This window comes from Mesoplodon bidens (genome assembly GCF_964165515.1).
Source record: "Mesoplodon bidens genome assembly, contig: HAP1_SCAFFOLD_462, whole genome shotgun sequence".
NCBI lineage: Eukaryota > Metazoa > Chordata > Mammalia > Artiodactyla > Ziphiidae > Mesoplodon > Mesoplodon bidens.
The window spans coordinates 89,092-161,180 of NW_027672445.1; the positions used below are offsets into that span (position 1 = coordinate 89,092).

Here is a 72,089-nt window from a genome sequence, read left to right on the forward strand (position 1 = left end):
CCAACCCACAAGGATGAATGCCAAAAATACATCACTTATATCTGCTTTAGCTAACATAGGATAGGTCTGGAACAGACCTATGCTCCCAGTAAGCCTCATGAAATGCTATTTCATTAAGGGGAGACTTTACTTGCTAAGATTAGAAGCAAAAGAGGGTGGTGGATGAAACACTGCCCAAGGATATAAGTTCATGCAAGGAAGCAGGAGAGAGAATGGGTATCCGAAGATGTGCGCTCTAAGCCAACACTAATTCCAAAGCATCAGGTTATAATTCAGGGAGCACAACTGCTGGGGGTTTTTTCCCCCTCTTTTTTTCCCCCAAAGAGGGACAAATCAAGCATACTGACAAAGGAAGAGCATTAGTCACCACAGATAAATTCCTTTTTAGAGGTGATCTCACAAATAATTTGGCTCAGTGTAGACTATGATTTGGTTCCAAAAACCATAAGCTAGAGCATTTCATTCCAGGTCCCTCCTCAAATATCCATGATAGGTAGAAATTTGGCATCGGTAGTTCTTGAAATCTCCCCAGGTGATTATAATATGCAACCAGGGCCGAGAATCTGGAGATGTAGAGAGAATTTAAATTGAACTTTAGTTAAACAGTAAAACAAGCTCTGACTCTACTGGCTGGAGCTAGAAAAGGGATATGCATTTACTGGGATGAGAAGATAAAGAAAACCAGGGAGTAAATCAAATGCTTTACACCTGTGCTTAGCTAATTGTTACTCAGATAATTCAGACAATCTTACAGCACCTGAACCCTGAAATTCCTTAGTTCTGTTTAAAAAAAAAGTAACTCTTCAAGTAACCGAACTCTGAGAATCATGTAAATCATAAAGAAAAAGAAGAAATCTCATTTTTTGAATTAGTTGATTTCATATATACTGTTTCACTTTCATGATATTAACTAGTTAGCTTTCTTTCCATTTTATGTTTGAGGAAAGTAAGGCTTTAAAAATCTTAGTAATTTTCTCAAGGTCACTTGTTAAGGGTGTGGTAGGCAGCATAATGGCTCCTAAAAATGCCCTCACCCTAATCCCTAGAACCTATTAATATGTTACCTTACATGGTGAAGAGGACTTTGCAGATATGACTGAAGTTACAGACCTTGAGAAAGATTATCCTGGATTACCTCATGGAACAAATCTAATTGCATGAGTCCTTAAAAGTAGAAAACCATTCCCAACTGTAGAAAGAGAAAGAGAGAGATGTCTTAATAGAAGCAGAATCAGAGAGATTCAACATTTTGGGTTTTGTAGGTGGAGAAAGGGGACTCTGAGTCAAGGACTACAAGTGACCGCTGGAAGCGGATAAAGTCCAGGGAACAGAAACACCCCTAAGAGCCTCCAGAAAAGAATGTAGCTCTGCCAACACTTTTTTTTCTTTTTTAACCATCTATATTGGAGTATAACTGATTTACAATGGTGTGTTAGTTTCTGCTTCATAACAAAGTGAATCAGCTATACGTATACATATATCCCCATATCTCCTCCCTCTTGCATCTCCCTACCACCCTCCATTCCCGATCGCACCCTTGTAGGTGGACACAAAGCACAGAGCTGATCTCCCTGTGCTTTGCGGCTGCTTCCCACTAGCTATCTATTTTACATTTGGTAGTGTATATAAGTCCATGCCACTCTCTCACTTCATCCCAGATTACCCTTCCCCCTTCCTGTATCCACAAGTCCACTCTCTACGGCTGCGTCTTTATTCCTGCCCTGCCCCCTAGGTTCTTCATAACCATTTTTTCTTTTTTTTAGATTCCATATATATGTGTTAGCATACGGTATTTGTTTTTCTCTTTCTGACTTACTTCACTCTGTAGGACAGTCTCTAGGTCAATCCACCTCACTACAAATAACTCAATTTCATTTCTTTTTATGGCTAAGTAATATTCCATTGTATATATGTGCCACATCTTTATCCATTCATCTGTCGATCCTGCCAACACTTTTACTTTACTCAATTGAGACCAATGTCAGACTTGTAAGGTAATCAATTTACATTGTTTTGAGTCACTATATTTGTGGTAATTTGTATGAAAGCAATAAAAAACTATTACAGGGGTCCTACAGGAGCCAGGCTATATATTTATACTTAAGTATTTCTGAAATGAATTTAACCTTGTGATTGACAGCAGCAGCAGCTTCCAAGGGATCCCACCACACACCTGAGGCAAAAGCAGCCTAATACAAAGCAGTGACAGCAGCAGGTCACTGCCCCACACTTGGAGTAGAGGGGGACTTGATCTACTGTAGCAGCAGCATAGCCTGAATGGGAACCCATCCTCCTGTGGCACTAGTCCCATCAACATTAGTCTAATCTGCTAGCACCTGCTGCGCCAACAGGCCCAACATATACAAACCCTCCAACTCAGCAGCATTAAGTGAGCCAGACTCAGTGTTTCCTGAAACTCATATCCAATGGCACTGGAAAGCCCAGATATCACCTAATGTTATGAAAACATAAAAAAAAAACAATAACAGAAGACTGGGAACTTCAGAAAGAAAAGGGGAACAATGGAATGGGTGAAAACAAATGGGGTAAATATAAGAGACTATCATTAGCCTCATGAGTTTCTTAAATACTATCTGATGGTCAAAGCAAATATTATGACACCATCTGATGTGGTTCTCAATGTAGAGAAAGGAAATACTACAGAAAATCATACTTTAAAACTGGGGAATATTAAGAGACTAAATGGAAGTAAAATTTTGAAACTTCACTTGAAGTAATAAAACACTGATTCCAGTAGGCTATGGTAAGTTACATATGTATACTGTGATGCCAAAAGTAACCACTAAGAAAACTATACAAACAGTATACACAAATGATTATAAATAAATTAAATTAAAATGGACTTATTAAAAAATGTTTAAGTAACCCACCAGGCAAAATAAGAGAAACACAGGATTGAGAAACTAAGGTAAAAGACAAAACAAAAAATAAAATGGTAGACCTAATCTTTAACATAGCAATAATTACATTAACTGTAAATGATCTAAATAACCAAGTCAAAGACAGAGATTGGAAGAGTAGATTAAAAATTCACAAGCATGATCCAACTATATACTGTCTATAAGAAGTTTACTTTAAACATCATGATATAGGGAGTTCAAAGTAAAAGGAAGATAATGATATATCATGTGAACGTTAATCAGAAAAAGTAGGAATGGCTATATTAATATCAGATAAAGTAGACTTCAGAGCAAAGGAAATTATTAGGGGCAAACAGGGTCATTACATAAAGATAACAGGAATAATCCACCTAGATGACCCAATGATACAAAATGTGTGTGCACCAAACAACAGAACTTCAAAATACATGAAGCAAACACTGAAAAAAGTAGTAAAAGGAGAAAATTTTAAATCCACAATTATTATTTGAGACTTCAGCACAGCAATTTATAGAACTACCAGAGAGAAAAATCAGCAAGAATATGGAAGAAATGAAAACATCATCAATCAATAGGATATAACTGACATTTAAAGAACACACTCAGTAACAGCAGAATACATATTCAAGTGTCCATGGAATATTCACTCATATACTATATACTGGGCAATAAAAAGAACCTTAGCAGATTTAAATTGTAATGTGCCTAAGTGTTGGATGCTAAGACTCAGAGGTTTTCTTATTTCTTTCATTTATATATTCATAAAAAGTTAGCAGATTTAAAAGAATTAAAATCATAGAGTATGTTCTCTAGCCATAATGGAATCAGACTAGAAATCAATAACAGAAAGACAACAGGAAAATCTTCAATCACGTGAAAACTAAACATCACAATTCCAAATAACTCATGGGTAAAAAAGACAGCATCAAGGAAATATTTTTTAATGCATAGAATAAAAGGAAATGGAGATATAACAGATCAAAGTTTGCAGAATGAAGTGAAAGCAATGCTGAAAGAGAAGTCTATAGCACTAAATTGGGAAAGAAAGTGTTTCAAAGCAATAATCTAATTTTCTATATTACAACAGTAAAAAAGGAAGAGGAAAAAACACTAAACAAGCAGAAAGAAGGAAATAATAAAGATGAAATAGAAATCCATGAAACTGAAAACAGGAAAATAGGGGGGAAAATCAATGAAACAAAAGGCTGGTTCTTGGAAATAAACAATCTAATCAATAAAGATCTAGCAAGACTGATAAAGATAAAAAGATGGATGGCACAAATCACAGATATCAGAAATGCAACCAGGGATACCATGGCATATCCTGCAGGTTAATGAGGAACAAGTTGTTATGAGCAAGTCTACACTATAAATTGAAAAATGTAGGTGAAATGGGCCAATGCTTCTACACTCAAAACTACCAAAACTCAGCCAAGATGAAATAGATAATCTCAGTTTTCCTGTAACCATTAGAAACACTGTTTTTTCATTTAAAAACTCCCAAAAGGAATATTCAGGCTTAGATGTTTCACTTTTACCCAAGACATAAAGAATTAACACCAATTTTACATGATTTGATAAGAAATAGAAGTAGAAGGAACAGTTCCTAATTAAATTTATGAAGCCAGTATTACCTTGATACCAAAACCGGACAGGGATACGATAGAAAGAAGAAAACTACAGACCAATATTTTTTATGAAATTGGCTGTAAAAATCCTCTGCCAAATATTAGCAAATTAAATCCAGAAATATATAAAAAGAATAATATACCATGACCAAGTGGCATTTATTCTAGTTATGCAAAGTTGGTTAAATATTTTAAAATCAAACAATGTTATCCACCATATCCAATAGATTAAAGGGAAAAGTCATGTGATCCTATCCAATAATGCAGAGAAAGCACTTGACAAAATCCAATCCCATTCATGATTTTAAAAAAAGAAGAAAAAAGAACTCCAAGCAAACTAGGAATAGAAAAGGAACATACTGAAACTCATAAAGATGATCTACAAACAACCTATACCGAGATTATATTTAACCGTGAAAGACTGAATGCTTTCTCTGTAAGATCAGAAACAAGGCACAGATATCTGCTCTCACCACTTTTATTAAATGTATTACTGGAGGTTCTAGTAAGAAAATAAAGCAAAAATAAATAAATACATACATTTAAAAGTTAAATTTTTAAAAAGTTCATTTAAAGGATAAAAGGACTATTCCTACTATGTTGAATAGGAAGGAATATATCCTACTGAATGTTGAAGAGTAATATATCCTATTATATTGCCTAAGGAAAAGTAAAACTGTCTGTGTCTGAAGAGGACATGATAATCTAAATGGAGAAAATACCAAGGAATCCACAAAAAGCTTGAGAAATAATATTAGTTTGTAAATGTTTTAGAGTACAAGATCAACACAATTTTATCACATTATATATTAATAACAAATGTGTAGAAGCTTAAATTAAAATATGTGATGCCATTTACAACTGACCTAAATAAATACTTAAATACAAGCCCAATAGGACATTTATAGGACCTCTATACTGAAAATTACAAAATGCTGATGAAGAAAAATTTTAAAGTCCCAAACAAATAGGGAGACATACCTTGTTCATGGATTAGGAAACACAACATAATAAAGATGTCAATTCTCCCCAAGTTAAGAGGCTTAACACAATTACTCTTAAAATGCCCTCAAGGTTTTTGCGGATATAGACAAGCTTTTTCTAAGATTTGTATGGTAAGAAGAGGCTGAAGAATAGCTAAAACAATTTGTAAAGGAAGATTAAAATGGGAGGAATTAATCCACCCAATTTCAAGACTTTGCAGTAATTTTGGAGGGTAGATACATAGATCAATGGAATGGAATAGAGAACCCAGAAATAGACTGACATAAATACATTTAACCTGTTTTTGACAGCAGTGCAAATGCTATCAAGGAAGAATAGACATTTCAAAAAATGGTACTGAAACAGTTGGACATCCCTTGACAAAAACAAACAAAAAATGAACCTTAACCTAAACCTCCACACCTTACACAAAAATTAAATCAAAGTGGATCATAATCTTAAATGTAAAAGCAGGACATTTTTAGGAAAAAAAATAGAAAATCTTTGGCATCTAGAACTAGGTGAATAATTCTTAGACTTGACACCGAAAGTATGATCAATAAAAGCAAAAACTGATAAATTGTATCTCATCAAAATGAGTTAAAAATGCTTCATAGAAGATCCTTTTAAGTGGATGAAAACTCAGATTACACAGTGGGAAAACATATTTGAAAATCCCATATGAGACAGATGACTTGTATCTATAATATACAAAGAACTCTCCAAACAACTTAAAAAAATCCAACTAGAAAATAGGCAGAGGACAGGAACAGACATTTCATGGAAGAGAATATACACATGGCAAAGAAGCACATGAAAAGATGCTCAACATCATTAGCATTAGGGAAATGCAAATTAAGACCATAATGAGATATCAGAGAATAACTAAAATTATAGTGACAACATCAAATGCTGGCGAGTACGTAGAAAAGTTATATCACGTCACTGGTGGGAAAATAAAATGGTTTAGCCACTCTGAGAAACAGCTTGACAGTCTCTTTTAATCCTAAAAGTAGATTCACCCTACAACGCAGTACTTGTACTCTTGAGCATTTATCCAAAAGAAACAAAAACTTAATTAAGTTCCCACAGAAACTTACACATAAATGTTCATAGCAGTTTTATTTATCATAGCCAATAACTGGCAACTACCCAAATGTCTTTCAATGGATGAATGTTGAAACAAATTGTGATAAAATCTTATGATAGAATACTACGGAGCAACGAAAAGGAACAAATTATTAATATATGCAAAAATTAAAATGAACTTCAAGGGAATGATGCTGAAGAAAAAATTTTTAAAAGCCAATCTCCGAAGATTAAGTAATTCATGATTATGTTTACGTATTATTCTTAAAATAACAAAACTGTGGAGATAGAGAACAGATTAGAAGTTGCCAAGGGTTAGAGATGGGGGTAGAAGGTACAGTGGGGAAACTTTGTGAGGTTTTTGTGGTCCCAGTACAAATAATACAGCACTCTTGGTTTTAATCCCTAAAGATTTTTAAAAACAATTCCTAATAAGAGTTGTCCAGATATTTAGCAATGGCAGCAGATTACAGGTATAGCTCCCCAACATGACAACTTCAAAAGAGATTGTACTAATTCAATGCATATGTTAATTTTAAAAAGGCCAGTCACAGTACTTAAATGGTATATATCTTAACGATATTATTCTAAGTATCTAGCTGTACCAGATGGACTAGCAGGATTTTCTGTACATTCAATCTTATTTAAGACAGTAAATCTTATAATAAGAGAGTTAAAAAAAGAAAAAGAAAAACAAACAAACCTCAACTACAGTTGGATATTCTCATAGGAAGATGAGGTGAAAATATGTAGCAGTGGTTCAAAAGCTTAAGCAGTGGCACCTAAATTTGGCTGCATATTAGAATCATCTGAAGCACTTTTTAAAAACCCTCACACTGACTGTTGGTCATCCTAGACCAATAAAATAACTTTAAATCTCCTCAGACGATGCCAGTGTCTAGCCAGAACTGAGAACCAGCAGACTAAGCAGAAGGGGATGTTTCTACAAAGATTTCTTAACAATAAGTCCTTTCACCCAATCAGATTTACCTTCCCACAAAGGGGTAAAGAAGGCTAGATGCTGACCATACTTGCTTAGCTTTAATTAGCACTTGTGACTCGCCCAAATCCTAGATCATGTTTCCCCTAAATTTCATGTTATTCCCTAAGTTTTTCAAATCCAGGGCTAAGGGGTTTGCCAGGATGAGGTTTTAAGTGTTCACACAGGGGAAGTCCCTGGCAAACCAGGACAGCGGTCACTACATTGAATTGTAAAGCATCCTAAATAACCCTGCCACTGCTCCCAGATACTAGTCTGTGCCAACCAGTGGAGAAAAGGCATTCTCCATTACTACCACGGCAAATGCTGCTGTACTTGCCTTGGCTACTCCCTATCTTTTCCAGGCATCACTCCCCTTCACCTGCTGGTGGACACTTTGGCCAGCTGACAATGCAGATATTTTCAAACTTTAAGGTGAATAAAAATCATATGGAGGGCCTGTTATAACAGAGATCACTGAGCCCCACTAGAGTTGCTGATTCCATAGGGCTGGGATAGGGCCCTAAAACTTGAATATCTGACACATTATCAGGGGACGCTGGTAAAGCTGGTCAAGTTGTTACCGAATGCAGGTTCATGTGTCTGAAGCACAGTGAGGCCAAACAAACCTAAAGGTTGGAGTCTGGAGAAGAGAAAGGTTTATTGCAGGATCGAGCAAGGAGAGGGGTGGTCCGTGTTCCAAAACCCCTGAAATCTCCAAAGGATTTCAGCAAAGCATTTTTAAAGGCCAGGTGAGGGAGGGACATCCCAGGGCATGTGATCAGCTGGTGCACAATCCTCTGATTGGCTGATGTTGAGGCCACAAGGCAGGTAACATTATCCATCCTTAGGTGCCAGGAGGTCTGAGGGCTACGTGCTCATGATCATCAAGGAGTTCATTTCTTCCATTGGGTGGTGGTTTTTAGCATCTGAAAACTCAAGAAATATGCCTGAGATACTATTATCTGAGTACTTCAGAGAGAAACTACAATAGAGGATATGGGGGATGGGTCTGTCCTAGGAAGGCCCCATAGGGTACTGCTTGGTTACAAGGTGACCATACTTTGAGAACCACTGCTCTAGTGGCTTGGAATGTTAAGAAAGTAATGGAAGAATCCCTTCCCAGATCTAGATTCTAGTATCACCAGCTATTTTGGTGGGAGGAAGGGTAAGTTTTGTCCTTGCTTGGACTTCTTGTTCATTTATATCAAAGCCTATTTGAGGCAGTGCGTTCGGCAGTCCTGCAGATCTGTCTTTTGCTTCAACAGTGTTTGGAATGAACAGACCCAGGGACGCTCCTTGCTCCAGCCCCCGACCACCTTCCAACCTTTCTTCCTTTCGCAACCTTTGGAATCAGACACTCAGCTATCCTCAGCCTCCAGGACAGGCCAACACCAGTTTTTGAGCTTAGCTCCTTATCACTGATCAACCACGAGTTCACAGGTTCGTCAGAATTATTCCACCGAGGTGGAGGCCGCCGTCCACCGCCTGTTCAACATGCATCTGTGGACACTTACCTCTCTCTGAGCATCTATTTCGACAGCAACAATGGGACTCTGGACAGTATGGGCCACATTTTTCGCCAACTGGCTGAGGAGAAGTGTGAGGGCGCCCAGCGCCTCTTGAAAATGCAAAACCAGTGCTGCGGCCGCGCCCTCTTCCAGGATGCGCAGAAGCCTTCTCAGGATGAGTGGGGTAAAACCCAGGATGCTGTGGAAGCCGCCATTCTTAGGGAGAAGAATCTGAACCAGGCACTAACGGATCTGCGCGCCCTGGGTCCTGCCCGTGCAGACTCCCAGTTCTGTGATTTCCTGGAGAGCCGCTTCCTGGAGGAGCAGGTAAAACTCATCCAGAAGATGGGAGACCACCTGACCAACCTCCGCAGGCTGGCTGGTCTGCAGGCTGTGCTGGGCGAGTATCTCTTTGAAAGGCTCACCCTCGAGCCAAACAGGAGTCTCTGAAGTCCAGCCGCGTCTGAGGAGACCCTCTGGCGTCAGAGCTTCTGCCTGAAGCCCCGCTCTGCAGCCACTAGGCAGCTTTGTAACCGCCCTGGAGCCCTCTCCCAAGCCTTGGACCAAATGGAAACAATAATGTTTTTTGCAGAAGGAAAAAAAAAAGCCTATTTGAAATACAAACAGAATAAAGTGAAAAAAAGAAATATATACATATATTCACGTTCTTTTAACATATGAATTGCCCCACTTTATCTGTGTGAAATAAGTTTGTTCCCATTATTGGGCTGGTTCTCAAGCTTTGCTGCTCGTTTGAATTACCTAAAGAGCTTTGAAGAAAAACATTGGTGTCTGGGTCCCAGCCCCAGAGATTTTGATTCAGTAGGTCTAGGGAGGAGCCTGGGCACGGGAAGGTCTCAGAGTTCCCCAGGTGATTCTAATGTGCAGCAACTTTGTGAACCACCTCTTGGCTTCAATGCAGCTAGTCATCAGATATTAAATCTAAGACACATGGACTACTAGTGCGTGAGCTCTGTCGCTAGGTGTATTCCATTTTCTTTCTCCTGGAAGATTCGTGCCAGGGAAAATGATTGATAGTTGTGTTACTTCTCTGAAATGGATGGAAATTTCCAATTAGCGTGAACAGGGGAGGGTGAATGGGTGAATGCAATAAGGTGTATCATTTACGTATTGCCCTATGTGTATGGCTAGAAGCTTTTGCAACTGAGGTCTGCCCTACTTTTCATGCTAATGGTAATGCTTGTCCTCCTAATGCAGCCATAAACTTTATAAGCCCATAGGTAGACAGCATCACAAAATATTTACCCCTCCCCACTGGCCCACTCTCAAGCTTCACTCCCCTTCCCCAATACACAAATGTACATCAATGCGCTTGAGACCAATATCAACATACTGACCTTCAATTCTTCTACTCTGCAGCTTCCCTCTTATCAGGAGATGTCAGCATTTAGTGCAAGGACAAATGCTTGCCTCTTGAGGAGTAATGTAGACAAAGCCTCCAAGAGACAAATAGCCCTCAGGGAGGGGGAAAAAGTCTTTCAAAAAGGTTGATGCCCAGAGGAGGCATTTTCAGTCATCTCAGCTTAGAGGTCAAATATCCAAAATTAAAAAGGTTAAAAAAAAGAAGAAGAAAGCAAGGAAGAAAAGAAGGAAACAATTTTCTTATCTCATAGTAATAAGGCAGTTTTCCTTAAAAAAAAAAGACTTAAATTCTCTTTCCTAATCAAAATGTGCTTTTCCATCTTTAGACTATTCCTCTTATATCCTGTATTATTCATGATGTTTAATTCTTGAAATAGCACATGGCTGAAAACAGAAGCTAACCTCTTGTTCACTATGAATTGAATCTTCTTTTCCTAGGACCCGTCTACAATGTACAATTTGGGGTTGGCCAACATAATTATTTTCTCTGAAATACGTTACAGCATTTTGCCTTTTCAATATATAGTTATACAATACATTGATAACACAACATATTTAATATAGTCAATATAGTAAATACAGCTATAACACACATGATATGATGCCACTTTGGTGATTTTCTTCATCCATGTAATTCTGAAATTTGACAGTATAGTTTTCATATTCTAATGAGCTGAGTATTACCTTTGCAAGGATAGAAAAATAAAATAAATTCATAATATTCTTGTGTGGTTTGCCCCTGGGGTGGATTACCATAATGGGGGGATATTTGAGCCTTTCCCCAAGTCATTAAAAATCCTCCAGCGAGCAGCCCCTTGTCCTCTCCAGGGAGTGGGGGGAAAGGATCTTTAATCATAATAATCCTGGGGGGAGAAATCTCGGAAATAAGACATCTGCTTCTGTGCCTTGTTGTTTTGCAGAATAGCAATGATTGCCTTAGCAGCTTCTATTGCCATATGTATACAATAAGTAAATGAACAGAAAATTGAATGAACGCATAAAAGAAGGATAAACCCACCCAGCTTAACAAACCCACTCTCTCACCTGCTGTGCCCCGAAACATGAAAGAAAGAATCATGGGATCATAAGGATTAATAAAATAACAGTCTCTGTTAACAATATTGACAGGAGGTATAAGGATAATTTGTCTGATGTGGGACCAACAGCTTAACTAACTGCTTAATTCTTTTTTTTAAGGGCAATTCATTCATTTATTGTTTAAAGATTGTAAGACATCTGAATTTTTGTAGCACAATTTAAATGTTTTACTTTTTTGATAAAGCAGAGTATAATAGCAAAAACAATTAGTTTCCAGTAATATCTATATCTCTATTCAGAATTAAGTCCTCCACAGACATGTAACCTGGAAACAAAAGCCTGTTACAATAAGCAAAGCTTCAACGGAGTGGCTACTTTTTGGGCCAGGGAAAGGTTCATCCCTATAGGAGGATGATGTGCTATGTAAAATGGCTGCAAGGTCACAGCCTTGAGGGCGTTGGAAGTCTACTATCCTATTCCACATTACGTAGTTCAGGGAACTTCAAATGTCTGTTCATCTGCAACCAAGCTGGCAACCTTTAACTGATATTTCAAGCAGGTAAGAAATAAATGAAAAGAAATCCCTACATTGATGTTCCTTGATTTACACTGTTAAATGGTTCATTAACATGTAATTCTGGCTAAGAATTACATTTGAGACTCCTTGCTCAGATTTTGGTTAACAGTACAAATCTTTCAGAAATTCATGTTTTTATTAATCAATAATTTGTCAGCTAGGATACGTTCAGGCATCAGCTGCAACATCAAAATAGGTGCACTGCCTCAGCGCTTTGGAAAGACATAATCTAAAACACTAATAGCAGACAAAATATCTGTTACTAGACAGCATATGTGCAGTACAGCAAGACAAAAACATATTCATATGTGCCACGGACCAGCCTCAGAAAGAGGATTTCACCGCCCAGGGTCAGAAGGGACGGGGTAAGGAACTGAAGTAGCACCGACGAATGGGGTCAGAAGGACCAAGACAACTGACGGTTGCAAGGCAAGTTTTATTATGCTACAGTTGCAGATTATATAGACTAGAAAAGGGAAGGTTGCCAGACGGTGGTTTACATTATCTAATGACTGTCTCGGCTCAAGGTTAACTTCCCTGGGAGAAAACCCATAAACCCAGAATCATCCAAAATAACCTGCACGTGCAGGGTGGAGACAGATTGGCTTGTCTCATTTTACATACTTTCTGATTTCTGGACCCTGGTGATTTATCTCCCGTGGAATGGAACAAGGAGGGGAACAAGTAGGGACAGTCCCTTCGAGCAGCAGCGGCATGCCTGGCATGTCTGTAGCCTGCTCTCAAGGCTGATTGCTTCCCACAGGTCCCCCTTCTTTATTTTTTAATTTTTGCTGCAAAATAATTCCATGAAGCTTAGTGCCGAGAGTAGTATACTGAAGCATGAGGATACGAAACAGACATGAGAAGATTATTATCAATAATAGGCAAATTATGGCCAGGGTAATAACTCCTGACAACCCTCTAGTAATCCACGACTAAGGGTTTAACCACTTTAAATGATCCAGTAAAGTTTGAATTACATCTTCTGGTGAAATATCATCAAGATGTGCATGTTGTATATCCTGAATTTCAGCATTTAATTTCTTAAGATCAAGACTAATATTATTATCTGACCAAACACTCAGCAGATGCATTTTTACTTTTTCCCATTCCCAAATACAGTCATTGTACTTGTAAGGAATAACACAAATCCACGTATACTTTGCATGACAAGCTAAACGCATCCTCAATTTTAATGCTGCCATCTGATCTCCAATCCTCAAAATTGCGTTTTTAAATTCATCTAACTTGTTATTAATCTGTAAATCTATGTGACTTTGTAAAGATTAAGCAAGACTGGTATTTTGAGATAATTGATTAGCAAAGTGAGCATGATTAATACTCTGTGAAAGAGCAAGACGGGCAGTAGCCGCGGTAGCAGACAGAGCAGCCAAGGCAAGTAAACTTACTATTAGCCACCCAATAAAGCGTCTCCTTCTCTGCAAGGCTTTAGAGAGTTCCACCCATGCCTGTACTCCAGTATCTTCATACCAAGGTTCTCTCAGATGTACAGGCACCATAACATATATGGGTTGCCTTAGTATAAGCACAGATTGTGTTCCTGCAGAAGGGAACATACAACTGCTAAAAATACAATGAACACAGCTAATATTATATCCTCCTTTGGAAGAATTACCAATGTTAATAGAACCAATCAAAAGTGTATATGGAGGAGCAACACAAGTTATAACAGGTGTATTGGAATAAGTTAGAGCTAGTTTCCATATATCCCAGTTCTTTTGAAATGTGATAAACCTATCTATGATGGGAATAGAAGAGAGAAGAATTGACCCCTTGGTATGATCTGTAGTACACCATATTTGGTTATTATTCCAAGATGCATTGCAACATTCAAAATTGGATCCAGCAAAGTTAATGGTCATAAAAGGAGGAAATTGAGGTTTTGATTTTCTGTTAAGAATAGTAACCTTATGTCCAACTATAAGTATCCCTTGTCCTCCAAGTAAATGCTTCATACAGAAATAATTTCCTGAATCTTCACCTGGAACCTTGGCTATAGTAATAGCGGAATCCCAAAGTGGCGAGGCATATGAGATTTGACCTCTAATATTAATAGCTTGCCCATTTTTATACCAAATGATGGTATCCTTAAGATCCTCTCGTCGGCTGGTAGCCGGGCCTGTAAGAGTAATGTTGGTTCCTGTAAAATGAAGGTTCACAAAAGCAAAACAGTGTAATAAATGAGTGATAACATGTTTAGTAGCTTCTCGGGTCTGTGCTGTAGCACAGAGGAAACCAGAATAAGTATCAATAGTGACATGAACAAATTGTAATTTCCCAAAAGACGGGATATGAGTAACATCCATTTGCCATAAATAACTAGGTAATAATCCACGAGGATTAACACCATAATGTGGAACAGGAAGGTGAGGTAAGCACTGTGGGCATTGCTTAACAATTTGTCGGGTGGCTTCACGAGTAAGGGAAAATTCTTTGCGTAACGTAGCCGCCAACTGATGGTGTAAAGCATGCGACTGCTGTGCTGCTTGTGAAGCAGTTTGATCATAACTTACCATAATATGAGGGTGTCCAGGACATGGACCATGAGTATCAACAGTATGAAGATAATGAATGCAATACCTTAGCCATTCTTGACAGCATGACGAACGGAAAGGAGGAGGACGGTAATTTGGGATATGTCCTGCTTTAGGGAAAAGAGATTGAGGAGGAAGAGTAACTTTAACTTTATTTTTGGGAGGAAAACGCACAGGATAAAGATCACGTTTAGATCGAGTTAAAACATCTGCAGTCACATTAAGTTTAGACAATGGACCAGGCAAGTTAGAATGAGCACGGATATGCAGAGCTGCAACACGGCCATCGTGGGAACGAATAAGCTGTTGAAGCAAACGAAAAGAGGATGATAATTCAGGGTCATTAGTATGTCCTCTGGTCACAGTCTCCAGAAGAAATAATAAGCTGATAAGATATTTACTATCAGAAAACAAATTAAAAGATATAGAAGGCAAATGTTTAAAAGCCATCATGACAGCATACAGTTCAACACGTTGAGCTGAAGTCAAGGAAGTTTGTTTAATGAGTTTTGTTCCGTCGTCAGTGATTACAGTAGCCCCTCCTGAAGAAGAACCGTCTGTAAAAACCAAAGGTACATGAGGAATAGGCTGTTGCCTAATTATAGAAGGAAAGATATAACAGTTAACTTTGTCGAATTGGATCAATTTATCAGCAGGGTAATGGCATTCCAAGGCACCTGAAAATCCTGCAAGAGCAAGACCCCATTCATTACTATGTTGAAAAAGCCAATTTTGTTGACTAACTGAATAAGGGATAATAATTTGAGAAGGTTCTATACCCAGAAGTTGTAAGCATCTAGTTCTACCTTGCATTATTAGCTTACTACTAAGTTCAAAATAAGGGTTAATAACCTTAGAGGATGTAGTTTTCATATGAATCCATTCAATAATGCCAACAGTTTGCCATAAGATGGCAGTAGGCACATGAGGTGTTGGACAAGCAATTAAAGAAATTGGCAGGTGAGTATGCATTCGAGTTAACTGTGCAGAGCTGATAGCTCTATTAACTACTTGTAAAGCTTGAAGTGCTTCTGGAGTCATAGAGCGTGAAGTAGAAGGAGCTGAGTCACCTTTAAGAATATCAAACAAAGGCTCTAATTGAGCAGTAGTAAGTTTTAAGGAAGGCCTTGGCCAATTAATGTCTCCAAGTAATTTTTGAAAATCCTTTAATGTTTTTAAATTATCAACTCGAATTTGCAGTTTCTGAGGCCTAATGGTAGTGTTATCAATATATTTTCCCAAATAGAAAAATGGAGATTGTCTTTGAATTTTTTCTGAGGCAATGACCAAGCCAAATGATTGTAAGGATTGTTGTAAAAATTGAAAAGCAGTCTCTAATAAAGAAATATTATCAGTGGCTAAAAGTATATCATCCATATAATGTATGAGATATAACGTTGGAAACCTTTTTCTCACAGGAGTTAAGGCCTGAGCCACATAGTTTTGGCATAATGTAGGACTATTTGCCATGCCCTGAGGCAATACTTTCCATTGAAAGCTCCTCATGGGCTCCTTAAAATTTAAGGAAGGCAAGCTAAAAGCAAAATGTTTTCTATCTTCAGGAAACAAAGGAATAGTGAAAAAAACAATCTTTTAAATCTATAACTAAAAGATGATAATCGTGTGGTATGGCTGTTGGAGAGGGTAGGCCTGCTTGAAGAGCTCCCATTATTAGCATAGTTTTATTAACAGCTCTTAGATCCGGTAATAACCTATATTTTCCAGATTTTTTCTTGGTAATAAAAATAGGAGTATTCCAAGGACTATTGGAAATTTCTAAATGCCCTAATTGTTTCAGTACTAATTGTTCTGCAGCTTCTAATTTCTCCTTTGTGAGGGGCCATTGGTCCACCCATACAGGGTCATCACTCAGCCAAGTAATTGGATCGGCAGTGAGTGGAGGAGAATCCAAGGCCCCTAAGAAAAACACAAACCTTGTCTATCATATTTTATTTTCACATCAATAGGATAGACAGGTCCTTGTTGATTTGTTCCCAGCCCTTTTGTGGGAAGAAATCCTTGATCCAACATCATATTAGAGACTTGAGAATTTGGACTATAAAGTAATACTCCCATTTCTTTTAATATATCTCGGCCCCAGAGGTTTAAAGGCAGCCTAGGCAAAACATAAGGCTGGAAGTATCCTGAATGGCCCTCACTATCTTGCCATAATAACTGACTACTTTGCATAGGAGAAGAACTCTGTCCTATTCCTTGAAGTTCTGTAATAGTAGGACTAACGGGCCAATGTTTATGCCAGTGAATCTGTGTCATAACAGAGACATCAGCTCCAGTGTCTAACAAACCTGAAAAAACCTTTCCATTAATGGTTCATTTCCTTTCTGGATGTTCTTTCCCTATCTTCTGAATCCAGTAGGCAGCATTAGATGATCCAAAAGCCTTTGTGTCTCTCTTTTGATGTTGTAAAATTTGTCCATGAGGTACAAAGGGCAAAAGTAGCAATTGTGCAATTTTATCCCCAGGAGAAATCATTATTATATTTTTAATAGTTTGTGCCATGATTTTTATTTCTCCTTCGTAGTCACAATCTATGACTCCTGGCATAATAGTTAAACCCTTCATGGTGACACTACTTCTTCCCAATAGTAGTCCCATCAAACCCTTGGGTAAAGGTCCATAGATGCCCGTAGAGAAGGCCTGAGGACCCATTTCAGGAGTTAATACATATCGGGCGGAGGTACTGTGGTCCAGTCCTGCGCTTCCTGCTGTTTCTCTGGAGAGCAAAGATATTGTATGTTTTTGTTTTTGGTTAATGTCTGATTGATAGTTTGAGGAGGATACACAGACATTGCCCCTATTATCTGTTGGGGCCGGGGAAGGCCCCGGGAGGAGTTTCCCGACAGTGGTGTTCCATCCTTGTGGGCCACTGAGCGACCAACAATCGCGTGCCCAACGTTTTCCCCTATTGCATTTAGGGCATAAACCAGGGATTTTCTGACCATCTGGAGGGTTTTGAGTAGGGAAGGAAGGACCAGGGTTACAGTGAAAAGATCTACATTCTCCAGCAAAATGACCTGCCTTTCCGCATTTAAAACTAGTCTTTGTTCTCTTTGGATTGTTTTTAAACCCCACTTTAGTTGATGCTGCAGCCATAGCAGCACCCTGTATATAAGCAGGCCCAATGTCTGCACAAAGGCGAATATAATCCTCCAATGTTCCCCGTTTTCTCCAAGGTCGAATCGCAGCCTGACATGCATTATTAGCATTTTCAAAAGCAAGTTGCTTAACTACAATTGTACCAGTGAGTCCATCCACAATGAGTCTCCCCACCGGCTGTAACAATCTATCTACAAAATCAGCATATGGTTCATCAGGTCCCTGTCTAATTTTTGAAAGATCCTCAGTTTTGTGTGTAGAAGATAATTTCCTCCAGGCTTGTAATGCCAAATGATTTATTTGAGGATAAGCAACAAAGGGATAAGTTAATCGAACTTGTAAAGAAATATATGGTCCTTCCCCAATCAGCATATGATAATCAACTGGAATATCATGGGTAGCATTCTTTTCTGCTTGTTCAGCAGCCCGTTCATAAAAATCAAACTTCCATATTAAATAATCTCCACCATTTAAACAAGCTCGTGCAATAGACTGCCAATCAGCAGGGGGAAGAGCTTCTCCTGTAATAGTGTCAACCATAGCAGTAGTAAAAGGAGCAGTGGGCCCATATTGAGCACAAGCAGATTTTAAATCTTTCAAAACTTTAAAAGGAAGAGCCTGATGCTCCCTAATAGCCTGTTGAGGATTATTAGGATCAGGTCTTTCCGTGACAGGACAACAGAAAATAGGATCTTCTCCTCGTTTTATTGCTGCTTGTACAGCACGTTGCAAGGGACTGAGCAGTTTTACAGATGGAGAATTTTGAGGAAGACAGTCCTTACTAATTTGCAGCTTTTTCACTGACTTATCTATTATAGCCATTAGAAAATCATCTTCAGGATACTTCTCTCTTTTATGTTTAAAAGCCTCATCTGTTAAGTCAAAATGTTCCTCTTCATCTGAAATATTTAAATTTATTAGCTCTTTTGGTTTAGGAAGTGGCGACACAGTAGCTGATAATACAGTCGTTTCTTCTGTCAGAGGCTTATGTTTTTCTGACTTTACATTCAAATCAACACTATCATGAGAAGAACCTAAACATATTTTTATCAGATTCCACAAACTAAATGTAACAACGGCAGTATGAGTAGGCCCTCGAGACTCATAATAATTTTTAAAATCTTCTCCAACTTTCTGCCAGATTTCTATGTCACAGAGCCGCCATCAGGAAACCAGGGAGATACATCATGGATATGCTGCAAAAATTCAGTCAACTGTGAGGTAGAAACTTTATTACCCCGAGCTTTAAGCATCGAAAGTAAAACCGGAGCAAATAATTCACGCTCCTTTGAGCCCTTTTGCCCCATCTTATTTTACTTCTGACTGTTGCCTTATGCCTCTGTTAGTTTCACTTTTACTCGTGTCCACACATATTTTGCATAAGGGTTCTCTTACCTGCACTTTCTTTTTCTTTTCATTGGCTTCACGCTTCAGGTCCCTGTTCAGGCGCCACTTGCCGCGGACCAGCCTCAGAAAGAGGATTTCACCGCCCAGGGTCAGAAGGGACGGGGTAAGGAACTGAAGTAGCACCGACAAATGGGGTCAGAAGGACCAAGACAACTGACGGTTGCAAGGCAAGTTTTATTATGCTACAGTTGCAGATTATATCGACTAGAAAAGGGAAGGTTGCCAGACGGTGGTTTACATCATCTAATGACTGTCTCGGCTCAAGGATAACTTCCCTGGGAGAAAACCCATAAACCCAGAATCATCCAAAATAACCTGCACGTGCAGGGTGGAGACAGATTGGCTTGTCTCATTTTACATTCTTTCTGATTTCTGGGCCCTGGTGATTTATCTCCCGTGGAATGGAACAAGGAGGGGAACAAGTAGGGACAGTCCCTTCGAGCAGCGGCGGCATGCCTGGCATGTCCGTAGCCTGCTCTCAAGGCTGACTGCTTCCCACACATATGTTGGCTTGTTTAAGCCTCAAGCCCTCGATCCTTTGATGAAATACAATAATTTCATTCCTATGGTTTTCAATACCAAAAACTCAACCTCCAGGAGGGCTAAAGTCTAATTTGTACTCCAAACCAAGTAGCAGTGCAGTTCGCTACTACTGAGGCTGAATCCATAAAGACTTCAAGACCACGACCAGAAGACAAGTTATTATATATAATACCCTAGAAGGCCTGAAACATAATTATCATATACATAGCTGGTCCTTCAGAGCTTTTCACCTATAACATGTTTTTTGATGAAAGTTATTTAATGTACTGGAGATAACTGTGACTTACTGATCAAATATTTGAATACTTATACTTACCTGGGATTTCATTTCTGCTGAAAGAAAAAGGAAAAACAGGACTCACCTAAAAAAAACAAACTTTAGAAATGAAAGTAAAAATCTTATCACACACTCTCACTTTTGGAAGCAGCATAGAGGGGCAGTCAATGGTAAAACACTGGTGAAATAGGTCAAAACTCTAGGCCAAAAATCCATTATTATTATCGTCAGTGACAGTACCACAACTGTGCCCTTCATAATTAATAAGCACTCCTAACAATCTTCATTTGGCACCAGATGATGTGTTGAAGAGAAACACTCTGGGAGGTTTTGAATCACACTTGGTATTTTGTTAGCCAAGTTACAGGAGAATTTTTAAAGTGGGGGGAAGGGAAGAAGGAAACGGACCAGAAAAAGAATTGAAGCCATCATCTACAGACCAACAAAGCACTGAGAGTTCCAAACGTTATGTCAGACACTAAAGTGACTGATAGAGGCTCAAGTGGTTTATAAAACCTATAAAAAGACTACACCAGCAAAGTCCCCATTTATCGGTAGAGTTCAGAAACTAAAACAAGGAATATTTTAGCTTAAAACCTTATCTCAAGAGAATCATATACACTTCACATGAATAAAAATACCTGAAACCAAACATTTTTAAAAGCTCCAATACCCAAAATATAAAGAAAAAAATTAATTCAGAAGACTCAATCAATCCGTGATAATCACAAAACGGCCGGGCAATCTCTATCTCCCTTCCACATTAACCATCCATCCCCTGGAAGACCAAGGGAGATCAGACCTTCCAGACTTACCTTCCAGACTCACCTTCCAGACCTTCCAGACACCTGGCTGCTGCAAAATTCGATGGAGACTCCTTGTGGAACAGCAGTTTCGCATCTCTTGGGTTTCTCCCTATCGTGACCATGCAGGAAGCAAGTCTGGCTGTGCTATTTCTTATCATTGTCTGTCACCCATCTGCACCATGATATTGAAAAAGTAGTTCCCTTTCCCCCAGAAGGTTGAGGCTCAGCTACAGGGGTAATTCTCCTGGGCACACAGTCATTATTTAGGCCGACTCAGTGACTTCAACCGGCTTAATCATGTGATCAGGTTTGTTGCCGGCTGCATAATGCTCCCACATCTGTAGGTAGAGCCGCTCTAGTTCCATTGTATATTGTTTGGTGTTGAACAGAGGGCTAGATGTTCTCTGCTTCCAGACTTTGCCACGAATTTTCTTCAGGTATTCGAGATCAGTTCCCAGTTTCACAGCTATCTCTTCATATTCTTGCCGATTTTTAGCAATCAGCTCAAGACAGCCTAAACAAGTGAGCTGGGAACCTGCAACTCGGGAAGCAAGAGTCTCTCCTGGCATAGTCACCATGGGGGTCCCTGCCCAAAGGACATCCATCCCTGTGGTGTGGCCATTACAGAGTGGAGTGTCCAAGCAGACATCAGCCAGCTGGCCTCTCCGAACATGTTCCTCTTTAGGAGCAACAGGGGAAAAAATGATACGGTTTGGGGGAAGGCCCATATTTTGTGCGTACTGTTGAATATTAGCTTCTCCTGCTGCTGGAAAACGCAACAGCCACAGTACACTATTGGGAACACGCTTCAGAATATTTGCCCACATCTGCAAAGTAGATGGGTCAATTTTGTATAACTGATTAAAGTTACAGTACACAATGGCATCTTCCGGTAACCCGTACTGAGAACGTGTGGTTACAATAATGGTACGGGGAACCTCCTCTCCAGTGGCAGCCTTATTGTTGATCAGGGTAGTTGCCAGGCCATTGCTAATACTGAATCCATTCATTGTAATCTGAATTTGTCCTCTGTTAATCATTTCAATAACTGCTTCTGCAACAGTATTCATAGGAATGACAGGCATATTAAGAGCTGTATTACTGCTGTCTGCGTTGTCTTCTCCATCAGGACATTTCATCTTGACTATTTGCACATCTGATAGACTATCAAGAAATGCTTGGAGGTCGATGCCATTCAGCACAATCCGATTGTCATAAATGTGCCCATTGGACTTAAAATCGATGACGGCTTTTTTCTTCAGGTGAGGGAACATATTAGCATGATCACCAATAAAGAACGTATGGGGCATATAAGCCAGTTTCTCAGAATACTGCTCAGCAACTTCAGCAGGTGACGTTTCCTGATCAGTGATGATATAATCCATGAAAAGCACGCCACTAGTCCCAGGGTACCCCAGCCACATTGCCTGAATAGGAGCTGGCCTGAGAGCAAAGAGTTCATTTCGAGCACCCCTGGTATAACCATTCATATTTACAAGGATGTGTATACCATCTTGATGGATGCGATCAGCTGCTTTCCCATTGCATGGAATCTGAGAAAGATCAGTGAAATGATTGGCTTCTGCCATCACCTTCACTCGGAAGTTTGTGCCATCATGTGGGCTCAGGGCATAACAGAATATCTCAAATTTATCAGGACTGTGCATGCCTGGAATAGACTGCATAAGGTGAGAAGTAGGATGGTTCCCAAAGTCAGAACTCACGTATCCTACACGCAGTCGACCATCACTGAGCTTCAAGTCTGTTATATGTTCATACGGTGGTTTATGAAGGGCACTTATATTAGCCAAGCAGAGGTTCCCATGCCTCTCAGCAATAGCCTTCCTGAAGCCATGAGGAAGAGGATAGAGCATACTATGATGAGGCTGCACAGAAGGCAACCTATTCTTCTCCAACTGGTCAGCCACAATGCTGACCAACTTCTTCATTCGCTCATCATAGTCTGTCCAATCACAGACAACCTGCAGGCAATGAGCCAAATTACAATAAGCGTCAGGAAAATCAGGTTGAAGCTTCAGAACAGTGCGATAAGAAGCAATTGCTTCTGGAATATTCCCTGAATCCTGGTGAATGGAAGCCAGATTGCTGTGGGCATCCGCAAATGCAGGGTTGATCTGCACGGCACGAGTATAACACTCTAAGGCTCCCTGAACATCCTGCATCTCCCATAGAGTGTTTCCCATATTACAGTACGCATCAGCAAAGGTAGGACTGATTCGAATAGCCTCCTTATAATGCATCAGAGCTTCGTGCAGTTTTCCCTGCTGCTTCAATACACTTGCTAAATTTGAATGGGCATCAGCAAAGTCTGGGCAGAGCTCTAATGCTTTACGATACAAGTGAACCGCGTCTTCACTGTTTCCCTGTTCTCCTTTGATATTGGCTAGGTTATTCAGAGAGTCTGCATGGGTGGGACACAGCCGGAGAGCTGTACGATAACAATCTTCTGCTTCAGCAACACTGCCCTTCTCTTTGAGAGCGTTGGCTAAGTTGCAGTAAGCATCAGGGAAATGTGGTTGCAATTCAATAGCTCGCCTGTAGGTGTCTATTGCCAGATCCATCAGGCCTTGCTCATAGTATACACAAGCCAGGTTGCCATGTACCACTGCATGATTTGGACTCAAGCTTAGGGCACGAAGGTAAGCTGCCACAGCTCTGTCAAAAATCCGTGCCTCATTGAAGACATTTCCTAAATTGATATAAGCATCCAGAAAATTGGGGTCAAGGGTGACAGCCTTTTCAAAGTGATGAATTGCAAGCCAAATCTCCCCTTGTGCATTGAAAACACAGCCAAGATTACTCCAAGCTACTGCAAAGTTCGGTTGCATCTCAATTGCTTTCAAATAACATGCCTTGGCTTCTTCTAAGCCACCCAGGGCTTTGAGCAGGTTCCCCAGGTCACTGCGAACACAGTACAAAGAAGGATTGTACTGAAGAGCAGAGACGTAAGCTTGTACTGCTCCTTCCATGTCGCCTGCTGCTACCAAAGCGGCTGCCAGGTTAATATAACCATCGATGAAATCTGGTTTGAGACGCAATGCATGCCGGTAATGCTCAGTTGCTTCCTGCAACTGCCCTCTTTCCTTGTACACATTCCCCAAATTCGAATAGGCTTCTGCCAGAAGAGGGTTCTGTTTAATTGCCAGAGTACTAAAGTGGGCAGATCTGTCCAGCCTTCGACACTGGAAGTGTATAGATGAAAGTAATAAAAGTACACCAGTATTGCCTGGCTCTTGTCTCCAGAGCTGCATGCAGTGTCTCTCAGCTGTCTCAAAATCTCCTGCCTGATATTCTCGATGTGCCAGCTCAGCTAACCCTTGGAAGGAAAGCATACGTTTCGTTGGTTCTGTGCTGTCGGCCATGTTGCCCATGGAAGACGCCATCTGGAGCTTCTGGAGAGAGTGAAAAAAGGGAGTAATTGAGTCCCGCTGCCGCCACTACTGGCAAGAATGTTTCTAGTGGTAGCAAACACGAGCGCAGCAGCCGTACCACTGCTTTGGCACGCTTAAGCAGCGGCAACAGTTACAGGCACCGAACCTTAGGAACTATGGTTGGCCATCTACCTCTCATGCTCTTGAAATCTTAATTCTTAACCCTGCCCTCTTCCCCCATTTTTCTCCTAATCAGGGAATAAAAATTACCTATCCATTTGCCTTAGAAGAAATCAAAAGTCAGTAGGCCAAACACTTTTCAAAATATTGTTTTCTGTCCAGTTGGAAATGAAATACATGATTGACTTTTCTTCATCATTCATATAGTCAACGTGGAGAACATTAGGGCCGTGAATTTCAATACAGTAAGATGAGAAACTTTTAAATTGGCCTTCCCAAACCACTAATAAGTAACCGATGTTGTATAGAATGCTAAAATCTTAGAGACTGAGTTTGATATTTTAAAAGTTCTGCAAACATGAGCTAATTTCTCCTCATCAAATTTCTCATGCCTCAAACCTGAGTATCACTTTTTAAAAGATAAATTTATTTTTATTTATTTATTTATTTTTATCTTGGCTGCGTTGGGTCTTCAGTGCTGCGTGCAGGCTTTCTCTAGTTGCGGCGAGCGGGGGCTACTCTTTGTTGCGGTGTCCGGGCTTCTCATCACAGTAGCTTCTATTGTTGTTCCACAACTCTATGGGTTCCTTTTTAGGTCCTACGAAGAACCCTAGAAATTAGTTCATGTAATTATAGGTTTTTGGAAAATTGTCAAAAGTGAGATATTTTAATTTCCATCAGGTAAGTCCAGCGTCTATTTCTTTGTCAATTTTCCTTCTATCATATTCTGCTATGTTGGATCATATTGGATTGGTCACAGGCTTTCTTGAAATCTGGCTAAGGAGATGTTTTAAGTGAGGCTATTATGTGATTTTCAGACACCACCATATGTAACTGACTATATAATATCCCATTACAGGAATAACTTCCAGTACTCTTACTGACTACTCTACTGACTTAACTAGCACAAGACACAGAAGCGTAAGGACAAAAACCACCTTACAATATAGCCATGTCTTGCACTTCACAGCTCTCAAAGCATGTGCGTTTGAAGAAGAAAAAAATAACTGAAAAGTATAAAACCAGAAGTTATTCTGTGGAAAATTATTTCAATCATCAGGCATGTGAAGGATAAGTCAAAGATTCAGTTTTCTTCAATGCTTAGTCAAAACGGAAATTTCCTTCTGTCAAGAATATACCCCAGGGCTTCCCTGGTGGTGCAGTGGTTGAGAGTCTGCCTGCCGATGCAGGGGACACGGGTTCGTGCCCCAGTCCGGGAAGATCCCATATGCCACGTAGCAGCTAGGCCCGTGAGCCATGGCCACTGAGCCTGCATGTCCGGAGCCTGTGCCCCACAACGGGGAGAGGCCACAACAGTGAGAGGCCAGCATACCGCAAAAAAAAAAAAAACCAATATACTCCAGGGGCTTCCCTGATGGCACAGTGGTTAGGAAGTCACCTGCCAATGCAGGGGACACGGGTTCGAGCCCTGGTCCGGGAAGATCCCACATGCCGCGGAACAACTAAGACCGTGTGCCACGACTATGGGGCCTTCGCTCTAGAGCCCGTGAGCCACAACTACTGAGCCTGCGAGCCACAACTACTGAAGCTTGTGTGCCTAGAGCCTGTGCTTTGCAACAAGAGAAGCCACCACAATAAGAAGCCTGCACACCGCAACAAAGAGTATCCCCCAGTCGCTGCAACTAGAGAAAGCCTGCGCACAGCAACGAAGACACAACACAGTCAAAAATAAATAAAGAAAGAAATAAAAGAATATACCCCATCAATAATGTGTGTAATGGAATGGTGTCAATGAGTATTTTATCAGAATTCCTGTAATGCACAAACCTATAGCAGTACTGAAATCAGTAATGCATTTATAATAGTAAATATTTATGAGGAAGTAATCCATAGAGGTTTTCTCAAAGTTAACAATGAACATTAATGCGACATTATCAATAATAAATTGTGATGCTGAAATAAACTTTTCTAAACTATTAATAACTAAAAGCAAACTCTAATCAACCATGTGAAAAGAAATCTATGTCTATAAACTACAAAGTTTATTTCTTACAATTTTATTTCTAAAACAGGAGGCAGTTAAAGAATATATAGCTACAAGAGTGGGGAAAAAGTTTTATAGAGACACATCTGGCAGTAGTTAATTTTCAAATGTCATTTTTCTAGATTTTGTGACACCTATAGTATTGATATTTCAAAGCATTTAACAAATTGTAATTTGAAGATTTGCTACTTCCAGGTAGAGTAAAATATTTTGAAGCAAAACAACATTTCCACTGAGAAAAATTTTAAAAGCCAAATAAAATAGTCAGCATTCAATCAAAAAGTTCTAGACATACCAAGAGATAGAATCATATGACTAAAATTCTAAGAAAAGAACAGATAATACACAAATATTTATATAAGATATTGTGTATATTTATCAGGAAAAGTCTTTATCAAGAAAAGACTTTTAAATCATCAAAATTAATATTACATTTTATTTATTTGTATATTTTATTTATATATAGATATTTAGATATTTATATAAAGAACTTAAAGTTAAAGCTCTAGTTAAGGCAGTGACAAAAGCAGTAGCAGTGGCAGTGAAAAGAAATGGTTATATTCAAGGATATTTTGTCAGTAAAAGTCCAAGATCAAATGTCTGACTGCATACATGGGATGGATAGACGGTGTGGGAAAAATCAAAGTTAACTATAGAGGTTCTAGTGAAGATGGGGTTGCCATCCCCCAACCCAAGGGGTTGCTATCATCCCCAAGGTCTAGGAGACTCAAAAGGAAGGTCATGGTCGAGGAAAAGTTAATTGCTGGGAAAATAAGACTCCCAGTCTCTCCAGCTCCTTACACTAGTTTTTTTTTAAACATCTTCATTGGAGTATAATTGCTTTACAATGGTGTGTTAGTTTCCACTTTCTAACAAAGTAAATCAGTTATACATATACATATGTCCCCATATCTCTTCCCTCTTGCAACTCCCTCCCTCCCACCCGCCCTATGTCACCCCTCTAGGTGGTCACAAAGCACAGAGCTGATCTTCCTGGGCTATGCGGCTGCTTCCCACTAGCTATCTATTCCTTATACCAGTTTTGTTTTTCTGCTCATATACGTAGCAGCATTTCATTCAAGGGGAAAGTCATTGATCTGACTGGTCAAATTAAACACCATAGTTCAAGGCACATTTACAGTGGTTAGTTCCTCCACAATTTAGAAAGTAACGTTCACAATTTCCCTCTTCCTACACTGTGGAACACATTGGCCATTCCTCCAAAGTTTCCACTCCATAGAGTGGACCAGAGATGACATTAGCCCAGAACTGAGAGCTTGGCATGAGATGGTGTCAACCCCACCTAGAGCTCTGGCATAAGTTATGACCCAACCCAGCTCTACAGAGAGTTCTGCATGGAATCTTGTCTCAGCCATAATAATGTGATTCTGTTTTTCATTTGGTTTGCTTCTTTGCTTAACTTTCCCTGGCCACTCTGACAAACAAAATTTCAGGCAATCCTGGGCCACTCACTAACTTTATTCCATCTAATGTTATCCAGATTCCCAAGAAAATTACTAACTATAAAGGGGGAAATTTGGAACATGGTGAGTTTTAGGTGCCTGAAATATACAGGTAACTGAATCCAGTTAAGTAGCAAATTATTTGGATCTCAAATATGCCAGTAGAAGAGCAGACTAAGCTCAATTTAATGTACTCTTACTGGAGACACATGTAAATTCTGGGTCAGTTTTCAAAATGTTAAAAGCACATAGCTGAGATTAAAAGAAAGAAAGGAGCACCTGCATGTTTCAGAAAGTAACAGAGAAATTAAATCCAGAGAAATAAGAGCAGACTGATGTGTATGCGTTCTGTTCCTTAGTAGAGGCCTTATGTACATAGGGGCTGGAGCTAGAAATCTAACATTACCTTGAGGCCAGGAATTTAGACTCAGGATGGAACAATATGGAGAAGTTAGTACAGATATCCTACAGAACTTTCATGAGGAACTGCTTAGTCCATTAAGAGGGCCAAGGGAGGTGGTGAGGAAGATTGATATCTCTTGAAAACCTTCAGGTACAGAAAACATCAGCACCTCTGAAAAGTAGGCCTGTCCTTCCCAGAGTTGTGATGGCCAGGTTGTCACTAACCTGTAAGGCCCTGTATGAATCAGAAACTGCAAGGAGAGGAATTCAAAGAAAACCAGATGCAGGATGGGTGTGGCAATAAATCCTAGGACCCTATCAGAAACAAAATTAAAACCACTCTAGAGGGAAATTTTAACAAACCAGGGCAGAGAGTATCCTAACCAGAATAAAATAATAATTCTGAGGAAGTTCCTTTACTTATTTAAGTAAGATTCAATGCATTTCCATGGCCAGGCCCTTTAGAAGAATTCTAAAACATATACAAACAATTCATTTACATCTTATATATCCCACCATCCAGAGCAAAATTCACTTAAGAACTGTACTGGTGGAAATTGGGCAGCACTATGGAGAAAATAAAATGTGTTTACCATCAAAAAACATGAAGGTAAGAAAGATAATGTCTAATTTTTTAATTATCCTGTGGTTTCTTGAAATCTTTTGGAAACCCAAACTAGAGAAACCTAGGAGGAAATGAAGATTTAAATGTTTAGAGATTTATCAACTCATCTATAAAAGCTTTATTAATCTCTTCTTTTAATAACATTCCTGAGAGCTATAAATGTGTCCAGTGATAGGGTTGAATAAGCCTGAGAGAATTTCAATTGTTTACTATTCTTGGTCAGCTCTTAAGACCTTTCAGGAGCATCTTGATTTTCATGGCCTCATCCAACAAAAGCAGGATATTTTACAGAAAGTCCTGGGCCACTTTTCGGCTTGCTTTTGTGTTTATGCTTTTGGTTTTTTCACATCGGGCGGTACATTAGGCTACCTATTGCATACTCCCTCATTCATGCATGCATTCACTCAAACAATATTGACTGAGTTGAGACATTTAATTAACACTCAATAAATGATGTTTAGATGAATGAATGCGCTTTCTATCAAAGTAAGTGTAAGTACTGAGAAAAATTACAGAATGTATGATCCCAGCCCCACAAAAGCTTATAACTGTGTTGAGGATATAACATATGCTGATGAAATAAGTAATATATCATATTGGACAGGGTCTAAGTTCAAAAATGAGTTTTTATAAATAATCAGAGCCTAAGGAGCACAAAGAAGGGACAGTTCATTATGGCTTGAATCTATCAATAAATGTACATTTCAGATGAGATTTGAGATTGACCTCAAAGAAGAGGACTTAGATATATGAACAGAGAACAAAAAAGGCATGGTGATAGCATGTGCATAGATAGTGTGGCCAATATTTATGTTCTTCATTAAAGATAGTCAGAGATAACCCAAATGTAACTGTTTCCATGGGTCCATTCTCAGTATCCAAAGAAAACGGCAAATCCTATCTTAGTAAAACTAATGAAAAACACAGTCTTTAACAAAGAGATTGTGAAGGAAAGGGGGAGAGAAAGGCTTGCATCCCACACCACACAACAAAACTTATTGAATTATTTGTTTAATTGTCTCCCTCTGAAAATTTCCTCTCCCTCTCTCGGTACGCGTCTCTTCTCCCACATCTGACCACACTCTACCAGCCATCTTTCCAGATCTTTCCAGAACTCTCCATCCTAGTTTCATTAGGCCACAATTTAAACATCTCACAGGTCTCCAGGATGCATCCCCATCACTTATTCCACAAAGACAAACAAAGGACACTTCTCAGGATCACGTTTCTTTGAAGGAAGAGGTCATGAGGAGTGATTATAAATAATATAAGGTGGAGAGCAGTGACTTAAAATACCATTTTTCACCTTAGAATGTGAATACAGGGAACTTTGGGAAACTAGAAAATCTAGAAAGGATTCACTGATAATTATTTATGTTCAATGAATAAAATAAAATGTAATAATACGGCTGAACTCTGACAGATTCACTTTTTCAAAAGTTGCTTTCACACACTTTCACTATTGGGATGTTTGATAAACACACCTTTCCTTCTTTACTTTCTTCTTTCTTTGCAGATACTGGCACCAAACTTTCAAACAATAACAACCTTCCCATAAGTCCCTTGCCAGGCAAGGTTAAGGTATAACAATCCAAACAAAGTTTTGAAGAAGATAACTGCTTGAAAGCACAGGAAAAGAGCTGGGTTTCTCTTATTCAACAGTCACATAATGAGTAATGTGTGAATTGGTTTAAAAAGTCTCTCTGCATGAGGGGCTAAGGTTAAGATTAGAACTTCTGAGGCCAGAAGAGCAAAATGACTACAACAATCCACATATTTTCAAGAGCTGCCCTTTGGATGTGAGGCATTGATTTTTCCCACTATTTTTTCAGCAACCCAACTGGTGTCTTTATTAAACGACATAAGAGAATACAGTGTGGCCAAGAAGGCTTAGATTTCCTTAGCCCCAAGTCAGATATTCTCCAGTGACTGTCCACTCAAATGAAAAAGAGAGATTTACAAGAGGAAACTGGATACAACTGAGTGTACTTTAATTTTACCTGAATTATTTGTTTTGTTTTCAATTCTCCGCTGAAGTGCCTACATTAATATATCTTTAAGAGCATTTCCTTAAGTTGAAGTATTCATTCAGTATATTCATTTACTATAATTTAGAAAAGCCAAATGATTTAGACAAATTCATTTCTATATTGCCACAACAGTGTATTGTGAACTAAATGACACCTGGCAGTTCTTTACTCAGATACTAACTCAATTAGAAGGCAGAACAAGGATACCTACCCATTCAGGGAAGGATAGGTCACTTAGCCTCTGTAGCTCTCTTAGGTCTCTTATCATCACAGTAACAAATTGAAGACTAAAAACCATATGATTATCTCAATAGATGAAAAAAAAGCTTTTGAAAAAAATTCAATATCCATTCATGGTAAAAACTCTCCAGAAAGTGGGCATAGAGGGAACACATACCTCAACATAATAAAGGCCATATACGACAAGCTCATAGCTAACATACTCAATGGTGAAAAGCTGAAAGCATTTCCCCTAAGATCAGGAACAAGACAAGGATGCCCACTCTCACCACTTTTATTGAAGGTACTTTTGGAAGTCCTAGCCACAGCAATCAGACAAGAAAAGTCAATAAATAAAAGGACTCCAAAATGGAGAGGAAAAAGTAAAACTGTCACTGTTTGCAGATGGCATGATCCATAGAAAATCTGAAAGACACCATCCAAAAATTATTAGAGCTCAAAAATGAACTTGGTAAATTTGTAGGATACAGAATTTATATCTAGAAATCTACTGTATTTCTATACACTAACAGTGAACTATCAGAAAGAGAAATTAAGGAAACAATCCCATTTACAATCGCGTAAAAAAGAATAAAATACAGAAGAATAAATCTGCCTAAGGAGGTAAAAGACCTGTACCCAGGGAACTATATGACACTGATACAAGAAATTAAAGATGACACAAACAGCTGGAAAGATATACCATGGTCACGGATTGGAAGAATTAATATTGTTAAAGTGACTATCATACCCAAGGAAATCAATGGATTCAATGCAGTCTGTATCAACATATCAAGGGCATTTTCCACAGACCTAGAACAAATAATTTTAAAGTTTGTATGGAAACACAAAAGGTCCTGAATAGCTAAAACAGTCTTGAGAAAGAAGAACACAACTGGAGGAATCATGCTCCCTGGCTTCAGACTATGCTACAAACCTACAGTAATCAAAACAGCATGGTACTGGCACAAAAACATCGATCACTGGAACAGAATAGAGAGCCCAGAAAGAAACCCATGCACTTATGGTCAATGAATCTATGACAAAGGAGGCAAGAATATGCAGTGGAGAAATGTCTGGGCTTCATTAGGGATGGTTTCATCAATTAATTTGTTTTCTTAAATGGACCATACTTTTCCATGTCTTTGTATACCTTGTGATTTTTTTGGTTGAAAATTTGTCTTTCAAATATTATAATGTGGTATCTATGGAAATCAGATTCTCCCACTTTCCCAGGGTTTCCTGGGCTTTTGATTGTTGGAGGCTGTAGTAGTCTGTTTGTTTAGGGACCTTTCCAAACTATTTTTGCAATGACTGTTTTCCTTATCGTATGTATGCACCGAAGTCTCTGTTCCTTTAGTTCATGTTTAGCTAATGTTTTGACAGAGATTTCCTTGAATTCCTGCACCTAAAACAAACAAAAATAAATACACACAAGCACATCCACATGCACACCCAAAACCACACACCTCTGCCCATTGTGCAGATTGCTGGATCACTCCTTCAACATTTAGCTGACCTGCATTGAGTTCAGGGCTCAGCCCATGGTAAAAGCTTAGAGACTCCTCTGGTGTTTTCAGAACATGCATCTTATCTCGAGTATGCATGTGGCTTTCCTAATTTCTCTGGACACATGTGTACTTTTTGTAGGTTCTAATTTCCCAAAGAATCTCCCCCAACTTTGGCTCCTGCATCTTCTGTGGTCTACTGTATTTCAATGCACAGTCTTCTGCCCCAGCCATCTGTGCTTTGTTAGTTCAACTTGCACTTTTTTGAGCATTGACCGCTGCTTTTCCAGACTGTGTTCCAAGTTAGCTAAGACAGAGATAAGCATCTTGTGTCAGTCCTTCAGGTAGCTCCCAGACAGGTTAGAACAGATACACATAATAATCTGAGAGTACAGTCTCTTCTGCTCCCTCCTGAAGCAGGATTGAGGGTCCCATTCTAGGAATGGTCTGCTGTTACTTTAAGACTATCACTGCATTAAGACTCCACCACTTTAAGACCATCACTACACTAACAGTGGATGGGGCAAGGGCAAGTAAAAATGCCACAAAGCTTTCCTGCCATTTTCAAATTGCCTCTTCCCTGGTTCACTATGTGTTTGGTTGCTATAAATCTTTGGCTGATTTCAGGACTAAGAGAAACTCAAAGAACCCCACAGCAAAAACCAGTATAATCAAACTCTCAGAAGCCAAATGACACAGAAAGAATCTTTTCTCCCAAAGGAGAAAGAAAAAAGAAATTTGTTACAAAGCAGGGATCCTCAAAAAGATTAGAGCTAATTTCCTCTATGAAACCACGGAAGCAAGAGGCCAGCCATATTTAAAGTGCTGAAAGAAAAAAAATTGTCCACCAAGAATTCTATATTTGGCCAAACTGGTTTCAAAACGTAGGGAGAAATTAACGCATTCCCAGATGAACAAAGGCTGAGGGCATTTATTTTACAACTTCCTACCACTGCCCTATGAGAAATGCTAAATTGAACCTTCAGGTTGAAATGAAAGGACACTAGACAGCATCTCGAAGCTGTAGAAAGAAATAGAAATCTCCAGTAAAGATAAATACATGGGCAAGTACTAAAGCCAGTATTGTGTTATTGGCTTGTAGCTCTACTTTTTATTTCTTACATGATTGAAAAAACAAATGTATAAAATAATCATAAATCCATGTTATTGGGCTCACAAAGTAAAAAGGTGTAATTTGTGACAATAATAATGTAAAGAGGAGGAACAGAACTGTAGAGGAACAGAGTTTCTGTGTGCTACTGAAGTTGGTTTCAATTGAAATTATATTGTTTTAACTTTAGAATGGTAAATGTCATCTTCTTGATAACCACAAAGAAAATATCAATAGACCATATGCAAAAAGAAATGAAAAGGGAATCAAGAGTTCACCACAAGAAAATCGGCTAAGCACAGAAGTCAGTAATGGAGTAAATGAGGGGCAAAAAATGCATAAGACATACAGAAAACAAGCAGGAAATAGACAGAATTAAGTTCTTCCTCATCAGTAATTTTTGAAAAAGTAAGTGGATTAAGCTCTCCAATGAAAAGATAAACATTGGCAGAATGGACTTTAAAAACAACCATAATCCAAGTATATGCTGTCCGCAAAAATCTCACTTGATTTCAAAAGACACAAGTTGCTTGAAAGTTAAAGCATAGAATAAAATATCCCATGCAAATAGTAACAAAAAAGAAGGAAAGAGAGACAGAAAAAGAAAGGAAGGAAGGAAGGAAGGAAGATAGATCTGGGATGGCTATGTTACTATCACACAAAATAAACTTTAAATCAAAAACTATCACAAGAGGAAAAGGAGGCCACTATATGTTGATAACAAGTTCAATCTATCAAGAACATAGAACACCTATAAACATATATGTACCAAACAACCCCCAAATATGTGAAGCAAACATTGACAGAATTGAAGGAAGAAATAGATAGTTCTAAAATAATAGTTGGAGATCAATACCTTGCTTTCAATAGTGGAAAACACATCTAGACAGAAGATCAGTAGAGAGGTAGGGGGACTGAATAACACATTTAACCAACTAAACCTAACAGCGTATATAGATCACTCCACTCAACAACAGCAGAATACACCTTTTTCTCAAGTACACATGGAACACTCTCCGGGAAAGACCATATGTTAGGCCACAATACAAGTACCAATACATTTTTAAGAAATTGAAATCATACAAAGTATCTTCTTTAGCCACAGTGAAAGGAAGGTAGAAATCAATAACAGAACCATTGATAGCCATTTCCCATCATGCCTGCCACACATGATATAAAGCAATGAAGGGAAAAACATAATTTACCACTTAGAAAAGTGGGAAGGAGGACATACCATTGACACAGAGTGTATGCTGTTTCCCATTGTCAGGGATAGAAATAAATTAGCATCATTTATTCATTAGTGTGTTAATTTCTTGGTCAATCATTGGGCAGCCAGTGTTTCTGCCTGATGGGAAGATTTCCTATACTCAGTGTTGAGTGGAGCCAACCTTGAAAGGGACATTTTAAAGGATTATACTGTGATGGGCTTCGCAGTACCCTTCCTCCTATGCCAGTATTTAGGCTGGGGTATTTCCATGGAGTGTGTACAATCGTAGGCCCCAGTTCACCAGAATTTAGTTTGACTCGTTCTGTTAATACATTCCCTCAGTACTTTGTCTTTTGTATCCTTTTGCATTTACTTCATTCTTTATTATCACTGCGAAACAACTTTGTTTCCTGTTCAGATGCCAAAAAGTGGATATCAATACCTCCTGAGTTTTACACATCACAGATCAGTTTTGGATATCAGGGACAGAGACAACAGCTATTTCCAATGACTTTGAGACATACTTTGAACATGTGATTAACATGTTGAGTGTTGAAATGTGTGTCGAGCTCATTACACGTGCTCTAAAAGGTTTCAAACTGCAAATATTTAAAAATCTCTATCTTTGAATCGTTTTCCTGTGCTGTCCCTTTGTGTCAGACTGTTAATATGCAGTCTGGCACCTTCAAATAATGTGGCTTTGTAACCAATTATTTACATGTTGTTTTATCCACAGAGAATCTTTTTTTTAAATAAATTTATTTATTATTTATTTTTGGCCGTGTTGGGTCTTTGTTGTGGCACACAGGCTGTCTCTAGTTGGGGCGAGTGGGGGCTACTCTTCGTTGTGGTGTGCGGGCTCCTCATTGCTGTGGCTTCTCTTGTTGTGGAGCACGGGCTAGGTGCTGGGACTTCAGTAGTTGTGGCACACGGGCTTCAGTAGTTGTGGCTCATGGACCCTAGAGCACAGGCTCAGTAGTTGTGGCACACGGGCTTATTTGCTCTGCAGCAGGTGGGATCTTCCCTGACCAGGGCTCAAACCCATGTTCCCTGCACTGGCAGGTGGATTCCCAACCACTGTGCCACCAGGGAAGTCCCCGCACAGAGAATCTTAAGGTCAAAACATACAACTCGATTAACTACACTTCCTCCTGTTCACATTTCCCTCATCTTTTCTTCATCTTCTGTCTATGTTTCCTTGGCCCTGTTTATATTAAGTGCTTTTGCCATTATATTTGATTGTTTGTATTCCGGTGAGTTACCACAATGCTTTATGAGACACGCTAGGATATAAATGCATTTAAGTAATATATATATATATATATATATATATATATATATATATACACACACACACACACACACATATATATGTAGTTTGCTTGAGTGCAGTGTTTTTTGTTTTCTGTACTGAATTCATTAGCATGGGTTGGTATAATATTTAGCATAGGTCGATATGTAATTTGTAAACTAATAAAGTCTTAAAAGTGAGGAAATAAGTCTTTCAAATTTAATTATTTATTTTAAAGAGCAGAATAGCATACATAAACAGGTGCCTAATGAAAACTTGTATTCTAATTTGGAACTCTCATGAACACCTATTCTTTTGTTCTTCTAATGGTATGATCGTAGGCCATTTGATTATTTTTATTTTTATGGCTTTAACTTTAGAATAATGAAATATTCGTAAATTTAAAAAAGTATTTTTCTTTATTTGATGGGGGTGGGATACTGGAGAAATGAAAGGTCAAACACCTATTGAGGAATCCATACTTGTCTATATAGTGTGTACTTTTATTTCAATAACTGATTTAAAATTCCTAAAAGGATGCTATAATAAGTTATTATGCCATTTTACAGACTGAATTAAGTGAATTTCAGGGAGGTATGAAACTTGCCTAAGGCTATCCAGCTGCCAAGTGGTAGAAGTGAGAATTAAATCCGGGTATACCTATCGCCAAAGTTGCTGCTCATCTCTTTACATCATCCACTTTGAATAGCCAATGCTTTTCTGCTTACAAATATGACTGAGGTTTCCAGACAGTCAACATTGCTTTTTAATCAGATAGAAAAATTACTGTTGCTTCTCTAAAGACATATTCCTTTTCCATTAAGTGACTTTAGTTGTTCAGATAATACTTCCAGACAGTAGTCATCATACAGTTGGAGACTAAGAACAGAACTCAGGGATGTGTCTAGCACTCAGTAAAGACCAACTGGGCTCACTGATGGTACTTACGGTCATTTCCTCTAGACTAAAATAATCTTATTAATAAGAGCCTAATAATTCACAGTACTGCCCTTGCCTGATTGTTTGTTCTTCTCCCTCTATCACTCTCTCTTTCCCCATATGATTATTATTTTTGACAATTTTTGGTGAATTAAATTCAGGGATTAGTATTCAGGAGCGCTAGTCACAAAAGCAGAGAATCTTAGCTCACACCAAAGGAAGAAAATAGAGAAAAAGTATAAATTATATGAATACACACATATCACACGTGTACCAACTATATGTTGCACTCCTCCAAAATCTATTTCGTATCTGCACATTTATTGTATATTAGCAGGAAGACAAGAAATGAGCGTAATGCTCTGTTTACAAGATACAGAAAACAGACCCAAATATGGAAATTACTAGCAATGAGAATGGGGAAGAAAGACTACAACAAGGAATGTAGATGATATTTTTGTTTCTTAGCTATGATGCCAAATATTGAACTTTCAACTTGAGACAAGGAGGCCATAAAAAGTTGTATTAGTTTCCTAGAGCTGCCATGACAAAGTACCAGAGACTGAGGAGGTTAAACAACAGAAATTTACTCACTCACGGGTGTAGAGGCTAGAAATCTGAGATAAGGTGTCAACAGGATTGATTTCTTCTGAGGTATCTCTTCTTGGTTTGTAGATGCCATGTTTTCCTTTGGTCTTCACATGGTCTTCTCTCTGTGCATGTCTGTGTCCTAATATTTTCTTTTTATAAGGACACCAGTCATATTGAATTAGAGCCCACCCATTTGACCTCATTTGAACTCAGTTACTTATTTAAGGGCCTTATGTCCAAATACAGTCAGATTACGAGGTATTGGGGGTTAAGACTTCCACATATTAACTTGAGCAGGACACAGTTCAGGTGATAATAGAAGATAAGAGTAATTTAAGCAAGTAAGTAACTATTGTTTACAGTGAGTTGCTTAAGGATATGTATTTACTCAAGAAAAACAAGAAGAAATTACATAACACTCTGTGTTATACAAAGATATTAAATTAATCATAACATCCTGTGAGATGGGCATTAAATTAGACTAAGCAAGAGTAAGCAACTTATCCAGAATTGTATAGTTGGTACTTTCCAGAATTTAAACCAGGTATTTTCCCAGTTCCATTCTACGTTATATATTCATTTCATTATTTGAAATGAATTTTGAGTCTTCATTTTGCTTAGTTCCTGAAGTTATATGGGGATAGAATGGAGTTGGATATTTTCAGTGACATTCACATATGGGGAAGGAAATTGAGTCCAGAAGCTTCAGCAGTGTTTCCATGGAGAATGCTAACAACAGAACCAGAAACACCGTTATCCTTTTGGTTCAGTGATCTTTCCTATAGCACTACAAGAATCAATTTTAAGAAGCCCCATGTTTTCCAAACTTTCACCAATGGGCTCTGTAGGGTCCTCTAACAATATCTAAGAGACTAACTAGTTTCACATTCCAAGCCACTTAAGACAAGGAGTTCTGATTGTTCTCTGTGAGGAAATCAAGTGACAATCATAGCTGGTAATTTAGGATAGTTTCTTCAGGGCCCAGGCAAAACCTAATACACAAGTGATAACCATTGTTAAGTGCATCTTTGACAAGGATTCATCAAGTATCAAAGAGGTCTATAAATTGGGAGAAATTATGATCAAAGACAAACATAGACCACAGATATCTAATTAATGCTCAATTATTTATGAGTTTAACTTTGGTTAACCTCATTTTCCTTCTTCTAGACAATTTCCAATTCATCTCCACAAAGAGACCAGAATACTTACCTTCCAAAACAAGATTTATTGTGTTCCTTTAATTCAAAGCATACAGTGACTTCTACATTCACTCCACCAAGTTTTGCTAGGAGAGAAAAGGAGACATTATATTTTATCTTGAATTACATATGCCACCATACTTGACTTAGCTCATCCTACTGGAAGCACTTTGACGGCAGATTCTACAGTCTGGTCTGACATCCTCTACGGAATCAAGCCAAGGGAATCACACATAGTTACAGCTGGAAAAACGTTTGTTCTGGGTTGATACTTTTAGCCTTTACCACCAAGACTTTATCACCAAGATCTATCTTGACAGCCTCTAAACAGGAGACCTTCTTGCCTTCCGTTTTCATATTGACAAGGAAGGTAAAGGGAAGAACTGAGAAGTACCCAAAGTCAGCTAGCAGCCAGCACAGATAAATCATCTGTGGAGATATTGTTTCTTTCAAAAGATATAAACATAAGAGGAAGTCCTAGTGTTTGAAACAATTGTGCATAATAAAATACTCCATGAAAACCTAGAAATCCAGATGCAGATCAGTAACATAGTGGCTAAATAAGCTGTTATGTTCATGCAATGGACAAGTGTACAGACATTAAGAAGAACGAGATACTCTTTTCTATGAGATTCTCTTTTCACTGAACTCATCAGTGCTGCAAAAACAATGTTACATAATACTTTTTCTTTAACATTATATCAGGCATCCTCATCTTGTCCTGCATTTATTGCCAGTGTTACTAAAGTTTATCATTTACCTCTTTCTCTTGTAGACATATAATTTCTTCTTATTTTGGAAGCATTCATCAATCCCTATTTTACTCTTTCTTTTAAATTACAAATGAATATTGAATTTTATAAACTATCTTTTGCGGGATATTTCAAGTGATTGTATAGTATTGCTCTCCTTGGACCTTGTTATATGGTAAATTATATTTTGTTATTTTATATATGCTATTTATTATATGTCGTATTATGTTTACTAATTACATTTATTATATTATAATTACATTATAACTAAGGTAGCATTTTGTTTTAGATAGGCAAAACAACCAGTGGAATAGGAAGCATCTTAAAATTAGATGCAAGAGCATAAGGGAATTGAGTTTAAAATAAAATTCACATTTTGGATCAGTAGCAAAAATTATTCAACAAAAGTGGGAAAATATGGCTATCATTACTAAATTCTAGATACAGCAAGTAGTTAAAAGTTAAAAAATAATGAAACTGTAAAAGTATCAGAAACCTGGGAGACATGAAATAAAGTATTCATGAGGAATACCTTTCTCAGATACAAAGAAAAAAGGATACATTTAATGATATAAGAAATAAAATTTGCCTCATGGCAAAATGCACTACAAAGGTCAGAAAACAAGCAAAAGAAATTGGGAAATATATTAAGAAATGGATATGCTTTCTTTACAACTTTTGAGGAAGCACATGTTTCTTTTTCCTTTAACCTGTTATGGGGGTATTAATCTATAATGTAAGTGCATGGTTCCTTTCCTTTAACCTGTAATGTGAGACTTAATCTATATGGTAAGTGCATGGTTCCTTTCCTTTCATCTGTAATGTGAGTGTCAACATGGGGCACTGTTTCCAAGCACAGACTTTGGATGTTCCTGTACTGGTCCCATCACTGACCATCCACAAAAACTTACAAATGTTGCTTCACTTTCCTGGGGGTTAGAGTCTTAGCTAAGAAATGGAAGCAAAATAGAACTTTCCCGCAGGGATGATAGAAAGTTTAAAGGAGTAAATATGTAAGTGACTTAGCACAGTGCCTAGTACAAGAGAGATCAATATAAGTACTTATCATTTTTTAAAGAGACAGATGAAAGAAATAAAATGTGGTGTTTTCAATCTATTGATATATATCCTTGACATTAAACTACCTTTTCATTCATTGGATTACCTAACTTGCTCATGCTTTTTCTTACTCTAGTGAACTTGGGTAGCTAATATCATAGTTTAAAATTTTTGCTTTTATATTTACAAGTAAATTTGACCTGTAAATTTCTTTTTCCTTACAGTCCTAATCTAGTTTCAGTATTAGGATTTTATAGACTTCATAAGATGAATAAAGGAGAATTCTTCCTTCGCTATCTCTAGAAGTTTTTCTTTGTTCATATTGATGTTATCTGTTTAATAGAAGTTTCATAGAATTCACCTCCCAAATGATCTGGCTGGGTCTGGTATTTTCTTGGTGAAAGATTGTAAACTACTGACATAATTCCTTTACTGGTGAAAGAACTCCAGCTATAAATTTCCTCTTGTGTCAGTTTTGGTAAACTTTAGGAGCTAGGAAATTGTCCACTTTACAGAAATGTTCAAATTTACTGGCATTTCATATATTCTCTGCTCTAACATTGTCCTGATTCTTTCTGTATATTATTTACTTATGTTTTTGTTTTGCTTAATCAAAGTGTGTTTTTTAAATCTTTTCAAAGAATATTCTTTTGACTTACTAAATCACCTCAATTTTATACTTTTTTCTGTTTTATTAAGTTCTGCTCATATATTTATTATCTATTTTTCTATGTTCTCAGGGTTTATTGTTTTACTCTTCTGATGTCAATTAAAACACTTGGTTATTAATTTTAAGAAATCTTTTTAGTTATAAATAGTTGAACTTTTTGAAGATTCCAGATTAGTTGTAAGTATCTAAGGGTCAGCTCGTCCACACTGTTGCTAGCCTAAGGCTTAGTTCACCCTACCGCAATGTATATATTGACATGTTTTCCCCTCGACTTTCTGTGTTTTGCTACTTCTCACTTTTCTTTGGAGAGAAGCCCTTTGACATAACCTTAACTTATTTTACAGCCAATAAGTCTTTAAAGTAATGTGTATTTTTTAAAGATAAATCTACTTATATAATTAGGCAGAAAATCTGACCTGCCATATTTTTAAAAACAGCATAAATTCACACTTCTCCATGATTAATCTGCTGTATTACACAACCTTCGAGTTTTTAGCTTTATCAATGACATGTACTTGAAAAATGTTTTAAAGATCCTACCCAGTCTTTTAAAACATCCTTGTTCCTTGTTTCAGTTCTAGTTTTATGTATATTTTCTGCCTTGCACCTGATTATTCCAACATCTGATGGATGGCCTTGGGAATATAATTCTGGTATTGATTGTTTTTTGCTGATTCTCTCCACTTCTAGCTGATTTCTTCATTATTGTGTAAATTTAGATCATGAGCTCATGTTTAGCTAAACTTTATCTGTGGGAATGCTATAGGCCTGTGTTGAAGGTCTACCTCTCCAGAAAGGGTTTAGTTTTGTGTTTGGAATACCACCGATTTGGGAGCATTTTAAGTTAATTTCTTAGCTTCTGTTTGCAAGACCGCACATAAATTTGCAACCCAAACACTGGGAACACAGATCTGGGGTTCAGAATTCTCAAGATTTCCTACCTGTTTCCTACCCAGAGCAGAGGCCAAGAGAATTTGGTCTTAGTCTCCCTTTGCCAACAGATATTTTTTTCTCCTGGCACACCCTTTCATTGAAGGTGAAACTAGGGATAGATAGGTTTAGTTCTAACTTCCCATCTAGTAGGGATGGAGTCTTACCTCCTGCCTCTCACGTGGTTATGGCCATTTATAAACAAGTCTCTATGTCAGGTGTGTCACTAAACTATGGCCTGTATTACAAATCCAGACACAAGCCTATTGCTATGGCCTGTGAGCTATGAATAATTTTCACATTTTAACTGGTAACATTTTAAATGGTTACCTAAGTACCTAAATAATATCCTCAATTTTGCTCTTTGGTCTACAAAGCCTAAAATATTTGCCACTTGGCTCCATAAAAACAGGATTTCCAGCTTCTGTTCTAAGCTATCAAGATCTTCAACCCACTCCTAATATAGCTATAACTCTCACACATGTACCACCCTTCTTTCATGGGTCCTGGAAATTTCTACTGCATACTTCAAAAATCAACCACGCACTTAAAAATAAGTTGTGTACATTTAACCTAGCATACCTAACCCTTTTCCTTCAGGAGAGTTTTTCAAGTCATCTTGCCCACCGTATTCTTTAGAGCTTCATTAATAATGGCAAAAAATTAAAACAACTTAACATTCAACAAATGGGAATTGTTCATAACAATTATAGAAGCACATACAGTAGAAAACTATAAACTCTTATTGAAACAGTGAGACATAACTAGTTTTATTCTTAGAGAACTATGTTTATTTAGGTCCCTTTTGTTTAAATAAGTATATTTCTGTGTATGTATGTATATAGTCAGGTATTTATATACACATACATTATTTGTATGATATAGTTATATAAACGTATGAAATACATACCTATACACATACCTTTGATTTATATTTGTATACATACACAGGAATATAATTATATATATTATATAGTTATATACATTGAACTGAAAACTGGTAGTATACATATATATCGTGTATCAATGTGTGTCGTCTATGTGCATGTGTAGAAAAGCAGGTTGAGAGATATGGAAGCATGAGTTAGACAGGGCTCACGATTATAAAAGTAGTTATGTGTAGGTAGTGAGCTTAAGGCCCATTTGATTGAAAATATTGCATATTTTTACATCAATTGTTAGGATGAACAGATTCCTATGTAAATAAAATTATAAATAGCTATACATACTTGTATGTGTAATGTACACTTAAAATGTATATAGTTTTATAGATGTATTATATTTATATTACATAATATAATTGTCTTATACTAATACATTACGTATTGTGTTATATAGAATATATGAACTCTAGTGTATTATATCAGATAATAATAAATATATATTTATAATATATATAAATATATATTTATAATTTATATATTATGATATAATTGTTTTATAATCAATATTACAGGATATATCTTATTAATATTATGAACATATTAACCATATAAATACATTTCATTACCCATATATTTTGTATATAATATACGCTAGGCAAAAATATATATTAATATAATACATAATTGTTATACATTAATATAAATATTAGCATATTAAATTTATATATCAATATAATATTTAATATTGGTATATTTATATTATATTTAATATATACATAGCTAATGCTCTTTAAAGCCATCTGCTACAAGTAGAATAAGACCAGGAGTATGGCCAAAGCAAATTCTAAAAATATTAGATTACTTCTATTCATTTATATGTCATTTTCCTGGAATCTGCATCTGGCTATTAGAGAGGACACACAGCAAAATCAACACAAAGTGCCCAGGAGGACATAGGATCCTTTACTTATCGGAGCCTCAAAGGAAACACAGTGCTATCCAGTCCCCCATCAAAGAGCCAAGAGCAAACCTTGAAGCACCCAGTAAAAGCCCATTCAAACAAAAAAGCTTTCCCACTTAAACTGGAAAAAGTTAAGTTCCCAAGAGACCCCCTACACCAACCACCGAAGCTCATTTGGCAGTAAAAACAAAAATGTTCACCGAACAACAAGAAACCCAAAACAATAGTTGTTTTAGCACAAACAAAGAAAAAGCAGCTAATTAGTGTCTCTCCTGTTTGAAAGAAGGGGGTGGGAAGTGGGCAGAAGACCTGATAGGAAAGATAAAAAGAAAAGGAAAAGGAAAATAAGTTTCCAGTTTGACACTCAAGCTGTCTTCTGCATCCATTTTGTCAAGACCACCAAGTCAATGTGGAGGCTTTTTCCTCTTTCCCTTTTCTTTTCATGAGACTGGTCACAACCAGCACTGCAGATTCCATCGAATTAAGGAACGCTGTTGCCTACATGTGTGAATGAGCTGTGAGTAAAGTACTGAAGTAGAGGACACCTGAAGTGAAATGTCTTCATGAATGTCCATGTGGCTGAGCAGGAAGTTAACCTTTCACAGATGTGCTAAAGAAGAAGAGTTGGCTTTTATTTTATTTACTTTTCCCTGCACTGTGTTGAATGACTATCATCTACAAGTTCAGGCTACTTTTTGCTGAGGATTAATGCACTGGGAGAGCTGAGAGAAAACTGAACAGTAGAGCTGTCTTTTTCTTGACCAGTTCACCTTACTTTCCCAAACTCTAAGTCTTTCCCTAATTCTTTCTCCTTTTTATTGTAGTAAAATGAACAGAACACAAAATTCACCATTTTGATCATTTTACAATTCACTGTACCATTCAGTGGAATTTAGTACTGTCCCAATGTTGTGCAACTATCACCGCTGTCCAGCTGAAAAACATTTTCATCACCCCACGAGGAAACCTACACCCATTTTAAGGAGCCATTCCCTATTTCCCTCTGTTCCAAACCCCTGGCAACCACTAATGTATAATATTTGCCGTGTGTATGGATCTGCCACTGCTGGACATTTCGCATAAATGGAACCATATCATATGTAGCCTTTCCTGCCTGATGATAAGTTGTGCAGTGGTAGGAAAAACTAAAATGCGATGTACTGTATGATGTATGTTTTACTGAAGTGGCTTGGTCAGATTATAATGATTTATGATAAAATCATGTAAAGCAAGCATCACAATTCTCCAGGAATGTTCTGAAGAATGCTAATGTTAATTATGAATATGTGAATCCCAAATCTTTCATTTGTATTGACCCTATCTCATTAATTCTTCTCCCAACACTGCTATAACTAGAGTTGAGTTCTAAAATGTACCTTCCTCTTTTCCCATAGAAATTGTCCCACAATTTCAAAAAGTTCTCAAAGGTGAAAAAGTGCACACGACGTTTATCACGTTTGCAAATGCCAAGGGAAATGCTAAGCTAACACTGTCCAAAATGCAATATTCTTCTGTGAGAGCACCCAACTTTAAACAAATACACATATTCTAAATACAGCTTAGATCTGTGACATGTTTTGGCCACTGAAGTATGAGCAGACATGATGGCCTTAAATGAGCAGAAGAGGCCTTAAATGGGCTTGTGCGGTTGGGCTCACCTCTTATGTTTCAGTGAACTTTTAGAGAAGACAGGGCCTGGGAGCTGCGGCCTCACAGTTGGGCTCCAGACGAAGAGGTGTGTGACAGACCTCAAACTGACCCAAAACACGGAGCAAAACTAGCCATCTAGAGGTCTAAAAGAGAGCCACTGCAGCTAGCCCATAGGTCCAAGAGAAATAAATTCTTGTTTATGTAACTGACTTTGGTGTGATTTGTTCCAAAGCATTATCACAGCAAGAGCTGACTAACACAACATCCTCCAAATCATTGTTATGTAAATGGATGCCACCATGCCTACATGTAAGGCAACTGTGTACTCAAATTGTGAGAATTCTTGAACTCTTGGTGCCTCTCCAACACAATGTACATGGCTAAATTTCCACAAATAAGTTCACTAATATACCACAAAGATCTCCCTAAACTTTTATTAAATGTAATGCAAAGTTCTTTCTTTTCATTTTCTGCTTCTCCATAGTTAAAATGCTGTTTATCAATGTAAAACGGTTCTTGCCGTTTGGCTTCTGTCGTTAGAGTCTTTTGAACTCTTTGGCTTTTCAGCTCCTAGGCTGTAACATTTGAATCAGCAAATGCCCCAAGGAGAAAAGCTGCACCAAGTGTCAAGCTTGCGTCTGTGTTTCCCTTCTCTCCACAACTTGGCCCACATGTCTTGGTGTCTCTCTAACACTCAGACGCCAGCGAACAGAAGTTTTCCTACTCGATCCAGCTTGTCTAAAATTCCTTTAGACTTCGCCTGATCTTATGTTATTATTCAACTATCATCTCAATTACCCCAGGAAGAAAATTTACAATTTTGAGAGAAAAGGGAACCCTGGTACATTGTTGGTCGGAATGTAAACTGGTGCAGCCACTGTGGACAACAGTATGGAGGGTCCTCAAAAACTAAAAGTAGAACTACCATATGACCTCGCAACTCCACTCCTGGGTATAAATCCAAAAAGAACAAAAACACGTGTTTTCAAAGACATGTATTTGAAAAGATACATGCACCCCAATGTACGGAGCATCAGTATTTACAATTACCAAGATAGGAAGCAACCTAAGTGTCATCAACTGATGAATGGATAAAGAAGATGCGGTACATATAACCAATGGCATACTACTCAGCCTTAAAAAAGAAAGAAATGTTGTCATTTGCGGCAACATAGATGGACTTGGAGGACATTGTGGTAAGTGAAATAAGTCAAACAAAAACAAACACTGTAGGATATCACCTATATATGGAATCTAAAAAATACAGCAATCTACCGAATATAACAAAAAGAAGGGGAGACACAGATATAGAGAACAAACTAATGGTTGCCAGTGTGGAGGGGGAGGAGGGGGCAATACGGGGTGGGGAAGTGAGAGATGTAAACTACTGGGTGTACGATAGGCTCAAAGATGTATTGTACAACACAGGGAATATAGGCAATATTTTGTAATAACAGTAAATGTAAAGTGACCTTTAGAAAGTATATAAAAATATTTTAAAACAGAAATCATACTGAAAATTGGAAACAATTTAAATGTCCATCAACAGGAAAATGCACATATAAATTATTGTACTTCCCTACATGGGAATCCTACATTGTGAGGAAAGTACATGAACTAGACAGATCTTTATGTGTCAGCATGGATGAACCTAGCAAAGATAACACTAAAAAAAGCAAGTAAGAAGAGAAAACATAGTAGAATACTATATGAGGTTTAAGAATACTTAAAAATGTAGCCTAAATAGAAAGACATCCATGCAGTGATGGAGACCAAGTTCAGAAGAGTGGTTACCCAGGGTCAGCTGGGGAGTGGCTGTGTTTGGGAAAGTGGTCGCAGCAGGCTCTTCAAGAGGAATGGTAATGTTTCACTTCACACGCTGGCTGGAGGACGGAGGAGTGTCTGCGATATTATAATGTGAGCATGCTGCATGTGAAAGCCATTTCTGACCACATCTAGGGGATCTGATACGCGGGAGCTGGTAGTGGGTGGAGGCATCCAGAAGGTGGTGGTAGAAGAGGAACGTTGTATGCATAACGCCTAAGGCCTGACCAGAGAACGACCACTGTTCTAGAAACTGGACAGAAATCCAACTTCTACGACCAATGTTAAAAGACAAACTGAGGCATATTTAAAATAAGACTTTACGTGAGCAAAAATAGATTCAATTCAGGCACCACCAAAGCGGAAATGGTGAGGAGCACTCCAGCCACAGGAGCTGCAGAGATGTTTATTTTAAAAGGGCAGAAGCAAAGCAAGGTAATGACTGACTTGTTATAACTTTAAAGCCTAGTTGGTGATTTGTGACTCGTTGTCCTCAGCAGTGTTCGCCACCCTGAGGCGTTGACAGACTTAGATTTTTGTTGGTTTACATAGGCGGCCGCATCACTAGAGCCACCGCAGGCTAACGGCCTCCTTGCAGGGTTAATTTACTAACACCAGTTGTCTGAGTCCTTACTCTTACTCAGTCACTTCACTTCCTACGCCTCAGTTTCTCTTCTGGAAAGTGGATATTCAGTAGTAAATTCTCTGTGGAGTTGTCAGTACCAAACAAAGTGATTATTAGTAACCACGATCATGTCCTGAATGCATGGAACACGTCACCATTTGCCAACTACCGTGTCAAATTAGCAGAAACTACAGAAATTAAGAGCTCTCCGCATAAATTCACACACCCGTGCACCAGGTAAGGGACCACAGGCAGACGTTCACTCAGCCTTTCGTGTGTCCCTCACGGAGTGCAGGCTCTCTCCTGGGTGGGGGGAGCACAGACACTTACGGGAGTTTACTTTTAAAATGCGTTGATACAACCAGGTCTCAGTTTTGTTTGGATGAGTCAGCAAACGCTTTTTGGAAACCCCAAAGTCTCCACACCTCGTATGTTTCGCGCTGCCTTAGTCTCAGAGCTCAAGCCCCTACTCTTCAGGCCGCGTCACCATGGGAGACAGGGCTGCGTGCGGACGCACGGCGAGCGTGCTGACGTCCTCGAGCCCCGCCCCAACGGTCCCGCCCGCTGACGTAAACACCAGCTCCGTGGCATGGAGGCCCTAGATGCCTGCGCCAACACCGGGCCGCGCGGGGTCTCTGGAGCGCGGCATGGGGGAGTCGGCGTAGCTGGGGCCCGTGGCCCTATGTCTTCTGGCTGCGACGCCGGTCCTGCGCAGGCTGCGGGGCCGCAGCCGCCGGGCGGTGGGCGCCCGAGGGGCCGGGGCCCCCAGGCGGGTGTGGCCATCGTGTCCGCAGCCAGCGTTCCCGAGGCCGTGCTTGGGCCATGATCACTCGGTGAAGCTGTGCCGGGACAGCGCGGCCGACTTCTTTCCGCGCTCTGAGGACCTGTGCGCGCTGCAGGACTTGGTGCCTCTGCCCTCTGTGCACGCTTCCCTGCGGGATGCCCCGCCGGACTTAAGGCCGACCGCCTCCGCGGGGTGCACTTGGCGCTGCTCCTGAGCACCCGCTGCCCCTGATTTGTATCCAGAGCTTCTTCCATCCACGGCTTGTCGAGACAGGTTTGTACTTCCCGCTTCCAGGGCCCCTCGTGTTGGCGCTGAGAAGCGGGGTTTTTGATGGTGCAAGGTGGAGGGTGGGCACTAGAACCAGTGCCCAGTGCCCGGGTGTGCGTGCACTAGACGGGGCGTGTGGCCTAGGACTCCTGCCAGCTCGGTGACCCCGGCCGAGTGCCTTAAGGCTTCCTGGTCTCAGTGTTCTCATCTGTAGCGTGGGCTTAACAGGTCCCAGTCTCTGTGGTGGTTACAAGGATGCACTGTATTAATGCTTCTAGACTCTACAAAGTAGAACACTTAGCACAGTTTGGAGCATCGTTAATTGTTGCACAGATGTTTCCTGGTCTGTTGAATGACTTTGCCTGGTACACACCAAAGCGATTAGGAAATGGATATATCCCAGCTTCATTTCCTTTCCATTAAAACAGGGTTCAGGAAAAAAATTTTTTTTCAATAGTCGTATCAGATAGTGCAAAGCTCACTGGTGTGAAGGCAGCTTAGGGTTTGAATTCCAGGGCTTATGCTGTCTGTGGCCTGGGCAGGTTTCTTATGGACTACAATCCCCACACTTGTAAAATGACATTAATAACCACTCTTTCTGTGGGTTCTTAGAATGAATTAAGCAGGTTATGTGTGTAAAGTAGCCTGGCACTTGAATGAGTTGTCAGAACCAAGGGCTGCTGGAGACGATGCTTCTGCCCTAGGTAATCTCCCCTTCTACTGGGCGGCAGGTAAACACAAGCACAGTAGTCAGTGCTCTGGAAGAAGTGAGTTCTGGTGCTATAGAGCATAGAATCTTTTTTTAAATTTAATTATTATTTTATATTGGAGGTTAGTTGATGTACAATATTGTGTTAGTTTCAGGTGTACAGCAAAGTGATTTAGTTATTCATGTATCCATTCTTTTTCAGATTCTTTTCCTGTAAAGTTTGTTACAGGATATAGAGTAGAGTTCCCTGTGCTATGCAGTAGGTCCTTGTTGATGATCTGTTTTATATAGAGTCGTGTGTCTATGTTAATGCCAAACTCCTAATGTATCCCTCCCCCCGATCTTTCCCCTTTGCAGAGCACAGAATCTTGGAAGGGAAAGTTCAGGGTAGGCTTCTTGGAGGAGGTGCCATCCTTTCTAAGGATATGTAGAAGCTCCTGGGGTGGCAGGAGAGAGCAGTGTGTGTTGATGTTTGAGAAATATAAGAAAATATGGCAAAACTAATGTACAGGACTGGAACTCAGGGTTTGGGAAAGAAATGAGAGTTGATACTGGAAAGTTAGTGGGGCCCAAGAGAAGGGGGCCTTGTTTGTCCTGTCAGAAGTTTGGGTGTTTATCCTGAAGGCTGTGGGAAACACCAAAGAAGACTGAGATGGACTTGTGGTTCAGAGGCTCACTCGGACCTCCATGTGGAAGGCAGTTGATTTGGTGCAGGCTGAGTTGTAATCTGAGGGTCCCACTTAAGTTATAAAAGGTGGGACTGGATTTTGCAGATCTGAGAGAGAATGGGTGAGGCCTGGTGACCAGTTAGAAAAGAGAGGGCAGCAAGCGTGGGTGACAGTTTACAGCTGCATCTTTTTGAGAGATACAGAGCACAGTAGAAAGGGATTGGGGGTGGCGAGAGGATCTTACTTCATCTTCAGTGCTTTAGAGGGGCCTGGTAGACGGGTCTGGACCCAAGGTACAGATCTGGGCTTTTTGGGAGGACAGGTGTTTGAAGGCATGGGAGAGACTTAGGTTACCCACAAGAAGATCCAAAGAATCATAGGTCTTAATCATAGACTTAATAACTAACAGTTGCAGCCTCTTCCAGGGATGTGACTTTAACCAGTTACTCTGGAATTACCTGGTTAGTTCCAGTGAGATAATCTGCCTCATAGACAGGTGACATCCCCCCCAAAAAGGTGACCTTGCTTGAAATAATACTTTGTTAGAAACTTCTTTTTGCCCCCTTCTGTGTATAAAAGCCTTCCATTTTGTACAGATCCTCAGAGCTCCTTTCTGCTTGCTAGATGGGATGCTGCCCAATTCATGAATCATTGAATAAAGCCAATTACATCTTCAAATTTACTCCATCAAATAATGTTTTTTAACACAAGAATTAATATTGAAAATGTAATCATGTTGGTCAAAGCTATTTGTGAGTATATGAAAATATAACATTTACATCTAATGCTTATACTTATAAATTATAGTAAGTCCCCTACATATGAATGAGTTCCATTCTGAGAGCTCATTCATAAGTCCAATTTGCTCGTTAAGTCCATCAAAGTTAGCCTAGGTACCCAACTAATACAACAGCTATATACCATTGCTTTTACACTTGCTTCCAAACATCCTGGGCTTGAAATAAAGATACTGTATTATTATACTGTATACAGTACTGTACAGTAAAATACACAAAAGCACAACCACTTGTAGAGGACGCATGCACGTGACAATGGAAGCCAGACACATGAAGTAACTTACATGATTGGACATGTGAACACACGTTTGCATCTTTGAAAGTTTGCAACTTGAAGGTTCATATGTAGGGGGCTTACTGTATTGCAGAAGTAAAGTAAAAACTATGTCAGGATAAAATATTGGAATTAAAGAATTCTGGATTTATTATATAATTTGGAAAGTAATAATTAACATTTTAACATGTACTATTTTAGAAAGTAGCCATTGTAAGATAAAAACAGTATATAATATCTAAAATAGTGTGACCAAAACTGCAAGAACTGATAAATTAATTTAGCAAGGTAGCATGATACAGGATTAACATACAGAAATCTGTTGCATTTCTTTACACTAATAATGAAATATCAGAAAGGGAAAGTTAAAAAAAATCTCTTTGAAAATCATATAAAAAGAAAAATACTTAGGAATAAAGCTGACCAAGGAGGTGAAAGACCTATATTCTGAGAACTGTAAAGGAATTTGAAGATCATTCAAAGAAATGAAAAGATATGCCATGTTCTTGGATTGGAAGAACTAATATTGTTAAAATGGCCATACTGCCCAAAGCAATCTACAGATTTGATGCAGCCCCTATCAAATTACCAATGGCATTTTTCACAGAACCAGAACAAATAATGCTAAAATTTATATGGAACCATGAAAGACCCAGAATTGCCAAAGCAATCCTAAGGAAAAACAACAAAGCGGGAGGCGTAACTCTCCCAGACTTCAGACAATACTACAAAGCTACAGTAAACAAAACGGTGTGGTGTTGGCACAAAAACAGACATATGGGTCAGTGGAACAGAATAGAGAGCCCAGAAATAAACCCACACACCTATAGTCAATTAATCTCTGACAAAGGAGGCGAGAATATAAAATGGGAAAAGGACAGTCTCTCTGCAAGTGGTGTTGGGGAAGTTTGACAGCTGCATGTAAATCAATAAAGTTAGAACACACCCTCACACCCTACACCAAAATAAATTCAAAATGGTTTAAAGACTTAAATATAAGACATCACAGAATAAAACTCCTTGAAGAGAACTTAGGCAAAATATTTTCTGACATAAATTATACCAATGTTTTCTTAGGTCAGTCTCCCAAGGCAATAGAAATAAAAGCACAAACAAACAAACAGAACACAATCAAACTTATAAGTTTTGCTCAGCAAAGGAAAACATAAACAAAATGAAAAGACAACCTATGGAATGGGAGGACATATTTGCCAACAATTCGGCTGACAAGGGATTACTTTCCAAAATATACAAACAGCTCGTACAATGCATAACAACAACAACAACAACAACAAATCCAAAAATGGGCAGAAGACCTAAATAGACATTTCTCCAAAGAAGACATACAGATAGCCAAAAGGCACATGAAAAGATGCTCAGCTTCACCAATTATCAGAGAAATGCAAATCAAAACTACAATGAGATATCACCTCACACCAGTCAGAATGGCCATCATCAAAAAATTCTACAAATAATAAATGTTAGAGAGGGTATGAAGAAAAGGGCACCCTCCTACACTGTTGGTGAGAATATAAATTGGTGCAGCCACTATGGAAACTTGTATGGAGTTTCCTTAAAAAAATAAACAATAGAACTATCATATGACCAGCAATCCCACTCCTGGGCATGTAGCTGGAGGAAACTCTATTTGAAAAGATACATGCACTTCTGTGTTCATAGCAGCACTATTCACAATAGCCAAGACATGGAAGCAACCTAAATGTCCATCGACAGATGAATGGATAAAGAAGATGTACATATATACAATAAAATACTACTCAGCCACAAAAAAGAATGAAATAATTCCATTTGCAGCAACATGGGTGGACCTAGAGATTATCATACTAAGTGAAGTAAGCCAGACAGAAAAAGACAAATATCATATGATATCGCTTATTTGTGAAGTCTGAAAAAAAAATGATACAAACTAACTTATCTACAAAACAAATAGACCCACAGACCTAGAAAACAAACTTATGGTTACCATAAGGGATAACAGGGAGAGGAGTGGAGGGATAAATGAGGAATTTGAGATTAACATATACACACTACTATATATAAAATAGATAATCAACAAGGACACATTGTGTACCACAGGGAACTGTATTCAATATCTTGTAATAAACGATAATGGAAAAGAATATTAAAAAGAATATATACATATATATATATATATATATATATATATATATATATATATATATAACCAAATCACATTGTCAGAAAATAACACATTATAAATCAACTATACTTCAATCAAAAAAAATAAAATAGTTGTGTGAAATGCAATTAGAGTAGTATATAAGTGAAATCAATCCAAAATTGAAAAGTTACACTAAAACACACACACACACACACACACACACACACACACACCCAAGTATATGTACCTACATGCTAACCAACAAAACAAATGTTGAAAATCAGATAAATAGAAAACATTAAATAAGTAAAATAAGATTGTAAGAATGAATCAATATATATGAAATTAAATGTGCCAAAGAAATAATCCAGGTTAAAAAAAATCAATAAGTCAATTTAAAAATAAAGTTATATGCTTTTTTGCAAGGGGATAAGTTTTAGGCCCTAAGTAAATTTAAAAAAACCCAAAAAACTTAGAATTTGAAATTAAAAGAGCATAAATTTATAAGCAAACCAAATATTTAAAATATCAATGATGTATTTGTGTTCATGTCAAACAAACAATACGTTAAATAGTAGTATTAAAGTCATCAGGATGATAAAAATCATACTGAGTATAAATTATAAATATGTATGCATCTAATAATAGCACCACATATATACACATGTAGCAATGTAGAAATGCTAAGAAGAAAAAAAAACTTAAATCCAAGCCAGGAATATTAACAAGATGTTAAGAATTGATAAAGATATAGAAGATTTAAACTAAACAAGATCTTGATATAATGAGTATAGATAGAACATGACACCTAACAAATGTAGAATGCATATCATTTTCAAGCAAACATAGCATATCCATAAAAATTAATCAGCTACAAGGTAATAAAGCAAGTTTTATTATATTCCCAGAACCAGTATCCTAAAGAACACATTCTTGACCAGAACGCAATTAAGCTGGTATTTGATATAAAGGGATTACTAAGGAACAACCACATCTGAAGTTAGGGAGAAATAAACTTACTCTTGTAAGTAACCCTTAGATGAAAGAAGAAATAATAAAGTTTAAAATAATATGACTGAATAGTAACAAAAATACTGCAGAGTGAAACTTCTCTGTTGAAGCTGAAGGGGTACTTTGCACAAAATAAAATACACTTAATTTAAAAATAAAGATAGTGACAGAAAATGCTGCAAAAAGAAGAAAGTGTTATAGCCGACAAGCCTACAAGTACAGGAAGGAAAATAAAAATCTTATTTATTGTCTAACCATCAGCGAGTGTGTGGAAGCCAGGAGAAATCTGGCTCCTTTCCCAGCTGAATATAAATGAAATTAAAGGAATTACAAGGCACAGGTTACTGATCACCAATAGACTTGCGTGCAGTATCAATCACATGAGAAAATGTATAATTGCTCCTACTGGGATGCAAAATTATTCCAACCAACATGTTCCTGCTCTCAAAGATGAGAATTATGAAGAAAAATGGAAGGAGTTAAGCTAGCTCTCGTGAGAAATAGAATGGTAGTCACTTAACTGAAGTTTTAAACCCAGCAGGAATCAACAAAATTCCTCCAAGTGAACTGCTTATACTTGTAAAATGGACTCACAAACCAGATGAAATGTTACCAAAATGTTCATTCAGGATTAACGGGTTTATAAATCAAGGGAAACACATTATTTTGCCATGGTACCCTTTATTTTACTAAGTCTATTTCTTAATTTTTTATCATGCCTTTTATCTAATGGATTTGAGATCATTTATTAGGTTACCATATAATATAATTAGGGAATCACATAAAACAGTTTGAAGTGCAAACATTGCAATGGGTGTTACAAGTCACCTGGATTGAGCTATTTATTATTATTGGGCTCTAAATTTGATTTATATCTTCATGGCACTAGAGTGTGGGCACCTTGAAGGCAGAACTAATGTAACATAACCTGTAGTTATTTTCCTAATTAGTAAAATATTTTCTTAAAGGAGTATTTAGTCCTTAATATGAATATTAGTCATACTATTCTTCCTCCTTACCTTTCTCACAGCCAAAAGTAACAAATAAAAATATTTGAATTACTGATTTTTGAAAATAAAATAAATGTCTTCATGATAAAAGTAAGAGTAACTGATAAAAAGACAGTGACAAATTGGAAATATACTTGCAATACGTGGCAAAAATATTAATTTCTGTGAGGAGAAAAACCGAATTTATAGGACACTAAGAATACAACTGGACATTAGACATGAAAACTTAACTTTGTTTATAATAAGATTAAATCTTACATTTTAAATTATTTTATCTAGAAAAGTGTGGGGAGGAAGAGTAGAAATGGGTGGAGATTGTAATAGGGGCTGGGCAGGCGTGAACCTACCCCCCGTCCCTGCCTCAGCGACCTAATGGCAGCAGCGGTCCCCATGGGTCGTGGTGCACAGAGGCCTCAGCACCTGGAGTACACGGACACTGTCATCCAGGTAAGAGCTTCAACCGGCTTCAGACTCTCTGCTCAAGTTTCAAAACTTGGTCCAGCTTTGATCAGTTGTCCACCCCAGGAAGAGGCCAGAGGTCAAGGTTCAGCTGCAAGGACTTTGCACATCATTACTTCAGGTCCGCCTCTGTGGTTGGGCTGTTCTCGTCAAAGGGCAGTTGTTGGCAGCTGGGAATTCACCTGACTGGTATTTGCTACAAATGATTCTCTCCAGTTTAAAGGAAAAGCCTGAGGGCCGGCGGGGTCCTGGGCGCCTGGCTCCCTCAGTGATGAAGGCTGGGCAGGGTCTGGGGACCTGGCCTGGAGGGCACCGCCACCTGAGATCTGCTTCTTCAAGCAGGCCTGGGCACTGGTGGGAGAACCCAGACTGGTTGATGGACGGACACTCCCGGGCAGGGTAACCAGCCTGCACACAGACCCCCTCCTCTTGGCCAGGACCTGGACTCTGGAGAGCAAGAGTTGAGCCTCGGGACCTTGCCCTTTCTTGTCAGTACAGAGAGTAACATTTGTTTTGATGGAGGCTTACAGGAACATCGTGACCTGACCATGACCTGACCTCAAGAAAAGAGGATCTGACCTTAGAAGTTTGAAGCAACTAACCACACCCCTCCCTTACCTTTCCCATGAAAGGGCTTTGCTGAAAGCTTTTGGGGAGTTCAGGGTTTTCTAAGGCATGAGCCGCCCATCTCCTCACATGGCCCTGCAGTAAACCTTTCTCTGCTCCAATGCTCCAAGCTCGACATGTTGGTATTGTTTGGCCTCACTGTTTGTCAGGCACATGGACTTGCGTTCAGCAACAGGATGATATTTCAGTCAAGAATAGAACCTCTTTTTATTCTCAACGTGTTACCTTTGTCCATCTTCACCCTGAAATGTGCACTATCAACTGTATTTGGGGGGGCAGATCATTTTCTCCCATATAAATTATTTTCTTAATGAGAGAGTAAATTGTGCGCCTGAGATTCAACTTCGGAAATAAAATGTTTACTCTGAAGAGCCAAACTTGTCCTTGGAAACACACTTTCTAGACAACAGCAGTTGGACCCATCCTGTGCAGAGTCCAGTTCATTCTGAAAGTTCTATTGTGACCTGTCACTATGGTAATATGATAATACACATCTTGGCATTCCATTCCAACTGCCATTCTGTGAACTGAGAGGTTCACATACGGTGACGGATGAGAAGCTCTCACTCTCACCCCTTGAGACTTTGAAAATGGACAATCTGAATTGTTCTGGAGGTAGGTTCATATTCATCCTCTGAAGGCTGTTCCTTCAAATGTGCTGGTTAACTTTTACTGATATATGTTCCTCATCTTTTTTGTTTTCTTTTTTGATTTCTACCACATTTATCTACAGTTATAAATATATTTTATAGTTTGTTATATTACTTAAGTTATATTTTTGATTCTTCTATCAAGCCAGCTGCCTTAAATATTTTCCTAAATTTAGAAAAACATACTATCTCCAAATGCCAATTTTGTACACACTCTACCAGAGAACAGATAAAGGGAACTCACTCATTATGCTTTTACTGAAGCAGGAGAATCTTCATATCTCCTCAGCAATGGTCATTATAGGAGGAAAGGGGAATTACAGCTCAGCTCTTCTAAATGTAGCTGTCAATCTGAAACCAAATATTCAAGGTCTAAATCCAGAGAGTTTTATAAAGGAAAGAACCTGGGATTCACTGGTTGGATTTCCATGGGTTGCTGTGGACAAGATCACTGGCTGTTTGGCGGCTGCCAGGGAGTTTGGTGAGAAGGGCCAGTGCCATCACATTAGTGGAATGAACATTTGGTCACTGAGGGAAGGAGGGTCTGTCTGGTGATTCTCAAGGAGAATCCTGGGGTGGGGTCTCCAGCCTCTGAGTATGGAGATGACTTTCAAAAAGAATGTGGGATTCTATTGCCTTCCACTACAGGGTCTAGAAAATGATGAGTTTATAGAGCCAGAATATTAGTGAGGAAAGACTTGAACGCTTGCCCATTCTTAGCAAGCCCTTGGTCCAGGCTGCTCGAATGGGTGCTCAGATCAATTGTCAGTGAGACTTTGAGCATCACACACTTAACTAAGCCACCAAAGCCCAGCAGAGATGGCCACCTCCCCAGTTAATTCATGGTAACTATTCATCCAAACTTGGTCAATTGAAGGGAAGCTGATTCTTGGTAGAGCCATCATGTGGCCTTTTGCTTAGAGGTTTTGAGCTCTGAGGCAACCTAGGAATGTAACAGACCACTGGTCACTCAGCATGGTGAGCTGGTCATTGTGAAGGATGCTTGTGAGATAGTTGACGGTATGAAGAGGCTGGGGAGAACGGACACAGTTGGAATTCCTGTGGTCCTTCAGGGGAGCTTTGTTCATAAGAAACTGATGTATTTTGAATGAGGGATTGAAATATAGAGACGAAAAGTAGGGTAAGGATTTGGGTTCTTTTCTAGGCTCAGGCAGCTCCTCCAGGGCATCAGCTCTCACCCACAGAAAAATTGGGGCAGGAGAATTTGAGAGAGAGAGTGAGGGGAACTCCTGGCTCAGGGGTCCAGGGGTCTGTCCTGTCACAGATCCATCATTCATCATGGTTGTGATTCTTGGACAGTCACTTATCTCTAAATTTCCACACCCTCCACCATAACATATGGGTTACAGCCCCCACTTTGCCCTCCCCTTCACCCCCAACAGGGCTGGGTGTCAGACATGATAATGGATATTCTCCATGAGCTGTAAAGCATTGTTCCCATGAAAAAGCTGAAGAGTAAGCTTGAATCCCCCTTTACTTGGAGCCGTCAAATCACTTCTCTGCTTTCAACAGCTACGAAATGTCCAGCTTCTTCTTGCCATCATTCAGGATTGAACACTTATAGCGCATTTGTGAAGCACCGGTCCTTTATTTTTCAAACATTTTACCTATATTCAATCATTTTTGGACACATGACATAATGCTAAACTTAGGCCATATTAACATTCCTACATCTCAGAACAGGGAACTGAGGCAAAGAGGGATCTACATATCTTTCCCAAGTACATGCTTCTTCTAAACGGGATTTGAATCCAGTCCATCAGTCATGGTCCCAATGGTTTGCTGAGTTTCTAGACATTCTCAGTTAAATAAAGATATTTGCCCACAAAACCTGTCTGTTGGGTGTTTTCACTGCATACCAAACTGCAAGATCTTCCTAAGTCCAACTTTGATTCAGGAGGCTCTGCTGGGCAGCTGGTGAGGAAAGGGACCAAAGGATTGAACTGTGAATAAATTATTGCTAATTTCCCCATGGTCTTCTGCCAGCAAGATGTCAATAGTTGTCTCTATTGTAATGCATTTCCCAGGATGCTGCTCCCAGAATGCGAGAAGAAGAAACACTCATCAGAGGTCAAGAATATCAACCCCAGGCTGGCTGAAAAAGATCCGCATCCGGCCACATTTTAGGATGCACCCTATAAATGACCCAGCTGAAGGTACTGTGGAAAATGTCTCATTCGGTTCACTCAAGAATAATTATTCTAGTTGATTCCGTGCCTCATATTGAAGAAAAAGCTATGAAATATTAAGCAGTATTCTTCTTTTATTCCATGTGTTCAAATTGAAACTTACTAAGCCAGCTGGTACAGTTTTAACCATGGAAGTAAACATGCATTTATTTATTTATTTATTTATTTATTTATTTATCTATTGAATTTTATTTTTTTTATTAGTTTCTGCTTTATAACAAAGTGAATCAGTCATACATATACATCTGTTCCCACATCCCTTCCCTCATGCATCTCCCTCCCTCCCACCCTCCCCATCCCACCCCTGCAGGCGGTCACAAAGCACCGAGCTGATCTCCCTGTGCTCTGCGGCATGCATTTAAAATTCAACATTTGGTTCACGTTTAAGAGGGAAGATGGTCTCTAGTTATGGTTTAGACATTAGCTGATTTTTGAACGTCAGCAACAACACATCCCGCCCTGAAACCATGTTTTGAGATTTCTTTAAATTATTAGACATTATTTAGAACAGGATTATATTGACATAAAAGTTGTACATGCAATACAGAAAATTCCTGTATCCTGTCACTCCAGTTTCAGCTATTAATAATATATAGCATAGGTGAAGTACATTTGTTACAATTAGTGAAACAATGTAAGTATATTTTTACTAATGAAAAGTCCATAGTTCACCTCAGAGTCACACCTTGTGTTGTTATATTCAATGATATTTGAAATATGTACAATATTATTTGTCACCATTATGGTGCCACACAGAAATGTGTACACTAATGTTCATAGTCGCATTATTCTTAGTAGCCCAAAGATAGAAACAATCCAAAGTCCATGAGGTGATGAATGGATAAATAAAATGTGATATATACACAGAATGGAATAATTTTCAACCATAAAAAGGAATTAAAGATTGACTTATGCTACAAAATGAATGATCCAAATAATATAAAAAATATATTATTGTTAGTGAAATAAGGCAGGCGCAGAAAGACAAATATTATATGATTCCACTTGTATGAGGTACCTAGTGTAGGCAAACTCACAGACACCGGAAGTAGAAATGACCAAGGTCAGGAGGCAGGAGTAAGGTGGATTATGATTTAATGGGTACAGAGGTTACGTTGAAATGATGAAAAAGATTAAGATGTAGATTGTGTTGATGGGTACACAGCATTGTGAAAGTAAGAAATGCTAGTGAACTGTATACTTCAAAATTATGAAAATTATGTAAATATACATATATAAATATGTATATTTCATCACAATAAAATAAGTCAACAATCCAACAGAATGGACGATGAATGAAGGAGCAACATATTTGATTAGAAGGAAGCTGAAAGAGTCTTGTAACATTTCAAGAAGAAGGGGGATTTGGAGGGACTTTCAAATGGGCAGAGGGGCCGTGGGACTCTATACTGAAACATAGTGCAATGTTAGTGTTCAAGCTTTTTCAGACTGACACTTTCAAATTGATTAGGTTCCCTACAGCTAGAAAGCTAAAGGTTCTCTTCCTCATTTCTGAAATGTTCCTCCCCTTTGCCTTCCTCCACCCACCAGGGAGGTTTGTCCAACAGCACCTCAGTCCACACTCAGTAACCACCTGCATCCATACACTCCCACCCTGTGTCCACATTAACGAGGCTCTCTGAGTAATTCCTGAGCAGCATCACCAGTGTCCTGACACTTACTCTGTGTCCTCCTAGAGCCCCCTGAGGACCTGTTGGAGAAACTGCCCCATGTGAGGACAATTAAAGTGGCTCCTGCTACCTCCAGGGTAAGCTCCCCTTATTTATCAGAGATTAAAAGTTTGCTTCATTTCTTTCTTTTCCAATTGATTTCAGATCTGAAGATCTACAATGTTCAAGACAGCTGATGTATACAATTTTGCTTGGTTGGATGGATGCTGATTGAAGGTCTTTCCCAACAGATAACTCATTCAAAAGGCCATTTAAAAAATGGCAACATCAGTTAGAAACTGTAGAGTCAGACACACTTTCCTCAGCAGAAAATTTCCCTCCTTGAAATAGACTTTTGTATTTGCTCCTGAAAGTGGACCTGAGAGATCTTCCAGGCAAAGCTCCAGCCTTTCCCACAGCTGTCTTCTCTGGTTTCTTTTGGGGCCATTGGCTCAACAACAGTTTCCCATTTGGTTTTCTGAGGACAAAAAAAGAGATGAAATACCTGTGTCCACAGAGCACAGGATGCTGAGATCCTTACACTGTTTTCTCTTCTCTAATCACAGGTGGATTGGACAGCAAACAAAAACGGTATGTATTCAGAGTTCACCCCTGTGCTGAGGAACAATCTAGATGATGAAGAAGGTGGGACTCTCTTGCTGGCTTTGCTTGGAGAGACACCCTGATTCAGGGTCCCTACAGGGATGAGGGCTGGGGGTGTAGAGCTAGAGAGTGATTTCCCAGTAAAGAGCCATGCCCAAGTTCTATGGCCCTGGAAGTAGCTGCATCATTTAGATGATGTGGGTTTGTGTGTATCAGGGTTGGGGTGGGGTCCATGTGTGAGCCTATGTGGTGTGATTGTGAACCTGCATGCGTGAGCGTGTGTGTGTTTCCTCAGGAGATATTTCCCTCTTACACAGCACAATTCACCTGTCAACAAAGCTCGTCACCACTGCACACTGTCTGTACACTACCTTGTTCTTCCCTCAACACAGCTGTTGCCCAGATTTGGTTAATATTCCTTTTCCTCAGAAGGAGATGGTGCAGAGATAAATGTTCTCAGCTCTTGACCTCCTAAGTGGAAAAGCCAAACTGAGAACCCAGGAGTGGGTCCCAATGTGGGTGCTCTGGATCCCTGACCTGCACTTACCACTCAGCCAAGGGATCCTCAGTCATGGAGCAAGGGAGTCCCTGCATCCGTATCCTTGGCTGGAAGTCCTAGCATCTCCAAAGGTCCAGACCTTGCCCATCAGGTGGCCTTAGTGGTCACAGAATCCAGGGCAGCTATGGGTGGACTTATCAGTTGACTTTGGCACAGTCATTAATGTGAAATTCACCTCAGGACCTGCATTCTCCTGGTCAGCTCCCAGATTCTGAGAGGTGTGAGACCCCATGTATACAGTACAGGTCATATCTGTCAGTGCTGGTGTCATTGCTTAAACAAGGCCAAAAGCAGATAAGAATCAGGGAGCTATTTTATTGTATTGGATAACATTATCATAAGCCTTAGAATTGGTCAATTCCTGTAGCCCACACCCAAGGACTCAAAGTGGAACCTGACTGTTAGCCTGTACACTTCTCCTGCGCAGCTGGGTTAGAGACAGGCTGTGCTCAGTCCGGGCTCCCTCTTCATAACGAAGTGTCCCACTTATGGAACAGCTCCCTAGAGTATGGAGAGCCCCTGACTCAGTGGGCATACGTACATTGTATAGAAAACAAAGACTGGGAGAAAAATATGATACGATTGATAGTGGCTGTATCTAAATGGTAGGATTTCAGTTTTGTCAAATCTTGTGTATTTGATTTTCTTTAAGACAAGTGATTAGTGAATAAATATAGCATATTTTGTCTAGGATTGAATTCAGTCCTTTAATGGAGGTTGCTGTTAATCAAGTATAAAATATCATACAACAGAAGACATGATAAATGCAGTAGCTGGCATTGTGGATGCTGGGGAAAGAGTGATCTGGGAAGAATCAAGAGACAGTGGCAATTTAGCAGAAGCTCAAAAGAGGCAGGATGGGTCATGGGTCTGTGTCATTGAAACAGAGCATGCATTATAGTGTTTACCATTTTTTAGATCGACCCTTCCCTTCTGATGAGGCTCCCCTTAGCTAGAAAGCCAAAGCTCTGTTTTCATTTCCTTCCTCTTGTCCTTTGCCTTCCTTCATCCCCCAAAGAGGATGGCCCAACACCAGCTCAGCCCACACTTACTAACCTCCCACATCCATACACACCACCCCATGTCCTCATCGAGAAGAAAGCCCCTGAGTAATTCCTGAGCCGCATCACCAGTGTCCTGACAGTTACTCTGTGTCCCTCCAGCTCTCCCTGAGGTTGCGGTGGATGACCTGCACCGTGATAGGACAGAAGAAAAGCCCCCGTGGATCCCCAAGGCAAGCTGGATTTTTTCTGGTCTGAGATAGAAATATTGCTTTATTTCTCTTTCAATAGAATTAAGTTATGTATATTTGAGGGTATTCCTTCCAGATACATACAATTCCCTTGGTTGGGAGAATGTGGAGTGAGAGTCTATTACCAACTCATGGTGCCTGATTCCACAGGACATTACAATTGGCAGCATCCATTACAGCCTGTAGAGTATGGAGCTCTCTCTCCTGCATCGATTTTTCTTCTAGGAAAAGAATGGCTGTAATTTCCAACCTAAATGGACTTGGAAGTTCCATCCTCCCAGCAAAGTTCTTGCCTTTCAGCCTGAGTAGGTTTGCTCTGATAACCCTTGCTGGGTTCCCTGGACCACTGTTTCTTACCAGGTTTTCTACTGTCAGCAAATGAACAAAAGACCTGAGCATCACTGTGATCTTATCCTCATAGTGTTTTCTCTTCTGTAATTGCAGGTGGCCTTCCCAGAACGTGAAAACGGTATGTATTGTGGAATCAGTCACTTGGGGAGGAAGAACTTTGAAGATGAGAAAGTGGGACATTCTTGCTGGGTTCAGTGTAGAGGGCAAACTGATTCCAAATTTGTGCTGGGAATGAGAGTAGGGGTCCTGGTGATAGAAAGTGATTTACAAGTAATGTGACCAATTACTATAGTCCCAGGAAGAAGCTGTATTACGGTTAGGTGGTGTAGGTTTGTGTGCATGAGACTGGGTGTGTCTGTATGTGAAATGAGTGGGATGATTCTGTGTGTGTATGTGAACTTTTTGTGTTGTGTTTCCCTTGATTTATGTTCCCCTAAACATCACTGTTACTGGTGCCAACTTTCTAGAAAATATTCCCGTCACCACTGCATCATGAATGGGTATGGATATAAAAGTAAATAAACTGTACACTTTCAGTGTGTGCATTGATTTTATACCAGGTGAGCCTCATTTAACCTGGAAAACAAATCCTATCACCACCCAGGCAAATGTTTACTGGATGATGATGATGATTGTTATTTTTTGGCTGTGTTGGCTCTTCGTTGCAGTGCGCGGGCTTCTCATTTCGGTGGCTTCTGTTGTTCCAGAGCATGGGCTCTAGGTGCATGGGCTTCAGTAGTTGTGGCACGTGGGCTCAGTAGTTGTGACTTGCGGGCTCTAGAGCACAGGCTTAGTAGTTGTGGTGCACGGACTTAGTTGCTCCATGGCTGGATTCTTAATGAACAAAGCTGGGTTTCAGCATCCCTACTACTGGGTCAATTACAACTTCATTTAATAAGAAATCTCATCTCTTAGTAGGTCTCATAGCATTCTGAATGGTTATGATACATCTCTCTGCCACTTCCCTCATTCTAACTGTTTCCTATTAGAGCCTCGGGATGAGTCCTCCCCCCTTACCTGAAGCACCTAGTGCTAGGCAGGCCTCCTTCCTTTTGCAGGGAGCCCATGCTTGTACCCACATGCCACACCCAGTTCTGGAGGAGTCCGAGAAAGAAGGAGCCTCCAGGAGTAGATGGAGGAAAGTCACTCCACCTTTCTCCTTTGAGGCTAATATTCACTATCGGATTCTGTGCTAAGGAAACGAAATGTCCTTCTCCTGTGGAAAGTCTGTCTTCCATCACTTGTGCCGGCCCTGTTTCTGTGTGCTGGGCAAGAAACACTGCATACAGTGAAGACAGAACCAAGAGATCTACCCCAGGGATTGAGCTCAGGGTAGGCACTGGCTCTGTCTGTCCTGTCCGTGATCCATCATTCATCATGGTGGTGACTCTTGGACAGTCACTTATCTCTCTAAATTTCCACACCCTCCACCATAACATATGGGTTACAGCCCCCACTTTGCCCTCCCCTTCACCCCCAAGAGGGCTGGGTGTCAGACATGATAATGGATATTCTCCATGAGCTGTAAAGCATTGTTCCCATGAAAAAGCTGAAGAGTAAGCTTGAATCCCCCTTTACTTGGAGCCGTCAAATCCCTTCTCTCCTTTCAACAGCTACGAAATATCCAGCTTCTTCTTGCCATCATTCAGGATTGAACACTTATAGAGCATTTGTGAAGCACCGGTCCTTTATTTTTCAAACATTTTACCTGTATTCAATCATTTTTGGCCACATGACATAATGCTAAAAGTAGGCCATATTAACATTTCTACATCTCAGAACAGGGAACTGAGGCAAAGAGGGATCTACATATCTTTCCCAAGTACATGCTTCTTCTAAACGGGATTTGAATCCAGTCCATCAGTCATGGTCCCAATGGTTTGCTGAGTTTCTAGACATTCTCAGTTAAATAAAGATATTTGCCCACAAAACCTGTCTGTTGGGTGTTTTCACTGCATACCAAACTGCAAGATCTTCCTAAGTCCAACTTTGATTCAGGAGGCTCTGCTGGGCCGCTGGTGAGGAAAGGGACCAAAGGATTGAACTGTGAATAAATTATTGCTAATTTCCCCATGGTCTTCTGCCAGCAAGATGTCAATAGTTGTCTCTATTGTAATGCATTTCCCAGGATGCTGCTCCCAGAATGCGAGAAGAAGAAACACTCATCAGAGGTCAAGAATATCAACCCCAGGCTGGCTGAAAAAGATCCGCATCCGGCCACATTTTAGGATGCACCCTATAAATGACCCAGCTGAAGGTACTGTGGAAAATGTCTCATTCGGTTCACTCAAGAATAATTATTCTAGTTGATTCCGTGCCTCATATTGAAGAAAAAGCTATGAAATATTAAGCAGTATTCTTCTTTTATTCCATGTGTTCAAATTGAAACTTAACTAAGCCAGCTGGTACTGTTTTAACCATGGAAGTAAACATGCATTTAAAATTCAACATTTGGTTCATGTTTAAGAGGGAAGATGGTCTCTAGTTATGGTTTAGACATCAGCTGATTTTTGAACGTCAGCAACAACACATCCCGCCCTGAAACCATGTTTTGAGATTTCTTTAAATTATTAGACATTATTTAGAACAGGATTATATTGACATAAAAGTTGTGCATGCAATACAGAAAATTCCTGTATCCTGTCACTCCAGTTTCAGCTATTAATAATATATAGCATAGGTGAAGTACATTTGTTACAATTAGTGAAACAATGTAAGTATATTTTTACTAATGAAAAGTCCATAGTTCACCTCAGAGTCACACCTTGTGTTGTTATATTCAATGATATTTGAAATATGTACAATATTATTTGTCACCATTATGGTGCCATACAGAAATGTGTACACTAATGTTCATAGTCGCATTATTCTTAGTAGCCCAAAGATAGAAACAATCCAAAGTCCATGAGGTGATGAATGGATAAATAAAATGTGATATATACACAGAATGGAATAATTTTCAACCATAAAAAGGAATTAAAGATTGACTTATGCTACAAAATGAATGATCCAAATAATATAAAAAATATATTATTGTTAGTGAAATAAGGCAGGCGCAGAAAGACAAATATTATATGATTCCACTTGTATGAGGTACCTAGTGTAGGCAAACTCACAGACACCGGAAGTAGAAATGACCAAGGTCAGGAGGCAGGAGTAAGGTGGATTATGATTTAATGGGTACAGAGGTTACGTTGAAATGATGAAAAAGATTAAGATGTAGATTGTGTTGATGGGTACACAGCATTGTGAAAGTAAGAAATGCTAGTGAACTGTATACTTCAAAATTATGAAAATTATGTAAATATACATATATAAATATGTATATTTCATCACAATAAAATAAGTCAACAATCCAACAGAATGGACGATGAATGAAGGAGCAACATATTTGATTAGAAGGAAGCTGAAAGAGTCTTGTAACATTTCAAGAAGAAGGGGGATTTGGAGGGACTTTCAAATGGGCAGAGGGGCCGTGGGACTCTATACTGAAACATAGTGCAATGTTAGTGTTCAAGCTTTTTCAGACTGACACTTTCAAATTGATTAGGTTCCCTACAGCTAGAAAGCTAAAGGTTCTCTTCCTCATTTCTGAAATGTTCCTCCCCTTTGCCTTCCTCCACCCACCAGGGAGGTTTGTCCAACAGCACCTCAGTCCACACTCAGTAACCACCTGCATCCATACACTCCCACCCTGTGTCCACATTAACGAGGCTCTCTGAGTAATTCCTGAGCAGCATCACCAGTGTCCTGACACTTACTCTGTGTCCTCCTAGAGCCCCCTGAGGACCTGTTGGAGAAACTGCCCCATGTGAGGACAATTAAAGTGGCTCCTGCTACCTCCAGGGTAAGCTCCCCTTATTTATCAGAGATTAAAAGTTTGCTTCATTTCTTTCTTTTCCAATTGATTTCAGATATGAAGATCTACAATGTTCAAGACAGCTGATGTATACAATTTTGCTTGGTTGGATGGATGCTGATTGAAGGTCTTTCCCAACAGATAACTCATTCAAAAGGCCATTTAAAAAATGGCAACATCAGTTAGAAACTGTAGAGTCAGACACACTTTCCTCAGCAGAAAATTTCCCTCCTTGAAATAGACTTTTGTATTTGCTCCTGAAAGTGGACCTGAGAGATCTTCCAGGCAAAGCTCCAGCCTTTCCCACAGCTGTCTTCTCTGGTTTCTTTTGGGGCCATTGGCTCAACAACAGTTTCCCATTTGGTTTTCTGAGGACAAAAAAAGAGATGAAATACCTGTGTCCACAGAGCACAGGATGCTGAGATCCTTACACTGTTTTCTCTTCTCTAATCACAGGTGGATTGGACAGCAAACAAAAACGGTATGTATTCAGAGTTCACCCCTGTGCTGAGGAACAATCTAGATGATGAAGAAGGTGGGACTCTCTTGCTGGCTTTGCTTGGAGAGACACCCTGATTCAGGGTCCCTACAGGGATGAGGGCTGGGGGTGTAGAGCTAGAGAGTGATTTCCCAGTAAAGAGCCATGCCCAAGTTCTATGGCCCTGGAAGTAGCTGCATCATTTAGATGATGTGGGTTTGTGTGTATCAGGGTTGGGGTGGGGTCCATGTGTGAGCCTATGTGGTGTGATTGTGAACCTGCATGCGTGAGCGTGTGTGTGTTTCCTCAGGAGATATTTCCCTCTTACACAGCACAATTCACCTGTCAACAAAGCTCGTCACCACTGCACACTGTCTGTACACTACCTTGTTCTTCCCTCAACACAGCTGTTGCCCAGATTTGGTTAATATTCCTTTTCCTCAGAAGGAGATGGTGCAGAGATAAATGTTCTCAGCTCTTGACCTCCTAAGTGGAAAAGCCAAACTGAGAACCCAGGGGTGGGTCCCAATGTGGGTGCTCTGGATCCCTGACCTGCACTTACCACTCAGCCAAGGGATCCTCAGTCATGGAGCAAGGGAGTCCCTGCATCCGTATCCTTGGCTGGAAGTCCTAGCATCTCCAAAGGTCCAGACCTTGCCCATCAGGTGGCCTTAGTGGTCACAGAATCCAGGGCAGCTATGGGTGGACTTATCAGTTGACTTTGGCACAGTCATTAATGTGAAATTCACCTCAGGACCTGCATTCTCCTGGTCAGCTCCCAGATTCTGAGAGGTGTGAGACCCCATGTATACAGTACAGGTCATATCTGTCAGTGCTGGTGTCATTGCTTAAACAAGGCCAAAAGCAGATAAGAATCAGGGAGCTATTTTATTGTATTGGATAACATTACCATAAGCCTTAGAATTGGTCAATTCCTGTAGCCCACACCCAAGGACTCAAAGTGGAACCTGACTGTTAGCCTGTACACTTCTCCTGCGCAGCTGGGTTAGAGACAGGCTGTGCTCAGTCCGGGCTCCCTCTTCATAACGAAGTGTCCCACTTATGGAACAGCTCCCTAGAGTATGGAGAGCCCCTGACTCAGTGGGCATACGTACATTGTATAGAAAACAAAGACTGGGAGAAAAATATGATACGATTGATAGTGGCTGTATCTAAATGGTAGGATTTCAGTTTTGTCAAATCTTGTGTATTTGATTTTCTTTAAGACAAGTGATTAGTGAATAAATATAGCATATTTTGTCTAGGATTGAATTCAGTCCTTTAATGGAGGTTGCTGTTAATCAAGTATAAAATATCATACAACAGAAGACATGATAAATGCAGTAGCTGGCATTGTGGATGCTGGGGAAAGAGTGATCTGGGAAGAATCAAGAGACAGTGGCAATTTAGCAGAAGCTCAAAAGAGGCAGGATGGGTCATGGGTCTGTGTCATTGAAACAGAGCATGCATTATAGTGTTTACCATTTTTTAGATCGACCCTTCCCTTCTGATGAGGCTCCCCTTAGCTAGAAAGCCAAAGCTCTGTTTTCATTTCCTTCCTCTTGTCCTTTGCCTTCCTTCATCCCCCAAAGAGGATGGCCCAACACCAGCTCAGCCCACACTTACTAACCTCCCACATCCATACACACCACCCCATGTCCTCATCGAGAAGAAAGCCCCTGAGTAATTCCTGAGCCGCATCACCAGTGTCCTGACAGTTACTCTGTGTCCCTCCAGCTCTCCCTGAGGTTGCGGTGGATGACCTGCACCGTGATAGGACAGAAGAAAAGCCCCCGTGGATCCCCAAGGCAAGCTGGATTTTTTCTGGTCTGAGATAGAAATATTGCTTTATTTCTCTTTCAATAGAATTAAGTTATGTATATTTGAGGGTATTCCTTCCAGATACATACAATTCCCTTGGTTGGGAGAATGTGGAGTGAGAGTCTATTACCAACTCATGGTGCCTGATTCCACAGGACATTACAATTGGCAGCATCCATTACAGCCTGTAGAGTATGGAGCTCTCTCTCCTGCATCGATTTTTCTTCTAGGAAAAGAATGGCTGTAATTTCCAACCTAAATGGACTTGGAAGTTCCATCCTCCCAGCAAAGTTCTTGCCTTTCAGCCTGAGTAGGTTTGCTCTGATAACCCTTGCTGGGTTCCCTGGACCACTGTTTCTTACCAGGTTTTCTACTGTCAGCAAATGAACAAAAGACCTGAGCATCACTGTGATCTTATCCTCATAGTGTTTTCTCTTCTGTAATTGCAGGTGGCCTTCCCAGAACGTGAAAACGGTATGTATTGTGGAATCAGTCACTTGGGGAGGAAGAACTTTGAAGATGAGAAAGTGGGACATTCTTGCTGGGTTCAGTGTAGAGGGCAAACTGATTCCAAATTTGTGCTGGGAATGAGAGTAGGGGTCCTGGTGATAGAAAGTGATTTACAAGTAATGTGACCAATTACTATAGTCCCAGGAAGAAGCTGTATTACGGTTAGGTGGTGTAGGTTTGTGTGCATGAGACTGGGTGTGTCTGTATGTGAAATGAGTGGGATGATTCTGTGTGTGTATGTGAACTTTTTGTGTTGTGTTTCCCTTGATTTATGTTCCCCTAAACATCACTGTTACTGGTGCCAACTTTCTAGAAAATATTCCCATCACCACTGCATCATGAATGGGTATGGATATAAAAGTAAATAAACTGTACACTTTCAGTGTGTGCATTGATTTTATACCAGGTGAGCCTCATTTAACCTGGAAAACAAATCCTATCACCACCCAGGCAAATGTTTACTGGATGATGATGATGATTGTTATTTTTTGGCTGTGTTGGCTCTTCGTTGCAGTGCGCGGGCTTCTCATTTCGGTGGCTTCTGTTGTTCCAGAGCATGGGCTCTAGGTGCATGGGCTTCAGTAGTTGTGGCACGTGGGCTCAGTAGTTGTGACTTGCGGGCTCTAGAGCACAGGCTTAGTAGTTGTGGTGCACGGACTTAGTTGCTCCATGGCTGGATTCTTAATGAACAAAGCTGGGTTTCAGCATCCCTACTACTGGGTCAATTACAACTTCATTTAATAAGAAATCTCATCTCTTAGTAGGTCTCATAGCATTCTGAATGGTTATGATACATCTCTCTGCCACTTCCCTCATTCTAACTGTTTCCTATTAGAGCCTCGGGATGAGTCCTCCCCCCTTACCTGAAGCACCTAGTGCTAGGCAGGCCTCCTTCCTTTTGCAGGGAGCCCATGCTTGTACCCACATGCCACACCCAGTTCTGGAGGAGTCCGAGAAAGAAGGAGCCTCCAGGAGTAGATGGAGGAAAGTCACTCCACCTTTCTCCTTTGAGGCTAATATTCACTATCGGATTCTGTGCTAAGGAAACGAAATGTCCTTC

General features: G+C 39.4%; 1 protein-coding gene and 1 pseudogene across 2 annotated transcripts; one reads left to right on the forward strand and one right to left on the reverse strand.

The window, feature by feature from the left end:
• Positions 1-9,005: 9,005 nt before the first annotated feature.
• LOC308610190 (ferritin light chain-like) lies at positions 9,006-9,541 on the forward strand (annotated as a pseudogene). Its single transcript has one exon. The product of its transcript is annotated as a ferritin light chain-like (transcript).
• Positions 9,542-21,057: 11,516 nt separating this feature from the next.
• On the reverse strand, positions 21,058-24,198 carry LOC308610191 (UDP-N-acetylglucosamine--peptide N-acetylglucosaminyltransferase 110 kDa subunit-like; the record flags this gene model as incomplete). Its single annotated transcript, XM_081259427.1, has 1 exon — positions 21,058-24,198. The coding sequence occupies one exon, from the start codon at positions 24,196-24,198 to the stop codon at positions 21,058-21,060; it is 3,141 nt and encodes a 1,046-aa protein (XP_081115553.1).
• Positions 24,199-72,089: the final 47,891 nt, after the last annotated feature.